Source organism: Manihot esculenta, chromosome 15, assembly GCF_001659605.2.
Source record: "Manihot esculenta cultivar AM560-2 chromosome 15, M.esculenta_v8, whole genome shotgun sequence".
Classification (NCBI taxonomy): Eukaryota; Viridiplantae; Streptophyta; class Magnoliopsida; order Malpighiales; family Euphorbiaceae; genus Manihot; species Manihot esculenta.
In genome coordinates this window covers 27,831,642-27,903,730 of record NC_035175.2, presented here as the reverse complement: position 1 = coordinate 27,903,730, position 72,089 = coordinate 27,831,642, and the positions used below count along the sequence as shown (strand labels likewise).

At 39.7% G+C, this 72,089-nt stretch overlaps 1 protein-coding gene and 1 pseudogene across 7 annotated transcripts; one reads left to right on the top strand and one right to left on the bottom strand.

Moving 5' to 3' along the window:
* Positions 1-47,874: 47,874 nt before the first annotated feature.
* LOC110601657 (DNA-binding protein HEXBP) lies at positions 47,875-54,954 on the bottom strand. Of its 7 annotated transcripts, none has more exons than XM_021738871.2 (5): positions 54,821-54,953; positions 54,654-54,737; positions 52,804-52,999; positions 51,958-52,053; positions 47,976-48,682 (listed from the first exon to the last, which is right to left on the bottom strand). In XM_021738871.2, exons 3-5 carry the CDS (start codon positions 52,908-52,910, stop codon positions 48,157-48,159), a joined length of 729 nt encoding a protein of 242 aa, XP_021594563.1. In that variant the 5' UTR covers positions 52,911-52,999; positions 54,654-54,737; positions 54,821-54,953; the 3' UTR covers positions 47,976-48,156. The 7 variants fall into 7 exon arrangements, with proteins under 7 accessions (XP_021594570.1, XP_021594563.1, XP_021594569.1 ...); XM_021738877.2 differs by having other exon boundaries at positions 51,958-52,050; XM_021738878.2 differs by lacking the exon at positions 51,958-52,053 and having other exon boundaries at positions 47,875-48,682; positions 54,821-54,954.
* Positions 54,955-61,808: 6,854 nt separating this feature from the next.
* LOC110600898 lies at positions 61,809-63,882 on the top strand (annotated as a pseudogene).
* The last annotated feature ends 8,207 nt before the right edge of the window (positions 63,883-72,089 follow it).

Sequence of the window (72,089 nt, the reverse complement as noted above, 5' to 3'; positions counted from 1 at the left end):
TACGGGTCCCGGCGACCTTAAGTCGATCTGGATCCTAGCGCCGGTAGCGGTCCGGTTTTTGGGTCGTTCTAAACAATACACATCAAGGATGAACTTGTCACCAGTAACCCTCTACATAATCCAAATAATGCACGGCCCTCGACGGAGCTCCTCAGGATTTCCTCTTAAATATAACATAACATAACATATCCAACTGTGCCAAGGGCGTAGAATGGGCCTCGACCTGGACTTCCATATCATATCATGTCATATCATATCATATCGAGGGCTTGTGGGTCATCCAATACCCATCCACATCAACAATAAATTATGCAATGCATCATATTCGTGAATTCTAATGCAAGCATCCTATAAACATGACAATCGTGATGCATGAACATGCTTAAAAAGCTTAATTTCTTAAAATAATGATTTGGTTTAGTTCTACTCACCTCTGGCTGACGCTTGACTAACACTAGAATAGCTGACTCACTGCTGGCCTCTACGGTCTCCCAGGTCCGATCCTACACAGATGGACTCAAATGAGGGACCAAACATAACTAATACATGACTCTAAACAACTCCCCAAAAATCTCCTAAAACATCATAAAGCATGCACACAAAATAAGCAAAGGAAGGCTGGGCAGGGGACTTTCGGCGGCCGAAGGTCCCTACAGATCCGAAAGTCGAGCACTTTCAGGGGTAGGTTCGGCGGCCGAAGATCTCCACAGATTCGAAAGTCACTAACCTTCGAGGACAGTTTCGGCGGCCAAAACTCCCTTCTAGATTCGAAAGTGCATGCTTTCGGAGGGCAGGTTAGGCGGCCAAAGATTGCCTCCACAGGCAGGTTCGGCGGCCGAACCTGGGTTCTCCAGAATGGCAGAGCCCGATTCTGCCTTACGCCCTCAGCCACCAAAACTCTCCAAAACCACACATCCATCTCTACAAAACATGTATACACACTCATCAAGTATAAGGGGCATAAAAACTAGCCTAGACCCCAACAAACAACTATAAAACAATACATAAGCAATCATTCATCAACACAACTAACACAAACCCTAACACTTTAGACCTAACCGATTCATGCATTTTCAACCCTTATCCCTTATTAAAGCTTACTTAAAACATAGGAAAAAGCAAGGATCTACACTTACCTCTTGAAGATCAAGGGTAGTTGTGTAACGACCTGGAAATCGGACCGCTACCAGTGCTAGGATTCGGGTCGACTTAAGGTCACTGGAACCCGTAGCAAGCCTACTATACCTCCTGTGTACCTGATAAAATCCCATACATAAACATACATTTTCATAAAAATTTAAACTTTTCATATATCAAGCTCGACCTGTGCATTCCACATAAACTGTATACATAAAACCCATACTAGAGCCCTCATCAAATGCTCTAGTATGGTCAACATCACATGCATCAAGCTTGGTTCAACATAACTCATTATAAAAACTTTTACATAAAAACATGTTCACTGGGATTTACCAAAAACATAAACTAGGGTAAAGTACAAATCTAAGCCATGATATAGTACATGTCCACTACTATTCTATTACATGAACTTATACCCGCCTCTAGTCGACTTCCCGAGCTATTCTTGACCTTGCAAACCTGGGGTTAGAGAAAAGGGATAAGCTACAAGAGCCTAGTGAGCAGATGTTAGTGTATATGCCATAGGCCATTATCTTGGACCTTTTTGTATGTCATTTTGGTTATTAATAAAAGAGGTTTTTATCATTATTATTTGTTTGCATGTTACATAATAATGATTATCATCCCTAGTTACTTATTATTATGTTGATAATAATAAAATATAGCTAGTATGATTATTGATTGATAATCATGAGATGATTATATATATGTTGATATAATTCAATAATCATAGATACTTGTTAGAGAATAAAGTATTGGATGGACCCGCATTGAGATCACTACATGGGTCATTGTCATAAGTGAATCTCAAAGTAGTTATGTCTTAATCCTTTAACTTGAGATTGTCATAGTTTTCAACATAAGGACTGTTATGTTTTGACATAACCAAACGTTGTCTTTAGTCGGACAATCATAAAGGTTATGGTTGAGCATGATAGAAATTATGTAGAGGATAATGAACAATCAAGATAGGATTTGTCCCTCTCTTTGAGAGAGATATCTTCTGGGCCCCTCGATAAGTGAGACTGAGAAATTGATAGAGCATATTTTAGTCCATATTATCATGATGTTCTTGATGTTTATTTACATCTTTTCTGCTTAATTTTGTGGTTTTAATCATGTTTTGCAAATATTAGATGTAAAGAGACAATATGGAGAAAATGCTCTTAAAACTGCCAAAAAGTGCCAAATATGGAAAGTGCCAAAAAGGAAAGTTTTCAAATAAGGAAAGTTTTCAGAAAAGAAAAGTTTTCAAATAAGGAAAGTGCAGAAGCAAAAGCAAATAAGGAAAGCTCAGTCAGAAGATTATTTGAAATTCAAATCGCAGATCTTTCTTTCCTTGTTTAAAGATGTGCACACACTGCAGCAGTCATATCTTCCTATTTAGGCAGCAAGATCTCATGAAGACAAACTTGCCTCTTCTACATTCAGCATTCAAAATTCAAACGAAGGCTCCACCTAAAAAGGAAAAGACTAGACAGATTCACGTTCCCTTCTGCATTCAATGACCGCGCGCCACTTTCCCTTTGAAGAACAAGCACACGCCTCTTTCCTTCTGAATAATTTTGGAACGCGATTCTTTCCTTTTCAGCACCTTGGGCAGCCTCTCAACTACTTGGGCAGCAAGTATGACCTAGGGCAACACTTTTAACTATAAAAAGATACATAAGGAACCTCCACACAGCTTTTACACTCCCCTTGGGAGACACCTACGGGATTCACATCTCTTCTTCTACCTTTCTTCTTTTATTTTATTTTTGGTTTTTGTTTCAGTCATGAGAGGCTGAAATATTTTATTCTAGTTGAAGATTAGGTGATGCTTTAGTTGTTTTATGGATTGGGAGACTTGATCAAACATTGTTTATTTTTTGTTATTCAATATTCATACAACCTCATGCTTAATTCCATTGTTGCTTTGTTGTTTTGATCAATATGGCCAATTGATTCTTGATTGCAAGGTAATAATATGTTAGTTTGGGTGATTTAAGTCCGTAATTGCTTGGATTATTCAAACATAAGAACACTTGGTGTAAAAACCAAGGAAATTGTATGACCTAGCAACATCTCATGTGTTTGAGTAGTTAGGATTGGATCTCTCTCTTTCTTCATGCAATTAACAATTGTTTGATGCCTAAGGTCCAAGGACGTTCCTTGGCAATTTGTTAATTAGTAATTAATTAGAGGACGTTCCCTAATTGGTTTAATCATAAGGAGAGATATGGTGGTGAGAAGCGTCTTCCATCTCCATAACTAATCTATTGAATCAATCAAAAGAAACTAAGTGTCAATGATCAATCCCAACAACTGAAGTGGATCCAATTCTTCAACTAGAGCTTTCTTATTATTTATTTCTCTTTTATTTTATTATTCGCTTATTTTAATTGCTTTCAGTAGTTTGTTAATCAAATCAATCTCATACCCCCCATTTTACTTTTACTGCAATTTATTTTTATTCCGCTTTCAGTTTATCTCATTTTCAGTTTTATCTCATTTCAGTTTATTTTGCTTTCCGTTTATTTCTCTTAGAGTTTTATTTCGTTATATCTCATTTCAGTTTATTTTGCTTTCCGTTTATTTCTCTGTCAGTTTTATCTCGTTTCAGTTTTATCTCGTTTTCAGTTTTCTTCTTTTTCAGTTTATTTTTATTTCAGTTTATTTTTTTGGTTTTGATAAGGAAAATAGGTAAGTTCTCAATTCCTTATGGATTCGATCCTTTCACCACTATCTGCAGTTGTAAATTGTTGATAACCAGAAAGGTTATTTTTGACCGGCTTCAACAACAGCGAGTCAAAAATTGGCGCCGTTGCCGGGGAATTGATTTAACTCATTTATTTTTCTTTCAGGACCAAATCTGCCACCCAAAGAATACCTCATCGCATATATGAAAATAAAAAAAAAAGAAGTGAAGACCACTTTTGCGCAGGAGCATCTTCTGCAACACATTCGGCCGCCGAACTTCATCAACCTTCGGCCGCCGAACCTCATCCTCATTCGGCCGCCGAACATCTCATCAAAAAGCATAGTCATCATCGTAGATCTGAATCATGAATGAGGTAAGTAGATCTGATCTTTCTTTTCTGACATCTTTTATGAAAGATTTTGCCATAGAACTAGTTCAACAGGTTCAAGCACCCCAGCCACCAAGGCCATGTAGGATCTGTGGATATGTGGGACACCCAACTGATCAATGTCCTATGCTTTATGGGAATAGTCAGCCTAGACATACATTTGGAGGATTCAATGACCAACCAGTTCATTCATATGAAGGATTCAATAGTCAGCCTAGACATGATCCGTACTATAACACATACAATCTAGGCTGGAGAGACTATCCAGACTTCAGTTATGCATGGGATAACGACTACCAGGATTATCAAGGATATCAAGCCCAACCAGAACCTCCAAATTCCATCCAGCACCTTAAAAAGATGATGGAAACAATGGTAAGTTCCATGCAAAGCATGCGACAGGACATAGGACAATTGGCCACCTCAATGAAAGCAAACATGTTAAGAAGAGAGCAAGAGCTTCATGATGTCGAGGATGATGATAAAAGTTGGCAAGTACAAGAACAAGCAGCTGAAGAAGGACAGTTAGAAAACTGTTTGTCCAAACCAACTGGTCAAACAGAGCCTGTTGATAGTTTAAATATCATTGATTGTTTGAGTGAAGATGGTTTTTATGTAAATTAAGATGATATACTAAATGATGATCTTTGCAGGAAAGAGAGCCAGAAAGAGCCAGAACTGAAAGAAACTGACTGTTGCATCCAACATGTGGACTGCGAACATGCACAGAATAAAGGAGAGCCAATCGCACCTCTTCAGATCAGCCTTGCGCAGACTGAAACCACCACCTTTCGGCCGCCGAACCTCTCACCACAACTTCCATCGCCTGAAACTCCTTTCAGCCTTCCAACGCAAACAGTCCATACTCACAAGGAACAAATGGTATTCCAAGCACCTAAACCAAAGGACCATGTAGATCAATGCCTTCCCAAACCTCCGGATAAGGTAGAATTTGTTTTGCCTGAACTTGATGCCAAATTGCAGCCACCTATGGAGAAATGTCAATTGAAGTTGGAAGTGCTAAAAAATGCAAACATAAGGGCTAGAGGCACATATCATCTGAAAGAGGAGAAGCTAATCATGTTGCTTCATGAGTACATGGAAAAAATAGGATAGGCTATGACCAAATCAAAAGGAGTGCTACACTTTTTGCTCAATGCAGTTGGGACGCTTATCCCTTCCCCAATTACTTGAGCCTTGATCAAGAGGATCGCACCATGCACACCACACCCAGGGGAGTACTCAGTTTCTTTTGCATTTTAATATTTCCTATACATTGAGGACAATGCATGACTTAGGTGTGGGGGTGCATACCTCTGAATCTTTTCCTTTCAGTTTTTGCAAATTTTTTTTTCTTTTTGTTTTTTTTCCCTTTCAGTTTTTTGCAATTTTTCTTTCTTTTTCTTTCAGTTTTTGCGTTTTTTTTTTCCTTTCAGCTTTCTTTCAGTCTTTGCTTTCAATAATACACACAACCACAGTCTTCTTCTTTTTTATTTGCTCTACTCAAACTAATGAACTATGTTGGATGAGCTTTTCTTTCCATGACCCCATTGATGTGATGACTCTTTAAACTTATGTTGAATCAATTGCAGTGAGCTATATTCATGTTTGAGAATTGCCTTTTGAATTGGATCTTTGAGCTTGCCATGATGAAAAATGTATTGATGACACTCATTAGAGAGAATGAATTGAAATTTGTGTGAATGAACTTAACATGACTTGATTTAGCAATTGGTGTTGATTTGCCCAAATCATTGAGAGAAAGAAAATTCAGCAAAGGCAAAGACCTCATAAGCACAAATTAAAAACTGTTCCAATGGTCAAAAGACTATGAACAGAGCTAGTAGGCACTTAGACAGGTGACCAACTGAGTAACTGGGGGTGGGTATCACCAATATGCACCTTCACGTCAAAAGGTTGGTGACTTTTTCAAGCAAGATCTAAGTGCAAAAGACTGAATAAAGTACTTCAAGGTAAGGGTAAATCACTCTGAAAGCTAGAAAAAGTCTTAACTGAATAAAACATGTGCATGTATAGTCTCTCTCTTGAGTAAAACAAATCCTAGCCATGGTAAGTAAAGGGAAATAGGGAAAGAAGGTGAGTAATCTTCATGCATATATTCTTCACTGTAATGATTCAAAATAGGTGTCTAGAGTAAGAGCTTAAGTGGTAATAAGGATCTAGAGCAAATAAGGCTTATTTGACTATGTTTATTTGCTTGAGAACAAGCAAAAGGCTAGGTGTGTGCATATTTTAGTCCATATTATTATGATATTCTTGATGTTTATTTACATCTTTTCTACTTAATTTTGTGGTTTTAATCATGTTTTGTAGATATTAGGTGTAAAGAGACAATCTGGAGAAAATGCTCTTAAAACTACCAAAAAGTGCCAAATATGGAAAGTGCCAAAAAAGGAAAGTTTTCAAATAAAAAAAGTTTTCAGAAAAGGAAAGTTTTCAAATAAGAAAAGTACTGAAGCAAAAGCAAATAAGGAAAGCTCAGTAAGAAGATTATTTGAAATTCAAATCGTAGATCTTTCTTTCCTTGTTCAAAGATGTGCACACACTGTAGTAGTCATATCTTCCTATTTAGGCAGTAAGATCTCATGAAGACACACTTGCCTCTTCTACATTCAGCATTTAAAATTCAAATAAAAGCTCCACCTAAAAAGGAAAAGACTAGACAGATTCACTTTCCCTTCTGCATTCAATGACCGCGCGCCACTTTCCCTTTAAAGAACAAGCACATGCCTCTTTCCTTCTGAATAATTTTGGAACGCGATTCTTTCCTTTTCAGCACCTTGGGCAGCCTCTCAACTACTTGGGCAGCAAGTATGACCTAGGACAGCACTTTCAACTATAAAAAGTCACATAAGGAGCCTCCACACAGCTTTTACACTCCCTTGGGAGACACCTACGGGATTTACATCTCTTCTTCTACCTTTCTTCTTTTCTTTTATCTTTGGTTTTTGTTTCAGCCATGAGAGGCTGAAATCTTTTATTCTAGTTGAAGATTAGGTGATGCTTTAGTTGTTTTATGGATTGGGAGACTTGATCAAACATTGTTTATTTTTTGTTATTCAATATTCATACAATCTCATGCTTAATTCCACTGTTGCTTTGTTGTTTTGATCAATATGGCCAATTGATTCTTGATTGCAAGGTAATAATATGTTAGTTTGGGTGATTTAAGTCCGTAATTGCTTGGATTATTCAAACATAAGAACACTTGGTGTAAAAACCAAGGAAATTGTATGATCTAGCAACATCTCATGCGTTTGAGTAGTTAGGATTGGATCTCTCTCTTTCTTCATGCAATTAACAATTGTTTGATGCCTAAGGTCCAAGGACGTTCCTTGGCAATTTGTTAATTAGTAATTAATTAGAGGACGTTCCCTAATTGGTTTAATCATAAGGAGAGACATGGTGGTGAGAAGCGTCTTCCATCTCCATAACTAATCTATTGAATCAATCAAAAGAAACTAAGTATCAATGATCAATCCCAACAACTGAAGTGGATCCAATTCTTCAACTAGAACTGTCTTATTATTTATTTCTCTTTTATTTTATTATTCGCTTATTTTAATTGTTTTCAGTAGTTTGTTAATCAAATCAATCTCATACCCCTCATTTTACTTTTACTGCAATTTATTTTTATTCCGCTTTCAATTTATCTCGTTTTCAGTTTTATCTCGTTTCAGTTTATTTTGCTTTCCATTTATTTCTCTTTCAGTTTTATCTCGTTTTAGTTTTATCTCGTTTCAGTTTATCTCGTTTTCAGTTTTCTTCTTTTTCAGTTTATTTTTGTTTCAGTTTATTTTATTGGTCTTGATAAGGAAAATAGGTAAGTTCTCAATTCCCTGTGGATTTAATCCTTTCACCACTATCTACAGTTGTAAATTGTTGATAACTAGAAAGGTTATTTTTGACCGGCTTCGACAACCGCGAGTCAGAAATGCATGGTCGTGCTCAAATGAATTGATAATGTGATCAATATCATTTGATTTTTATCAGTCTACTTGGAGATTGAGAAATCATAAGTTTGAACATTATAAGTTTGACATGGACTATGACTCATGTTCAAACTAGATATCGTGTGACAAAAGGATTAATACATGCTTTATTTACTAGGGTTTATCGGACTATTGATCCTCATATTAGTTGGTGTAACGACCCCAAAATGGACCGTCACCGGTGCTAGGATTCAGGTCGGCTTAAGGCCGCCAGAACCCGTAGCAAGCCTGCTATACTCTCTGTGTACCTGTAAAACTCATACATGATCATACATTTTCTGTGAAAATAAAAACTCTTTTCTGAACCAAGGCTTAACCTGTGCATGCACTATCTCTGTACTATGTACTCATGTACTCTGTACCCCTGACTAGAGCTTACTCTAGATGGGTTAACTCATACCTGTTAAGCCTGGTGTTTTACATACAGCAAAACATATATACATATACAGATCATGTACAAACATACATCACTACGTCAAGCACATTTCTAACTGTATACACAACTATTACATCTCTTTACTTTAGCACATAAACATCACATATCAATAATACACATGCAAAACTCATGGCATAGCATAGCAGATAGGACTCAAGACCCTATCCTAGTGGACATGATTTCCTATTGTGCTTGACCACTTCTAACCTGTATGAGCCCAACACTGTCTCTATAGGTCCGATCATGTGAACCTAGGGCTCTGATACCAATCTGTAACGACCCCAAAATGGACCGTCACCGGCGCTAGGATTCAGGTCGGCTTAAGGCCGCCAGAACCCGTAGCAAGCCTGCTATACTCTCTGTGTACCTGTAAAACTCATACATGATCATACATTTTCTGTGAAAATAAAAACTCTTTTCTGAACCAAGGCTTAACCTGTGCATGCACTATCTCTGTACTCTATACTCATGTACTTTGTACCCCTGACTAGAGCTTACTCTAGATGGGTTAACTCATACCTGTTAAGCCTGGTTTTTTACATACAGCAAAACATATATACATATACAGATCATGTACAAACATACATCACTACGTCAAGCACATTTCTAACTGTATACACAACTATTACATCTCTTTAATATTACATGTCCACTCTAAGCTATTACAAATCTCTTTACTCTTTCTGTACTCTGCTGGACTGTCCCTGTACACTGTACACCGAACCTGCAAAACTGGGGTTAATGGAGTGGGATGAGCTCTATAGCCCAGTGAGTAGAACAGTAAAACATCTCAGTAAAATATGATCTCATGGAATGCACCATAGCACAGACAAGCCACATCAAGAGTAAACCTGTCACCACATAGTCCCAGTAACTCTGTGCCAGGGCGTAGAATCGAGCACCTGGTCTTCCTGTCATATATGTATATGTGTATATAACACCTCTGTACTTACCATTGCCAGGGCGTAGTCAAAGGCTCCTGGACTTGCTATCCCTGCCAGGGCGTAGTCAAAGGCTCCTGGACTTCTCTATACCTGCCAGGGCGTAGTCAAAGGCTCCTGGACTTCCTGTTTGAGACTATTGGATCATTCAGCATTCACTCACATCACCAAAGAATGATGCAATGCAACATATTCGTGGATACTAATGCAATCAACCTATGGCATAATCATGATGCATGAGATATGCTAAAACATTCCATTGTGCAAGTAAAAGAGTTAAGTTTAGTTTCACTCACCTCTGGCTAACTGGACTGACTCTGCAGGCTCTGGAGCAGAACTCACTGATGCTCTCTCTGGTTCCTCTGGTCTGTACCTATACAGATAGACTGAAATGAGGGACCAAACTAGCTGATGACCAACTCTATTAAACTCCCCAAGAATCCCCTTAAACTCACTCTAACATCCATGCAAAGCATGCAAAAGAAAGCTGGACAGAACACTTTCGGCGGCAAGTTCGGCGGCCGAAAGTCCTCTCCAGAGACGAAACTCAAGCACCTTCGGCGGCCGAACTTCCACTTTCGGCTGCCGAACCCTTTCGGGGGCAAGTGTCGGAGGCCAAAAGGCACTCCAGAGACGAAAGTCTCTAACCTTCGGCGGCACCTTCGGCGGCCAAACTTCCCTCCAAAGCCAAAAGCCTAAAAGCTCGGGGGCAAGCTTGGGCAGCTGAAGCCACCTCCTCACACCTCCTCAGGGGTTCGGCGGCCGAATGTACCTTCGGCTGCCGAACCTGAGTTCATCAGCAGGGCAGAACCTTGCCCTGCCTCTCGCCAAATGCACCAAACTCCTCTCCAACTTCACACCACACTTCCTCAACTTGCATACACTCATGTATATGCTCAAAGGGGTCAAAAACTACCTTAAAACCCCAAAAACACAACACAAACAACACAGAAACAAGCTCTATGCCCAAAATCATCAAAACCTCACACAAAACCCTATTCATGCATCTCTCTCTCTAAACCCCATAAAACCTTCAGAAAATATACAAACAAGCTCAGGATCTTCACTTACCTTGTGAAAACAAGTAGATGAATGAACCTCACGTGGAGTTTTGGAGCAACTCTCCTTCAAACTCTCCAAACTTCACAACTTTGAGTTTTTAGCTTAAAACCTTCAAAAGATCATAAAAACTAATCAAATCTTTGCATGATTTAATGAAAACATGAAGAAATACTCACAAAGGACAGAGTTTCACCTCAGCAAGTGAATGAAACGGTGTTCTACCGCTTCAACCGACTGAGGGCCATTTATAGGTGGCTGGCCAGACCACCTTCGGCGGCCTATCGTGAAACCGAAAGCCATGCATGTTCGGCGGCCGAACCTCAACTTCGGCGGCCGAACCTGGCTTTTCTGCCTTGGTTCATTTCACTCACAAACTCATTTCCTTATGGTTAAAACTTCATGAACATAGCAAAACATGTAAGAAAAACAGAAATCAAACCCAGCTAGAGACCTCCGACATCAGAAACTCCATCAAAAAGTAGACTTCCGATGCCGGACTCGAGCCGGGTATTACAGTTGGGTAGTCATAATGTCTTGCTAGAGGCCGCTTATGACTTATGGGCTTTGTGAGACTGAGCCTATTGCCAATTAATATAAGCTATTGAGTCACACACAAAAGAACGTTGTTGATGTGCTATGTCATATTAATGGGTTAAAAGTCCAAATCCCATTAATATAATTAATGTAATTAATAATAATAAAGTGTTATTATTATTAATATTAATTATAATATAATTAATAATGTAACAGCCCAGAAATCGAACTGATATCGGCGCTAGGATCCAGATCGGCTTAAGGCCGCCGGGACCCGTAGCAAGCCTGCTGTGAACTCTGTGTACCTGTGAACTCTGTGTACCTGTGAAATCCCATACATGATCATACATTTTCTGATCATGAAAGTCAACTAGGGAGGGTGTTGGACTCACCTCTGGCTGAAGATGGAAGCAAAATATCATCCTTCCACCGACTTGGCGCCCTTTTATAGGTGGCTGGCCAGACCACCTTCGGCGGCCAAACGTGAATCCGAAACCATGCAAGGTTCGGCGGCCGAAAGTCACCTTCGGCGGCCGAACTTGCCATTTTCTCCCTTGGCTCTTTTCTTTCAAAAACTCATTTTCCTTTATACTTAAAACCTTAAAACAAGTCAAAATACATAAGAAATCTCGAGGGTTCCGACACCCGAGATTCCACCAGACTACAGGAATTTCGAGGCCGGACTCGAGCCGGGTATTACAAATAATAATAAAGTGCTATTATTAATCATTAATATAATTAATAATAATAAAGTGTTATTATTATTAATCATTAATATAATAACAATAATTAATTAATAATAATAAAGTGTTATTATTAATTATTTATTATTATGAGATAGTAATATTTAAAAGATCTGCAATCTGTCTGTAACTATTATAGATAAAGGACTCTATCACATAAGATATTTGAGTATCTTTGAGATTGTGATAATGGGTTCTGAACACAACTCTTTTGGGAAAAGAGTTGTGAGAAAACAAAAGACTGAAACATATAAATACTCCTTCTATGAATTGTGAAGGGGATGTTAGTTTTTTGAGAAAAAAAATTCAGTCTAACAATTGCAGATTGTGGAGTACATAATCTATCCATCTTTGAAAAAGCTAGCACTCTAGAAGGATAGAAGACATTCGTGTGGATACCATAGAGGGTGTTCGCTTGAAAAAGCAGCACCATCAGTCCAGCATTGTATCTTCTCGACGAGATTAACAGGTTAGTCTCATATCTTTGCTTTGAAATAAACGAAGCACTCGGATTCTGGAAAAGGAAATCAGAGATTTTTATTTTTCCGCTGCGCCTTTGGGTTGCAATAATCTCTGAATTTCCCAACAACAGAACCATAAAAACAGTTTAATAAACATATGCTCTCATGAAATGCATCACAACACAAACAATACACATCAAGGATGGATTTGTCACCAGTAACCCTCTACATATCCAAATAATGCCCAGCCCTCGACGGAGCTCCTCAAGACTTCCTCTTAAACATAACATAACATATCCAACTGTGCCAGGGGCGTAGAATAGGCAGCCCTGGTCTTTCCCTTACATAGTGCCAGGGCGCGTAGAATGGGCAGCCCTGATCTTCCGTATCCGTATCATATCATAACCTGCTCGAGGGCTAGTGGGTCATCCAATATCCATCTACATCAACAGTAAATTATGCAATGCATCATATACGTGAATTATAATACAAACAACCTATTACATAACATGGCATTCGTGATGCATGAACATGCTTAAAAACTTAGTTACTTTAAAATATAGTTCAGTTCTACTCACCTCTGGCTGACGCTCGACTACAACTGTAGCAGCTGACTCACTGCTGGTCTCTACGGTCTCTCGGGTCTGATCCTACACAGGTGGACTCAAGTGAGGGACCAAACATACTCTAACAAGACTCTAAACATCTCCCCAAAAACCCCCTAAAACATCATAAAACATGCATATAAAACAAGCAAAGGAAGGCTGGACAGAGGACTTTCAGCGGCAGGTTCGACGGCCGAAGGTCCTCTACAGATCCGAAAGTTGAGGTCCTTTGGGGGCAGGTTCGGCGGCCGAAGGTCCTCCATAGATCCGAAAGTCAGGGACTTTCGGGGCGGGTTCGGCGGCCAAAACTCCCTTCCAGATCCGAAAGTGCATGCTTTCGAGGGCATGTTAGGCTGCCAAAAGGCTGCCTCCTATGCAGGTTCGGCGGCCGAACCTGGGTTCTCCAGAATGGCAGAACCCGATTCTGCCTCATGCATTTCAATCCCAAAACTCTCAAATCCTTACACCAAACTTTCCACAACATGCATACTCACACCCACATGCATAAGGGGCATAAAAACCAATTTAAGCCCCAACAAACAACAACAAAAACATCACATGAGCATACATTCAACAAAACCCCTACTCAAAGCCTATAACTTTAGATTAGCCATTCAAGTATTTTTAACCCTTAACCCCTTTTTAAAACTTACTTAAAATATAGTAAAGAGTAAGGATCTACACTTACCTCTTGAAGATTGAAGGTAGGTGTAATACCCGGCTAGACTCCGGCATCGAAATTCCTGCTTTCCGGTGGAATCTCGGATGTCGGAACCCTCTAGAAGGGTAAAATCATATTTTTCTAAAATGTTTTCATGTGTTTTAAGGTTCTAATTAAGAAAGAAATTGAGTTTTTGAAAGAAAAACACCAAGGAAGGAAAGCCAGGTTCGGCCGCCGAACATGGTCAAGTTTAGGGAGCACCTTTGGCCCCCGAAGGTGGTCTGGCCAGCCACCTATAAAAGGCCCCACGTCCAAAAATGTGCGAGTTTTCTTCTCCATTTTCGGGCAAAGGTGAGTCCATACCTTTCCATGGTTAGTTTTGATGTTTTCCTTCAAATCTTTCAAGCTTTTAACAGGCTTTCATCTTGTTTTGAAGTTTTTGAGCTCAAAATCGAGGTTGTGAAGCTTGGAGACCTCCGGAACTCGTTTTCCTCAAATCTCCAAGTTGGGTCACGCCTTCTCTCAATCTTCAAGAGGTAAGCATCGATCCTCACTGTCTTTGATGTTTTAAGCAAGTATTATGAAGGGTTATGGGGTAGAGATGCATGATTAGAGTAGTTGTAAATGTTAGGGTTTATGTGAGTTAAATGATGAAATGTATGTTTAATGTATGTTAAATGTTGTTGTTGTTGTTGTTGGGGTATAGGTTAGTTTTAAGCCCCTATATGCTTGAAAAGGTGTATATGCATGTTTTAGAATAGCAGGATGTGTGTTGAAGAGGTTTGGTTGGCTGAATGTGTGTGAGAGGCTTGAGTCCTGCCATTCTGGAAGAACTCAGGTTCGGCTGCCGAAACCATGTTCGGCCGCCGAACCTGCCTGTGGAGGCAGTTTGGCTGCCTAAACTCGCCCCCGAAAGTTTGGACTTTCGGCTTTGGAGGAGAGTTTCGGCCGCCGAACCTGCCGCCGAAGGTGGGTGACTTTCGGCTCTGGAGGGACTTTCGACCGGCGAACCTGTCGCCGAAAGTGCCCTGTCCAGCCTTCCTTTGCATGTTTTCTATGAATGTTTTATGGTGTTTTAGGGGGTTTTTGGAGAGATGTTTAGAGTCATGTTAGTGTATGTTTGGTCCCTCATTTAAGTCCACCTGTGTAGGTTCGGACCCGAGGAACCGATGACCCCAGCAGTGAGATAGCTGCTTCAGAGTCTGTTCAGAGTCAGCTTGAGGTGAGTAAAATGGATCTTTATGTTTCAAAGTAAATAAATTTTGAGCATGTTCATGCATCACGAATGCCATGATATATACTAGGTTGTTTGCTTTAGAATTCACGAATATGTTGCATTGCATACTATGATGTTGATGTGGATGGATGTTGGATGACCCATTAGCCCTCGATATGATATGATGACGATGACACGGTACGAAAGTCCAGTGAGGCCCATTCTACGCCCCTGACACAGAGTAAGAGAAAAACCAGTGAGGCCCATTCTACGCCCCTGGTACATTGGAATGTTATGTTATGTTATGATAAGAGAAAGACCAGCGAGGCCCATTCTACGCCCCTGGCACCATTGGATTGTATAAAAAGCTATTGGTGACAAGTCCATCCTTGATGTGATTTGTTTGTGATGTGATGCATTTCATGAAAGCATAGATTTTAATATATTGTTTTACTATTCTGCTCACTAGGCTCTAGTAGCTCACCCCTTTCCCTCGACCCTCAGGTTTGCAGGTTCGGGATAGACCAGGAAGTCAGCAAGAGTAAAGGTGTCATGTATGTAATAGTTTAGTTGTGGACATGAAAGATAATGTAATGTAATGTAAGATATTGTACAGTTTTGTATTGAGGATTAGTATTGTGCTTGACCCTAGAGTGTTTGGTTAATCCCTTTTGTTCATGATCATTATGAAATGTTTTAATGTTGAGAATGTAAACTAAGCTTGATGTATGTAATGTTGACCCAACTAGAGCATTTGATGATGGCTCTAGTGTGGGGTTTTTATGTATTCAGTGTCAGTGCATGCACAGGTCGAGCTTGGTAAATGAAAAAGTTTAAAGTTTTTATGTAAATGTATGATCATGTATGGGATTTATCAGGTATGACAGGTTGCATGTTAGGCTTGCTACGGGTCCCGGCGACCTTAAGTCGATCTGGATTCTAGCGCCGGTAGCGGTCCGATTTTGGGTCGTTACAGTAGGTGTGACCCCAAACTTAGAGATGAGGAGGAAAACGGTCTCCGGAAGTCTCTAAGCTTTAAAACTTCTAATTTAATCTTAAAACTTCAAAAAAAAAAGCGAAAACTCATGAAAATTTGAAGGAAAAACATAAAATCATCAAAGGAAGGGCAAGAACTCACCTTTGCCCGAAAATAGAGAGAGAAACTCCCCCATTTTCGGACTGGAGGCCTCTTATAGGTGGCTAGCCAAACCACCTTCGGGGGCCAAACCTGGACTTATCCTTCAAAAATATTTTTCTTTCATTTTTTAAAACTTTAACTCAAAACCAAACAATAAAATCATGAAAATCATTTTGTAAAAATATATTTTACCCATCTAAGAGGTTCCGGTATCCGAGATTTTGGATTCCAATGGAGATTCCGACAGAAGGTTGGAATTCCGACACCAGAGTCTAGCCGGATATTACATTCTTTCCCCCTTAAGAACATTTTCGTCCCTGAATATTCAAACAACACACATGCACACATAACATTAAGAAAGCACATAAAGCATAAAACACTTACTTCAAAAGAGATAGGAGTACTGCCTAAGCATGGATTTCCGAGTCTCCCAGGTGCACTCTTCCATGTTGTGGTGATTCCAAAGGACTTTCACCATCGCGATTTCCTTGTTCCTCAGCTTTCTGATTTATGTGTCTACGATCCGCACTGTCTGCTCAACATAGGTGAGATCTCCTAGGATCTCCACTTCTGGTTCATTAAGAACCTTAGTCGGATTCGACACGAACTTTTGTAATATGGATACATGGAAGAAAACCGGATGGATTCTCTCTATTGAAGTAGGTAAATCTAACTTGTAGGATACATTCCCAATCCTTTGCAGGATGTCGAAGGGTCCGATATATCTTGGAGCTAGCTTACCCTTCTTCCCAAAACAAATCATCCCTTTCATAGGAGACAGCTTAAGCAATACCCTATCCCCCTCCTGGAACACAACATGCTTCCTGCGGACGTCTGCATAACTCTTTTGCCTGCTCACTGCTGTCCTGATCCTTTCTCTGATAATGGACACTAACCTGCTGGTCATCTCAACTAACTCTGGCCCTGCTAGAGCCCTTTCTCCCACTTCTTCCCAGCAGACAGGTGACCTGCACTTTCTCCCGTATAGAGCTTCATAAAGAGCCATCCCTATGCTAGCATGGTAGCTGTTACTGTAGGCATACTCCACTAATGGTAGATGTTGCCTCCAAGAACCGCCAAAATCTAGCACACACATTCTCAACATATCTTCTATGGTTTGAATGGTCCTCTCTGACTGTCCGTCAGTCTGTGGATGAAAGGCAGTGCTAAAGTCTAGCCTTATGCCTATAGCGTTCTGCAAACTCCGCCAAAACTTGGAGGTAAACTGGGGTTCCCTATCTGACACAATTGAAACTGGAGCCCCATGAAGCTTGACGATCTCCTCCACATAAACCTGTGCCAGCTTGTCCACCGAGTAACCACTCCTGACAGGAATGAAGTGAGTAGATTTAGTCAATCTGTCCACTATTACCTAGATAGAATCTAATCTGTTGGACGTTGCTGGCAACCCCACTACGAAATCCATTGGCACATTTTCCCATTTCCACTCAGGAATCGGTAGTGGGTTGAGCATCCCAACTGGCTTCTGATACTCTAGCTTCACCATTTGACATATCTCACAAGAGGACACAAACTGCGTTTGTAATACCCGGCTAGACCCCAGCATCAGAATTCCTACCGTCCGGTGGAATCACAGATGTCGGAGCTCTCTAGAAGGGTAGAATATGGTTTTCTAAAATGTTTTTACACGTTTTAAGGTTTTAAGTAAGAAAGAAATTGAGTTTTGAAAGAAAAGTACCAAGGGAGGGAAACCCAGGTTCGGCCGCCGAACCTCAAGTTCGGCCGCCGAACATGGTAGAGTTTTGGTGTCACCTTTGGCCTCCGAAGGTGGTCTAGTCAGCCACCTATAAAAGGCCCCATGTCCGAAAATGGGCGAGTTTTCTTCCCCATTTTCGGGCAGAGGTGAGTCCATGACCTTCCATGGTTAGTTTTGAGGTTTTTCCTTCAATCTCTTCAAGTTTTAACGAGTTTTAACTTCGTTTTGAAGATTTTTGAGCTTAAAATCAAAGTTGGGAAGCTTGGGGACCCCGGAGCTCAAAACCTCTTAATCTCCAAGTTTGGGTCACGCCTTCTCTCGATATTCAAGAGATAAGCGTCGATCCTCACCTTCTTTGATGTTTTAAGCAAGTTTTGTGAAGGGTTTTGGGTAGAGATACATGTTTAGCTTAGTTGTAAAAAGTTAGGGTTTATGTGAGTTATATGAGGTAATGTGTGTTGTTATGCATGTTTAATGTAACGTTTGTTGGGGTTTAGGCTAGTTTGAGACCCCTATATGCTTGTGTACCTGTTTATGCATGTTTGGGAGAGTTGTGTATGAGTTTGAAGAGTTTGGGAGGCAAAGTGTGTATGAAAGGCTGAGTTCTGCCATTCTGGAAGAACTCAGGTTCGGCAGCCGAAGCAATCTTCGGCCGCCGAACCTGCCTGTGGTGGCATGTTTGGCCGCCTAAGCTCGCCCCCGAAAGTTTGGACTTTCAGCTCTGGAGGGGAGTTTCGGCCGCCGAAGGTGCCGCCGAAAATGCATGAGTTTCGGATCTAGAAGGGACCTTCGACCGCCGAAGGTGCCGCCGAAGGTGCATGACTTTCGGCTCTGGAGGGACTTTCGGCTGCCGAACCTGCCGCCGAAAGTGCCCTGTTCAACCTCCTATGCATGTTTTCTATGATTGTTTTATGATGTTTTAGGGGGGGTTTTGGGGAGATGTTTAGAGTTATGTTAGTGTTTGTCTGGTCCCTCATTTGAGTCCACCTGTGTAGGTTCGGACCCGAGGAACCGAGGACCCCAGCAGTGAGATAGCTACTTCAGAGTCTGTTCAGAGTCAGCCTGAGGTCAGTAGAATGGATCTTTGTGTTTCAAAGCAAATAAATTTTGAGCATGTTCATGTATCACGATTGCCATGATCTATACTAGGTTGTTTGCATTAGAATTCACGAATATGTTGCATTGCATAGTATGATGCTGATGTGGATGGATGTTGGATGACCCATTAGTCCTCGATATGATATGTTGACGATGATACGGTACGAAAGTCCAGTGAGGCCCATTCTACGCCCCTGGCATAGAGTAAGAGAAAAGCCAGTGAGGCCCATTCTACGCCCCTGGCACATTGGAATGTTATGTTATGTTATGTTAAGAGAAAGACCAGTGAGGCCCATTCTACGCCCCTGGCACCATTGGAATGTGTAGAGGGCTATTGGTGACAAGTCCATCCTTGATGTGAATTGTTTGTGATGTGATGCATTCCATGAAAGCATATGTTTTAATCTACTGTTTTACTATTCTGCTCACTGGGCTCTAGTAGCTCACCCCTTTTCCTTAACCCCCAGGTTTGCAGGTTCAGGATAGACCGGGGAGTCTTCCAAGTTGAAGTTATGTCTATGTAATAGTTAGTTGTGGACATGAGATGTATAAAGATAATGTAATGTAAAGTATTGTATAAAAATGTTATGAGGTTTAGTATTGTGCTTGGTCCTAGTGTTATGTTAATCCCTTTTTGTACATGATGGTTATAAAATGTTTAATGTTATGAAATGTGATAAACCAAGCTTGATGTATATTATGTGACCCAACTAGAGCATTTCATGAGGGCTCTAATGTGGGGTTTTATGTTTAAAGTCATGGTGCATGCACAGGTCAAGCTTAGTAGATGGAAAGTTTAAAGTTTTTATGTAAATATATGATCATGTATGGGATTTATCAGGTATGACAGGTTGTATGTTAGGCTTGCTACGGGTCCTAGCGACCTTAAGTCGATCTGGATCCTAGCGCCGGTAGCGGTTCGATTTGGGGTCATTACAGATTGGTATCAAAGCCTTAGGTTCATATGGTCAGACCTAGAGAGTGTCGGGCTCATAGATGTTCTAGAAGGGCAAGCACAATCGGAAAGATCATGTCCACTAGGATACGATGTAGAGTCCTGTCTTGAATGATGATGTGAAATGCCATGATTTTATGCATGTGCATTAATGATATGTGATGTATGTGATGCGGGTTCATGTGTTCCCACATGAACCATATGATGCTAATGTTTTGTATGATGTGTGCTATTTTTCAGTAAGCAAGATGTGAGGCACTCGTCGATCTGCACGATTGACTGGAGTCCCACCAGAAAATGAGGGCATGAATGCCCGTTCCCCTGCATTGCCAAGGGCAATGTCCTGCAGGTCTAGCAGGGAGAGTGTGTCAAGGGACCCTAGAAGGTCTTTTGATACAAGCAGAAGGGGAGCAGTTTAGGGAGGAATATTAGCTGAGGGGGATGAAATGGATGTTGACTAGAGAAGGGGTGCAAGTCCGGGAGTAATCATGTCTGAAGAGGGCATGGGAGAATCTCAAGGAGGCACTCAGGCCTCGGGGTTTGCTCAACCACCCCAATTTCAACCCTTTCCACAGGTCCCCGGGTATTCGATGGGAGGTACATCGGATTACCCCAGCTTTAACCCTTATCCCTCTTTCATGCCTTACCCCCCTTTCTATCCACCATACCCCCAGTACCCAATGTATCCACCCTCACCTTTCTATCCAAATGTAACAAACCCTAATCAAGGGGATGTTGCACCTCCTCCACCACCCTCTGAACCTGTAGCTCCTAAAGTCCAAGTACCTAAGCCTAGCTCATCTAGAGGGAGCAAAGTTAAGATGATAGATTACTTGAAGCTGGATGCTCCTAAGTTCAAGATGGGAGATGATCCCTTTGAGTACCTGAAGACAGTAAAAATGATTACAAATGAGTTAGGGGCAGATGATTGTAGAGCCATTCAAATGGCGGGGTTCACACTTAAATGTAAAAAGGCCCGTGAGTGATTCAAGAATTATGTGGACCCAAGTGTGATCCATCAGTGGCAGAGTCAGTCTGCCGGTATAGTCCAGTGTTTGTGGAGAGTAGATGCCTTCCAACCTACCTTGTGGTTCTAGATTTGACGGATTTTGATGTCATTCTAGGGATGGATTGGCTATCTGCTCATGGTGCTACCTTGGACTGTAGAGACAAGGTAGTCAGGTTCAGAGATCAGGATGGGTCAGAGGTTTTCTTCAGAGGAGACAGGAGAGGTATGCCTAGAGGTCTGATATCAGCCCTACAGGCTCGTAAGTTGCTCATGAGAGGTTGTCAGGGGTTTCTGGCTCATGTGAGAGAGCTGGATAGTCAGGTTAGGGAGCCCACCTCAGTACCCGTAGTTAGAGAGTTTCCGGATGTCTTCCCAGATGAGCTTCCAGGACTACCACCTGCTAGGGAGATAGAGTTCAAAATCGAATTGATGCCTTGAACCAAACCAATCTCTATCCCTCCCTACAGGATGGCACCAGCAGAGTTGAAAGAGCTAAAGGAGCAGTTGCAAGAGTTGGTAGACAAGGGTTTCATCCGACCGAGTACCTCACCTTGGGGTGCTCCAGTGCTGTTTGTAAAGAAGAAGGACGGATCCTTGAGACTTTGTATCGACTACAGGCAGTTGAACAAAGTCACTACCAAGAATAAGTACCTGTTACCTAGGATCGACGATCTATTCGACCAGCTAGCAGGAGCAGGTTGTTTCTCCAAGATAGATCTTAGATCCGGGTACCACCAGCTAAGAATAAGAGAAGAAGATGTGCCGAAGACGGCATTCAGGACTAGATATGGGCATTATGAGTTCCTAGTAATGCCGTTTGGGCTGACCAATGCCCCTGCAGCATTCATGGACCTCATGAACCGAGTGTTTAGCCAGTATCTGGATCACTTTGTTATTGTCTTCATTGATGATATCTTAGTGTATTCCAAAAATGCAGAGCAGCATGCCCATCATCTGAGGTTAGTTTTGCAGACCCTGAGAGAGCATGGCTTATATGCCAAGTTCTCCAAGTGTGAGTTCTGGTTAAGGAGCATATCATTCTTGGGGCATGTTGTATCAGAAAAAGGAATTGAAGTGGACCCCAAGAAGGTAAAATCTGTAGCAAACTGGCCTAGACCCACACAGTTACAGAGATCAAGAGCTTTTTGGGTTTGGCAGGTTACTACAGGAGGTTCGTTCAGGACTTCTCTAAAATTGCCTCTCCTATGACCAGATTAACCAAGAAGAATCAGAAGTTTGTGTGGCCTGATCAGTGCGAGGAAAGCTTTGAAGAGCTGAAGAAAAGGTTGACGTCAGCACCGGTGTTAGCTCTGCCTACCAGTAATGAAGACTTCACAGTGTTTTGTGATGCGTCCCGTGTGGGACTAGGTTGTGTGTTGATGCAAAATGAGAGAGTAATTGCTTATGCTTCTAGGCAGCTGAAGAAACATGAGTTGAATTATCCTACGCATGACCTAGAGATGGCAGCTGTGATCTTTGCACTCAAGATGTGGAGGCATTACCTGTATGGGGTTAAATGTGAGATCTTCACAGATCATAAGAGCTTGCAGTATATCTTGAGTCAGAGAGAGTTAAATCTGAGGCAGAGGAGATGGGTAGAACTGCTTAGTGATTATGATTGCAAAATTCAGTACCATCCAGGTAAGGCAAATGTTGTGGCAGATACCCTAAGTCAGAAATCACTTGGCATTCTATCCCATATTACAGCAGAGAGGAGACCGGTGGTGAAGGAGTTCTATAAGCTCATTGATGAAGGGTTGCAGTTAGAGTTGTCTGGTACAGGTGCTTTGATAGCCCAGATTACAGTGACACCCGTGTTTCTGGAGCAGGTGGCTCAGAAACAGCATGAGGACCCAGAGTTAGTAAAAATTGCCAGGACTGTTCAGTTAGACAAGAGTGAAAAGTTCAGATTTGACAGCAAGGGGATCCTCCGCTATGGGAGTAGATTATGTGTACCAGATGACGTGAGTCTGAAAGGTGACATTATGAGGGAAGCTCATAATGCGAGATACAGTGTTCACCCTGGAGCCACCAAGATGTATCAAGATCTGAAGAAAGTTTATTGGTGGCCAGCTATGAAAAGAGAAGTGGCACAGTTCGTGTCCGCCTGCGAAGTATGTCAGAGGGTGAAGCTGGAACATCAGAAGCCGGCTGGAATGCTTAACCCACTGTGGATTTCAGAGTGGAAATGGGAGAATATAGCTATGGATTTTGTGGTGGGGTTACCGGCAACGTCCAACAGATTGGACTCCATATGGGTGATTGTGGACAGACTGACCAAATCTGCTCACTTCATCCCTATCAGGAGCTATTCTATGGACAAATTGGCGCAGGTATTTGTCGGTCAGGTTGCATGGGGCTCCTGTTTCAATAGTGTCAGATAGAGGACCCCAGTTCACCTCCAGGTTTTGGCGGAGTCTGCAGAGTGCAATAGGTACCAGGTTGGATTTTAGCACTGCTTTTCATCCTCAGACTGATGGACAGTCAGAGAGAACCATCCAGAAGATTGAAGATATGCTCAGAATGTGTGTGCTGGATTTTGGCGGTTCTTGGAGGCAGCATCTACCCTTGGTGAAGTTTGCCTACAACAACAGCTATCATGCTAGCATAGGGATGGCTCCATATGAAGCTTTGTATGGAAGGAAGTGCAGGTCATCTGTCTACTGGGAAGAAGTGGGAGAAAGGGCCTTGGCAGGGCCTGAGCTAGTAGAGATCACCAGCAGAGTAGTGCCCATTATCAGAGAAAGGATCAGAACTGCTATGAGTCGGCAGAAGAGTTATGCAGATGTCCACAGGAAGCATGTAGTGTTTCAGGAGGGAGATTTGGTGTTGCTCAAGGTGTCTCCTATGGAAGGGGTGATTCGTTTTGGGAAGAAAGGTAAGCTAGCTCCACGGTACATCGGACCCTTTGAAATCTTGCAAAAGATTGGGAATGTATCGTACAAGCTGGACCTACCTGCTTCTATGGAAAGAATCCATCTGGTTTTCCATGTTTCCATGTTACGGAAGTTCATGTCAGATCCGGGCAAGGTTCTTAGTGAGCCTGATGTGGAGATCCTAGGAGATCTCACCTATGTTGAGCAGCCGGTGCGGATCCTTGATAGCAGATAAGAAAGTTGAGAAACAAGGAAATCCCAATGGTGAAAGTCCTTTGGAATCACCATAATGTAGAGGAATGTACCTGGGAGACACGGGAGTCTATGCTCCAGCAATACCCTCATCTCTTTTAAGGTTAGTATTTATGTGTTTTGATGTGTTTTTGTGTGTTATGCTTGTTTGGTGAACATTCGAGGACGAATGTTCTTAAGGGGGGAGAATGTAATACCCGGCTAGACCCCGGCATCGGAATTCCTACCGTCCGGCGGAATCTCGGATGTCGGAGCTCTCTAGAAGGGTAGAATATGGTTTTCTAAAATGTTTTTACATGTTTTAAGGTTTTAGGTAAGAAAGAAATTGAGTTTTGAAATAAAAGCACCAAGGGAGGGAAACCCAGGTTCGGCCGCCGAACCTCAAGTTCAGCCACCAAACATGGAAGAGTTTTGGAGTCACCTTTGGCCCCCGAAGGTGGTCTGGCCAGCCACCTATAAAAGGCCCCATGTCCAAAAGTGGGCGAGTTTTCTTCCCCATTTTCGGGCAGAGGTGAGTCCATGACCTTCCATGGTTAGTTTTGAGGTTTTTCCTTCAATCTCTTCAAGTTTTAACGAGTTTTGACTTGGTTTTGAAGATTTTTTAGCTTAAAATTAAAGTTGGGAAGCTTGGGGACCCCGGAGCTCAAAACCTCTTAATCTCCAAGTTTGGGTCACGCCTTCTCTCGATCTTCAAGAGGTAAGAGTCGATCCTCACCTTTTTTGATGTTTTAAGCAAGTTTTGTGAAGGGTTTTGGGTAGAGATGCATATTTAGCTTAGTTGTAAAAAGTTAGGGTTTATGTGAGTTATATGAGGTAATGTGTGTTGTTATGCATGTTTAATGTAACGTTTGTTGGGGTTTAGGCTAGTTTGAGACCCCTATATGCTTGTGTACCTATTTATGCATGTTTGGGAGAGTTGTGTATGAGTTTGAAGAGTTTGGGAGGAAAAGTGTGCATGAGAGGCTGAGTTCTGCCATTCTGGAAGAACTCAAGTTCGGCAGCCGAAGCAATGTTCGGCCGCCGAACCTGCCTGTGGTGACATGTTTGGCCGCCTAAACTCGCCCCCAAAAGTTTGGACTTTCGGCTCTAGAGGGGAGTTTCGGCCGCCGAAGGTGCCGCCGAAAATGCATGAGTTTCGAATCTGGAAGGGACCTTCGGCCACTGAAGGTGCCGCCGAAGGTGCATGACTTTCGGCTCTGGAGGGACTTTTGACCGCCGAACCTGCCGCCGAAAGTGCCCTGTTCAGCCTTCCTTTGCATGTTTTCTATGATTTTTTTATGATGTTTTAGGGGGTTTTTGGGGAGATGTTTAGAGTTATGTTAGTGTTTTTCTGGTCCCTGATTTGAGTCCACCTGTGTAGGTTCGGACCCGAGGAACCGAGGACCCCAGCAGTGAGATAGCTGCTTCAGAGTCTGTTCAAAGTCAGCCTGAGGTGAGTAGAATGGATCTTTATGTTTCAAAGCAAATAAATTTTGAGCATGTTCATGCATTACGATTGCCATGATAAATACTAGGTTGTTTGCATTAGAATTCACGAATATGTTGCATTGCATATTATGATATTGATGTGGATGGATGTTGGATGACCCATTAGTCCTCGATATGATATGTTGACGATGATACGGTACGGAAATCAAGTGAGGCCCATTCTATGCCCCTGGCACAGAGTAAGAGAAAGACCAGTGAGGCCTATTCTACGCCCCTGGCACATTGGAATATTATGTTATGTTATGTTAAGAGAAAGACCAGTGAGGCCTATTATAAGGCATGAATGAGGGGTATGGGTTGTAACTTGAGAAATCCAATGTGCCTCCCATCGGATACCCTGGTCCCTGTGGATAGGGTTGGTATTGTGGTGGATAAGTAAAACCCGAGGCCTGAGCGCCTCCTTGAGATTATCCTATACCTTCCTCTGACATACTCACACCCAGACTCCCATCTCTTCTCTGATCATCTTTCTATGTTTCCCTCACATCCGCCGGCATCCTTCCCGGATCGGTTCTCCTCCTGTTTACATCAAAAGACCTTCTAGGGTCCCTTGATGTTTCCCCTCTGCTGGTTCTACTAGACCTTGTTCTTGGCAGAGTAGGGGGTAGGGCATCCATGCCCTCATTCTCAGGTGGAACTCCAGGTGGAACTCCAGTCAATCGTGCAGATCGATGAGTGCCTCACATTCTGATTTCTGAGAAGACAACATACATCACATAAACATTAGCATCATATGGTTCATGTAGATACACACAAACCCAAATCATACACATAACATATCATTAATGCTCATGCATATAGTCATCGCATTTCACATCATCATCAAGACAGGACTCTACATCCTATCCTAGTGCACATGATTTTTCCTATTATGCTTGCCCTTCTATACCATCTATGAGCCCGACACTCTAGGTCCAATCATATGAACATAGGGCTCTGATACCACTCTCTAACAACCCAAAAATCGGACCGTTACCGGCGCTAGGATTCGGGTTGACTTAAGGTCGCTGGAACCCGTAGCAAGCCTACTATCTGTGTACCTAATAAAATCCCATACATGAACATACATTTTCATAAAAATTTAAACTTTTCATATACCAAGCTCGACTTGTGCATTCCATATAAACTGTATATATAAAACCCACACTAGAGCCCTCATCAAATGCTCTAGTATGGTCAACATCACATACATCAAGCTTGGTTCAACATAACTCATTATAAAAGCTTTTACATAAAAACATGTTCACTGGGATTTACCAAAAACATAAACTAGGGCAAAGCACAAATCTAATCCATTATATAGTACATGTCTACTACTATTCTATTACATGAACTTATACCCGCCTCTAGCCGACTTCCCGAGCTATTCTTGACCCTGCAAACCTGAGGTTAGGGGAAAGGGATAAGCTACAAGAGCCTAGTGAGCAGAACCATAAAAACAGTTTAATAAATATATGCTCTCATGAAATGCATCACAACACAAACAATACACATCAAGGATGGACTTGTCACTAGTAACCCTCTACATATCCAAATAATGCCCGGCCCTCGATGGAGCTCCTCAGGACTTACTTTTAAACATAACATAACATATCCAACTGTGCCAGAGGCGTAGAATGGGCAGCCCTGGTCTTTCCCTTACATAGTGCCAGGGCGCGTAGAATGGGCAGCCCTAGTCTTCCGTATCCGTATCATATCATAACCTGCTCGAGGGCTAGTGGGTCATCCAATATCCATCCACATCAACAGTAAATTATGCAATGCATCATATTCGTGAATTCTAATGCGAACAGCCTATTACATAACATGCATTCGTGATGCATGAACATGCTTAAAAACTTAGTTACTTTAAAATATAGTTCAGTTCTACTCACCTCTGGCTGACGCTCGACTACAACTATAGCAGCTGACTCACTGCTGGTCTCTACGGTCTCTCGGGTCCGATCCTACACAGGTGGACTCAAGTGAGGGACCAAACATACTCTAACAAGACTCTAAACATCTTCCCAAAAACCCCCTAAAACATCATAAAACATGCATATAAAACAAGTAAAGGAAGGCTGGGCAGAGGACTTTCGGCAGCAGGTTCGACGGCCGAAGGTCCTCTACAGATCTGAAAGTCGGGGTCCTTCGGGGGCAGGTTCGGCGGCCGAAGGTCCTCCATAGATCCGAAAGTCAAGGACTTTTGAGGGCGGGTTCGGCGGCCGAAACTCTCTTCTAGATCCGAAAGTGCATGCTTTCGAGTGCATGTTAGGCAGCCAAAAGGCTGCCTCCTATGCAGGTTCAGCGGCCGAACCTGGGTTCTCCAGAATGGCCGAACCTGGGTTCTCCAGAATAGTAGAACCCGATTCTGCCTTATGCATTTCAACCCCAAAACTCTCAAATCCTTATACCAAACTTCCCACAACATGCATACTCACACCCACATGCATAAGGGGCATAAACACTAACTTAAGCCCTAACAAACAACAACAAAAACATCACATGAGCATACATTCAACAAAACCCCTACGCAAAGCCTATAACCTTAGATCTAGCCATTTCATGCATTTTTAATCCTTAACCCCTTTTTAAAACTTACTTAAAACATAGTAAAGAGTAAGGATCTACACTTACCTCTTGAAGATCGAAGGTAGGTGTGACCCCAAACATTGAGATGAGGAGGAAAACGGTCTCCGGAGGTCTCCAAGCTTTAAAACTTTCGATTTAAGCTTAAAACTTCAAAAACAAGCGAAAACTCATGAAAATTTGAAGGAAAAACATAAAATCATCAAAGGAAGGGCAAGAACTCACCTTTGTCCGAAAATAGAGAGAGAAATTCCCCCATTTTTGGACTGGAGGCCTCTTATAGGTGGCTGGCCAGACCACCTTCGGGGGTCGAAAGAGCTTCTGCAGCAGCACCATGTTCGACGGCCGAACCTAGGTTTATCCTTCAAAAATATTTTTCTTTCATTTTTTAAAACTTTAACTCAAAACCAAATAATAAAATCATGAAAATCATTTTGTAAAAACATATTTTATCCGTCTAAGAGGTTCCGGTATTCGAGATTCCGGATTTCAACGGAGATTCCGATGGAAGGTTGGAATTCCGACATCGTAGTCTAGCTGGGTATTACAAGATGCGACTCAAACTTGGAGATGGGGAGAAAGGGTCTCCGGAGGTCTCCAAACTTCAAAATCTTATATTAAGCTTAAAATCTTCAGAAACAAGATAAAAACTCATAAAAATCTTGAGAGATTTGAAGGAAAAACACAAGATCATCAAGGGGTGGCGAAGACTCACCTTGCCTTGAAATGGAGAGAGAAAACTCTCTCATTTTCTGGCTGAGGGCCTCTTATAGGTGGCTGGCCAGACCACCTTTGGGGGCCGAAAGAAGAGCTTTCGCGGCAGCACCACTTTCAGCGGCCGAACCTGGTGTTTTCCCTCAAACTCCTTTCTTTTATTTTTTTTTAAAACTTTAACTCAAAACCAAACAATAAAATCATGAGAATCATTTTGTAAAAACATATTTTACCCATTTAAGAGGTTCCGGTATTTGAGATTCCAGATTCCAATGAAGATTTCGTCGGAAAGTTGGAATTCCGACGTTGGAGTCTAGCCGGGTACTACACATCTTTTCATCTAGAGAAAGTATAGGCTAGAAACCTATGCAAGTATTTTAAGCAAGGATTGCATAAATACAGGTCTTTGGATATGGTGGTGGAGTAAGAATCAGGGGGGTTGTCACTTAATTTAGCATACACAGTATTAGCATTGATTTCAGTAGGATAATCACATATAGTATTTTGGCAACCAAAACCCAATGCAGAATTGAATTCATGCATGGATATGTGAAATCGCTGTCCTATCAATCTGAAACTGACGGTATCAGGTGTGTGCATGGTGGCCATGGCAGTTTTATCAAAGAAGAAGGTGCAAAAGAACTCTTAAATGAGTTCTGTAAATGCTGGCATGCATAGATGAAAGAATGTACCCCAACCGATGCTATCAACAAGAGAGTCTATTTCTATTTGAATTCCCAATGCATCGAGTGTTTCAGAGTGCAAAAATTTACCTGGGTGGTAAGGAAGGGAAGAGATATGCTCAAACCTGGTGCATTCTATTTGTTTGTTGAAGGCCAGAGCCTTTGCTGCATGATCCATGGCTGAGGGTTTGGGTAAATCACCTTAGCTATTGTTTCCCTTAGAAGTTGCGGTTGGCCCGCTGGTTGAGGCATCCATGCAGCGCTTAGTGCTAGGTCGCTGTGGTGAGACTGTGGGTGTCTGGCGCTTGTGTCCGTGACCATCTGAAAGGGGTTCTAATGGCATTGGCATGACTAGGGGAGTCCCCTTCTCGACTGTCTGAGTTTCAAAAGGTGGTGCCATGGACGATGCCTGTGGCCGACGGTGATAAGTGTTGGTGATCGATAGCGATGGAGTACGAAGAGATGCTTCAGCTATTGACCCTATATCAGTGGTTATGTCCATAATGAGTGGTGGATTGACGATTGAATCTTCGTCGCTGTCTGTTGGCATGTGTATTGGTTTGGGTAGACCTAGCTGCCGCCACTGGCCCGGACCGAAGGTAGCCACCATCTTTGCGCGCACCATGCTGGTCTGTATTGGCTTGAAAGAAAACATAGGGAGGAAGGAAAGAGAGGAAAAAGAGTAGGTGGAGTAGCGTGAATGAAAGAAAAATATAAAAAATAATTTAAAGTGATTTGGGGAAAGCGATCTGCCCTGATAATAAATGCAGTGTCTCTATCTTTTGGCTTGGTGATTTGCCTAGTGATTTGGGCAAATCACCATGGTCAAATCAATTCTTCGGTGCAATCTTACAATTTACCTTGGTTGAATCCCTTCTGTTGTAGTTTAATTCTGTTGATTTGCCCATCGATTTGGGTAAATCACTTAGCCAAATCACCTATTATGTAGTGCAATCAGTCGATTTGCCCAAATTGATTTGGGCAAACCGATTTCGCTGGGTTGCCTCCCAATAGCACCCTGGTTTTCTGTCACAGGCTGAACTGTCTTGATTCGATCAAAGAGATGTGGAAGGGTGATCCAGGAGAACCTCTTCCACTAGTTGTATAGCAAATCCCTCATAATATGGCTTTAGTCGTTGTCCATTCACTTTAAAGATTTTACCTGTTTTTGGACTCGAATGTTTATAGCTCCATAGGGAAAGACATGCTCCACTATTAAGAGTCTAATCCATTGAGACCGCAACTTTTCTGGAAATAATTTCAACCGTGAGTCAAAAAGTAAAACACCATTACCAACCTGGAACTGTTTTCTGGAAATATGGCTATCATGGAAAGCTTTGGTTTTTGCCTTGTAATTGTAATACCCGGCGAGAGTCCGGCATTGGAATTCTACTTTTCGGTGGAGTTCAAGATGTCAGAAGTCTCTAGAAGGGTGAGATTTATGTTTTTCTTAAATGTTTTGCTATGTTCATGAAGTTTTATGCATAATGAAATGAGTTTTTGAGTGAAATGAACCAAGGCAGAAAAGCCAGGTTCGGCCGCCGAAGTTGAGATTCGGCCGCCGAACATGTCAAAAAAGAGTTTTTATTTTCACATAAAATGTATGATCATGTATGATTTTGACAGGTACACAGAGAGTATAACAGGCTTGCTACGGGTTCTGGCGGCCTTAAGCCGACCTGAATCCTAGCGCCGGTGACGGTCCATTTTGGGGTCGTTACAGTAATCCCGAGAAGTGTCATATGCATCTCGCCTTATCTCTTCTAACTCTTGAAGTTGTAATTTCCTATTGGATCCAGCTTCTTTAATATCAAGATTGTAGCTCTTAACAGCCTAATAAGCTCTGTATTCAAGTTCAAAGGTAGATGGCATACTTTTTCATAGATCAACCAATATGGAGACATTCCTATTGGTGTCTTGTAGGCTGTTCGGTACAGCCACAAGGTATCATCAAGGCGTACACTCCAGTCCTTGCGATTTGGGCATACTATCTTCTCTAGGATAGACTTGATCTCTTTGTTTGACACCTCGGCTTGCCCAGTGGTTTGAGGATGATAAGCAGTGGACGTTCTGTGGATAACATGATATTTCTTGAGAAGAGTTTCCACTACCTTATTGCAAAAGTGAGTTCCTCGATCACTAATAATTGCTTTGGGTAAACCATATTTGGAAAAGATGTAAGATTTTACAAAGTCCACCTCTACTTTTGCATCATCATTCCTTGTTGCTTTAGCTTCTATCCATTTGGATACATAATCCATGGCGAGAATTATGTACGTGTATCCAAAGGATGGTAGGAATAGTCCCATGAATCTATGCCCTATATGTCAAAGATATCGCAAACTATGATAGGCGTCTATGGCATTTGATTTCGGTTGCTGAGGTTTCCAAATTGTTGGCACCTTGTACATGACCTGCAAAATAAATAAGCGTCACGAAATATGTTAGGCCAAAATAAACCGCATCCAAGAATCTTTTGGGATGTTTTGCGTGGACCAAAGTGTCCACACAATAATATGAATGGCAGAAGGTCAAGACTGAAACTATTTCTTGATTTGGGATGTATCTCCTTATCACTTGGTCAGAACAGTGCTTCCATAGGTAAGGCTCGTACCACACATAATACTTTGCATTTTTCCTCACTTTGTGCCTTATATGTTTGGGCAAATCAGGGGATAAATCACATGTGACTAGGTAATTCACTATGTCAGCATACCATGGCTCGTTAATTCGGACAGCAGATAGGTGTTCATTGGGGAAGACTTCATTGATTGGATATGGATCCGAGTTCGTAGGTATACGGCTGAGATGATCAGCTACATGATTTTCCTTCCTTTTCTTGTCTCGAATCTCTAGATCAAATTCTTGCAAGAGCAGTATCTAACGGACGAGTCTCGGTTTGACCTTCTTTTTCTTGATCAAATACCTTAATGCTGCTTGATATGAATAAATTATGACTTTTGTCCCTAGAAAGTATGACCGGAACTTCTTCAATGCAGACACCATGGCTAAGAGTTTCTTTTTTGTTATTGAATAATTGCACTGGGTAGCATCTAAGGTACGGGAGGCATAATGAATGACATGTGGAGTGTTACCTATACGTTGTCCCAGCACTGCCCCCACAGCATAGTTGCTGGTGTCGCACATTATTTCGAAAGGAAGGTCCCAATTAGGTGGCTGGATGACTGGGGCCATTATTAGTAGCTCTTTAATCAAATCAAATGTTGTTCTGTAATCTATATCAAAATCAAATGTCACATCTTGCTAGAGCAATCTACATAAAGGCTGCATAATATTGGAGAAATCTTTGATGAACCTTCGATAGAATCCTGCGTGGCCATGGAAAGAACGAATTTCTCTAATACTTATGGGATAAGGCATATTTTTAATTGTATCTACCTTAGCTTTGTCTACCTCTATCCCTTTGGCTGAAACAATGTGGCCTAAAATTAAACCTTGGTTAACCATGAAGTGACACTTTTCATAGTTTAAAACCATATTTGATTCTAAGCATTTTTCAAGTATCTTTTCCAAGTTAGCAAGGCATTCGTTGAAAGAATTACTATATACCATGAAGTCGTCCATAAATACTTCAATGATCTTCTCCACATAGTCAGAAAATATACTCATCATGCAGCGTTGAAAGGTAGCTGATGCATAGCAAAGGCTGAAGGATATCCTTCTGAATGCCAAAGGTACCAAAAGGACAAGTAAATGTTATCTTTTCTTGGTCTTTCGAAGCCATGAGGATTTGGTAGAATTCCGAATATCCATCCAAACAGCAATAGTGTGATTTACCTGCAAGTCTTTCAAGCATCTAATTAATAAACGGCAAAGGAAAGTGGTCTTTCCTTATTGCTGCATTAAGCTTCCTGTAGTCCATGCATACTCTCCACCCATTTTGAATACGGGTGGATACAAGTTCACCTTCACAGTTTTGAACAATGGTGATTCTAGTCTTCTTTGAAACTACATGGACAGGGCTTACCCATTTGTTGTCAGAGATTGGGTAAATGACCCAAGTGTCTTGGAGCTTTACTACCTATTTCTTCACAACCTCCATCATAGGAGGGTTCAACCTCCTTTGAGCATCACAGACAAGTTTGCAATCCTTTTCCATGAGTATTATGTGCATACATGTTGATGGTGAGTGTAACGGCCTGGAAACCGGACCGCTACCGGCGCTAGGATCCAGATCGACTTAAGGTCGTCGGGACCCGTAGCAAGCCTACTATATATCCTATATACCTGATAAATCCCATACATGATCATACATTTCATAAAAACTTTAAACTTTTCATATACCAAGCTTGACCTGTGCATGCACCATAACTCTATACATACAAACCCCATACTAGAGCCCTCATCAAATGCTCTAGTTGGGTCAACATTACATACATCAAGCTTGGTTCAACATATAACATCATTAAAAACATTTCATAAATATCATGTACCAAAGGGATTAACCATACATTAGGGCCAAGCACAGTACTAATCCTCATTATGTTACTATACAATACCTTACATTACATTACAAGTCATTTCATGTCCACTACTGATCTATTATATAGACTATACTATAACCTTTAACCTTGCTGACTCCTTGAGCTATCTCTGATCCTGCAACCCTAGGGGTTAGGGGAAAGGGGTGAGCTGCTAAAGCCTAGTGAGCAGAACAATAAAACAATTTATTAACATATGCTTTCATGAAATACATCAAAATACAAACAATTCACAACAAGGATAGATTTGTCGCCATTAACCCTCTACATATCCAACTGTGCCAGGGGCGTAGAATGGGCCTCACTGGACTTTCTCTTAAACATGAGATAACATAACATATCCAATATGCCAGGGGCATAGAATGGGCCTCACTGGTCTTTCTCTCACATTGTGCCAGGGGCGTAGAATGGGCCTCACTGGACTTCCATACCGTATCATAATATATCATATCGAGGGCTAATGGGTCATCCAATATCCATCCACATCAACAACATATTATGCAATGCATCATATTCGTGAATTCTAATGCAAAACAACCTAGTACATATCATGGCATTCGTGATGCATGAACATGCTAAAAATTTCATTTACTTTAAAACATAGTTTAGTTTACTCACCTCTAGCTGATTCTGAAACAGCTAACACTGCTGGCCTCCTCGATTCCTCAGGTCCGATCCTACACAGGTGGACTCAAATGAGGGACCAAACAAACTCTAACATGACTCTAAACATCTTTCCAAAAACCCCCTAAAACATCACAAAACATGCATTGAAAACGGGCAAAGGAAGGCTGAATAGGGGACTTTCGGCGGCAGGTTCGGCAGTCGAAGGTCCCTCCAGAGCCGAAAGTCAGGCACTTTTGGGGGAAGGGTTCGGCGGCCGAAAGTCCTTCCAGAGCCGAAAGTCACAACCTTCGGGGGCAGGTTCGGCGGCCGAAACTCCCCTCTAGAGCCGAAAGTCCAAACTTTCAGGGGCGAGCTTAAGCGGCCAAAACTGCCTTGTCTGGCATGTTCGACGGCCGAACCTTGCTTCGGCGACCGAACCAGGATCCTTCTGGGTGGCAGAACTCGATACTGCCATCCCACATCTAGCCTTCCAAAACCCTCCAACCTCATACTCAACACTCAAATGCATGCATAAACACTTACTCAAGCACATAGGGGCATAAAACTAGCCTAAACCCCAACAAACATCAACATGGCATCACATTTATCATTAAACTAACATAAACTCTAACATTTTACAACTAGCCTAAACATGCATCAAAACTCTTAACCCCTTCTTAAAACTTACTTAGAATATCATAAAAAGCGTGGATCTACACTTACCTCTTGAAGATCGAGAGGAGATGTAATCCAAACTTGGAGATAGGGAGAAATCGAGCTCCGGGGGTCTCCAAGCTTCAAAACTTTGATCTTAGCTTAAAATCTTCAAAACAAAGGTAAAAACTCATCAAAAACTTGAAGGGATTGAAGGAAAACATAAAATCCACCATGGAAGGCGAAATCTCACCTATGCCCGAAAATAGAGAGAGAAAACTCGCTCATTTTCGGACATGGGGCCTTTTATAGGTGGCTGGCCAGACCACCTTCGGGAGCCAAAGGTGCTTCCGTAAGCTCCCTATGTTCAGCGGCCAAACCTGGGTGATAGAGCATATTTTAGTCCACTTTATCATGATCTTATTGATGTTTATTTATACCTTTCCTACCTAATTTTGTGGTTTTAATCATGTTTTGCAAATATTAGGTGTAAAGAGACAATCAAGAGGAAATGCTCTCAAAACTGCAAAAAAGTGCCAAATCTGGAAAAACCACCTTCGGAAGCACCTTCGGCGGCCGAAAGGCTCGTCCAGAACCGAAACTCAACCACCTTCAGAAGCACCTTCGGCGGCCGAAAGTCTCGTCCAGAGCCGAAAGTCAGCCATCTTCGGCGGCACCTTCGGCGGCTGAAAGTCTTCCCCAGAGTCGAAAGTCCAGCTTCCGGAAACAAGCTTAGGCGGCCAAAAGTCTCCCTTAATTGCCTCTTCCTTATTCAAGAAGCCAAATCTTGAAGATCACATGTTTCCCACTTCAAGCCATGCACATTCAAAATTCAAAAGGAGGCTCCACCTTCCTCTTTAGTGCATGGGTGGCAAGGATAATGTGAAGAAGACTTCTTGGACACACTTGGGCAGTAATTAAAAGACCAAAAAGCCCTCCCTTGCAACTTCACACATGCACATAAAAGGCACATATTGGACCAAAGGCACTTTAGGCAACCTCTAAAAGATGCATGGACACCCAAGAAACCTTAGGCAACCTCTCAAGACATATTTAAAGGTCTTATGAAGACAAGAAGAGGCATAATTCATCATCCCCACCTCTCTAAGGTTCGGCAGCCGCTCCTCCTCCACCTTTGCCACCACCGGTTCCTCTTCCATCTTCTTCTCTTCTATTTTCTGTTTTGGTTCAGCCATGAGTGGCTGAAACCCTTAATTCTAGTTGAGGTTTGGTTGAAACTAAGGTTGTTTAAAGGGTTGTGAGATCTGAACATAAAGTGTTTGCTTTCGGTTTGTTCAATATTCATGCAATTGTGTGCTTAATTCTAAGATTGCTTTGTTGTTTTGATCAAATTGGCCACTTGATTCTTGATTGCAAAGTTAATTGATTATTAGTTGGGATATTTGTTAGTCCGTAATTGCTGAAAATATTCTGACCTAAGAACACTTGGTGTAAAAACTAAGGAATTGTGTGATCTAGCATCATCTTCATGCGTTTGGAGTAGCTAGGATTGGATCTCTCTAATTCTTTATGCAATTGACAATTGTTTTGATGCGTAAGGCCCAAGGACGTTCTTTGGCAATTTTTTAATTAGTAATTAATTAGAGGACATTCCCTAATTGATTTAATCATAAGGAGAGACATGGTGGTGAGAAGCGTTTTCCACTCCCATAACTAATCTATTGAACCAATCAAGAGAACATAAGTTTCAATGATCAATCCAAACAACCAAGGTGGATCCATATCTTCAACTAGACCTTTCTCATATTGATTTCTTCTTTTATTTTGATTACTTGCTGTTTTAATTACTTTCAATAGTTGTTAGTAAAATCAATCTCAAAACCCCCATTTTTACTTTATTGCACTTTACTTTTGATCTACCTTCAGTTACTTACCTCCAATTGTGCTTTCAGTTGATCTTGTTTGGAAAAAATAGATAAGTATTCAATTCTCTGTGGATTCGATCCTTTACCACTATCTGCAATTGTAAAATTGTTGATAACCGTAGAGGTTATTTTTGACCGGCTTCGACAACCGTGAGTCACTGGGTTTCTCCTTCATGGTTTTTTCTTTTAAAACTCAATTTTCTTTCTTCATTAAAACTATAAAAACATATAAAAACATTTTAGAAAACCTTTATTTTACCCTTCTAGAAGGCTCCGACATCCGAGAAATTCCAGATTCCAACGGAGATTCCGCTAGAAGGTAGGAATTCCGACGCCGGGGTCTAGCCGGGTATTACAGTGAGATGCCTTTTATGTCTTATATGGTCCAACCTATAGCTTTCTTGTGTTTTTTCAATACTTGTAGGAGGCTTTCATCTTCGTGGTGACTTAGTAGATTTGGCACTATGACTGGTAGTGTCTTTTTTGCCTCCAAGTATACATGTTTCAGGTGTCCAAGTAGAGGTTTCAGTTCTGGTGCTAAGGTTGTCTGGTCTGAAGTTTGCTGCTTTTATATCGATTTGGGCAAATCGTTCCTAAGTGAATCTGTTGATTTGGGCAAATCACCTTTGGGCAAGTTTGTCTGTACTGGTGACTTGGGCAAATCGAAATCTGTCTGCTCCGTCGATTTGAGCAAATCGTCTATGGGCAAGTCTGTGCAGCATGTTGTCTCCCTTGCTTCTGTTCCATTCAAGCTTTTCTTGTCCTCTATGTTCTCCTGGCTGGTGCCCCTACATAAATCAGCGTTTAGTAAATCTTCTTGATTTGTTTCAAAAATTTCTTGACTTAAGCAATCAATAACATCTAAACCATAAACAGGAGATACATCATTAGGAAATTTCATTGCATCATAAACATTAAACTTGATTACTTTCCCTTCAAATTTCATAATTAATGTGCCATCGTGCACATCTATCTTTGTTCTAGTTGTGCTAAAAAATATTCGTCCATGTAGGATGTTCAAGGTGGTGTTATTTTTGTCTTCCTCCATATCAATTACATAAAAGTCCGCTGGGAAACTTGCTGGTCCACCTGCACTAAAACATCTTCTAAGACACCTTTGGGGTAAACAATGGACCTGTTAGCCGGTTGGATAACAATGCTGGTGCTCTTTAGTGTGCTTGCATTTAATGAATCATAGATGGAAAGAGGCATAACATTAATTGATGCCCTAAGGTCACACATGGTTTTCTTTATTCCCACATTACCTATTTTGCATGAAACAACAAACATCCCTCTATCTTTGCACTTGGCTGGAAGCTTCCTTTGAATAACAGCCGAAACACATTCCCCTACACTTGCCTTTTCATTTTCAGCAAGCTTCCTTTGGTTGGTGCATAGCTCCTTCAAGAATTTGGCATACCTTGGAATTTGTTTAACAACATCAAGCAAAGGTATATTAATCTCCACCTTGCGAAAGGTTTCAAATATTTATTTTTCTTCTTTTTCTTTTTGAGATCTTGCAAACCTTTTTGGAAAGGGAGGTGAAATTTTAAACTTTTTTTCAGGTTGTTGTTTTGCCTTCTTCTACTTTGGCTTGGATTCTGCCTGGACTATCGATTTGGCCAAATCGAATTCTGCCTTTTTTAGAGATTTGGGCAAATCGACTCTGCTAGGCAATTATATCTGTCTGTTGATTTGGCTAGTGACTTGGGCAAATTGATGCCCTGGGTCATCACTCGGCAGTTTCTCCTCAGCAACTTGTTCATCCATTTAGACAAACCGATGGTCAGATCTCTCACTTTGAAGCTCTTTCCCACTTCTCAATGTAATGACGCTAGCATTTTGCTTTGGGTTAATATCTATTTGGGAAGGTAATTTCCCTTATGATTCTAGGTTACTCATAGAGGTGGTCATTTGACTCATTTGTTGTTCAAGGTCTTGCACCGTGTTTGCCAAAGACTTTATGATCTCTTCAAAGGGCACATTTGATTTCTGAGGTGCTGCTTGGGCTGGATTTCTTAGTTGATAATTTTGATATTGATTTGCCCTAGCATAACTGAAGTTCAGGTGCTCCCCCCTAACCTGAATTGTAGGTGTTAAAGTAGGGATCATATCTTCTTTGGCCATTAAATCCTCCAACCGCATTAACTTGCTGGTCCTCTTTTTGAAGGGAAGGACATAGGTCAGTTGGATATCCAACAGTGACACAGATTCCATACGGTCTTATTTGCTGATTTTGTTGAGCTTGTTGGGCTTGTCTTACAACAAGGCTACGAACAGCAGAGGTTAAATCAGAAATTTGGCAAGCTAAGGAAGAAGTACTTACCTTGTTTACTCTCCTTGGCAGTTGTTTTTAATCTCCATATTGCTTTGAGGCTGCTGCCATTGTGGAAGTTAGGTCTCTTGTGGCTTGAGGCATTTTGTCTTCAATTGATCCTCCACATGCTACATCAATAAATTTCATTTCTGAAGGTAACAAACCTTCGTAGAAGTATTCCATGAGTGATTTATCCAAAATATCATGTTGAGGGCAGCTTGTGCATAATCACTTGAATCTTTCACAATATTCATATAATTATTCAAAATCTCTTTGCTTAATACCACTTATTTCTCTCCGAATGCCAATGGCTTTTGAGGTAGGAAAGTATTTGTTCAAGAATGCTCTTACCACACTAGTCCATGAGGTGATGGATTCGGGTGGCAAGTAGAACGACCAATCCTTGGCATAATCGTCAAGGGAGAAAGGAAAGGCTTTAAGTTTAACATGTTCTTTAGAAATACCTTGAGATCTCATGGTTGAGCATACGATGTGAAATTCTTTTAAGTGCTTATGTAGATCCTCATTTTCCAAATCTTTGAATTTGAGAAGGAGATGTATCAAACTTGTTTTCAATTTGAAAGGTGCTATCAAAGGTGGATAAGTGATGCACAGGGTGCTTGATCTCCCACGGGTGTGACTAGTTCGTGAAGTGTCATTTCTTGTTGCATTGGGCTCTTATTGCTGCATTTTCAACTTTGATTTTTGCATAGACAACAACTGGTTCAACAAGTACTCGATTTTCTGGTGCAGCAGCTTGCATTTCGGCTTCTGGTGTTGGTTCAATAGCAGGTACATCAGATTCCTCAGTGATCTGTGCAGCAGATTGTATGGCAGATGAAGTTGGTTTTGAGGTTTGGTTCCTTGCGGTTGCTTATTTTCTCAAGCTCTTGGCGGTACATTCAATTTCTGGATCGTAAAGAAGAGCCTCTCTACGGCCAGCCCTGGTCACAAAAGGAAAATACATTAGTTAAATCACTCCCTGGAAAAAGAACTGTAGATAGTGGTAATAGGATCGAATCCATAGAGAATTGACATTATGATTTTTCAAACACTGACTTGGGCAAATCAACAATAAAAGTAAAGCAAGGGAGGATTTTGATGATGAAATTAGAACTAAAGCAATATAAGAAAGCAATAATTAAAAGAAGAATAAATCAAGGAGAAGAAACTCTAGTTAAAGTATAGGATCCATTTCAGTTTAAGAATTGATTATCGATACTTGAATTCTTTTATTCATTTCAATAAATTAGTTTTGGTTGTGGAAGACATTCCACACAATCAAATCTCTCCTTAAGTTTAGATCAATTAGGAAACATTTGCTAATCAATCACTAGCCAACAAGTCGCCAAGGAATGTCCTTGTGGGTTTTTACTTTTCAACTGTTAACTGCTTTAAGAAATAGAGAGACTTAATTCTAACTAACCAATTGTGTGGTGGGTTAGATCATTTGACTCGCAATTGTTGAATCCGGTCAAAAATAACCTTTCTGGTTATCAACAATTTATAACTGCAGATAGTGGTGAAAGGATCGAATCCACAGGGAATTGAGAACTTACATATTTTCCTTATCAAGACCAAGAGAATTAACTGAAACAAAAATAAACTGAAAAAGAAGAAAACTGAAAATGAGATAAACTGAAACGAGATAAAACTGAAAGAGAAATAAACGGAAAGCAAAATAAACTGAAACGAGATATAACGAGATAAAACTGAAAGAGAAATAAACGGAAAGCAAAATAAACTGAAACGAGATAAAACTGAAAACGAGATAAACTGAAAGCGGAATAAAAATAAATTGTAGTAAAAGTAAAATGGGGGGTTTGAGATTGATTTGATTAACAAACTACTGAAAGCAATTAAAATAAGCAAATAATAAAATAAAATAAAAATAAATAATAAGAAAGCTTTAGTTGAAGAATTGGATCCACTTTAGTTGTTGGGATTGATCATTGACACTTAGTTTTTTTTTATTGATTCAATAGATTAGTTATGGAGATGGAAGACGCTTCGCACCACCATGTCTCTCCTTATGATTAAACCAATTAGGGAACGTCCTCTAATTAATTACTAATTAACAAATTGCCAAGAAACGTTCTTGGGCTTTAGGCATCAAACAATTGTTAATTGCATGAAGAAAGAGAGAGATCCAATCCTAACTACTCAAACGCATGAGATGTTGCTAGATCATACAATTTCCTTGGTTTTTACACCAAGTGTTGTTATGTTTGAATAACTCAAGCAATTACGGACTTAAATCATCCAAACTAACATATTATTACTTTGCAATCAAGAATCAACGTAGATCTAAAGAACAAAGCAATATTGAAATCAAGCATGAAATTGCATGAATATTGAACAACCAAAAGTTTAACAATGTTTAATCAAGTCTCCCAATCCATAAAACAACTAAAGTATCACCTAATCTTCAACTAGAATAAGAGATTTCAGCCTCTCATGGCTGAAATAAAAACCAAAAATAAAAGAAAAGAAGAAAGGTAGAAGAAGAGATGTGAATCTCGTAGGTGCCTCCAAGGGGGCTTGAAAAGTTGTGTGGAGGCTCCTTATATGTCTTTTTATAGTTGAAAGTGTTGCCCTAGGTCCTTACATGCTGCCCTTGCTTACTAATTAGTGAAGAGGCTGCCCAAGACGCTGCCCATGTGCAACTTGCTGCCCAAGTTGTTGCAAAAGAGGAAAGAATCGCGTTGCAAGCTCACCGGATGGAAGGAGGCACGCGGCTTGTGTTCAGAAGAGGAAAGAATCGTGCATTAATGCTTCCAGAAGAGGAAGGAGACGTGGCTGGAGCTTTAGAAGGAAGGAGACACGTTCCAAGGCTTTCAGAAGAGGAAGGACGCGCGCCTTGGCCTCCAGAAGGCAGGTGGCGTGCGCATGGACTGCAGAAGAGGAAGTGGAGCGCAGTCATTAATGTGCAGAAGCGGAAAGATATCTGTCTTGTCTTTCCTTTTTAGGTGGAGCCTTCGTTTGAATTTTGAATGCTGAATGAAGAAGAGGCAAGTGCATCTCCTTGAAATCTTGCTGCCTAAATAGGAAGATTTGACTGCTGCAATGTGTGCACATCTTTGAACAAGGAAAGAAAGATCTGCGATTTGAATTTCAAATAATCTTCTGACTGAGCTTTCCTTATTTGCTTTTGCTTTTGCTTCTGCACTTTCCTTATTTGAGAACTTTCCTTTTCTGAAAACTTTCCTTATTTGAAAACTTTTCTTTTTTGCACTTTCCATATTTGGCACTTTTTGGCAGTTTTAAGAGCATTTTCTCCAGATTATCTCTTTACACCTAATATCTGCAAAACATGATTAAAACCACAAAATTAGATAGAAAATGTGTAAATAAACATCAATAAGATAATGATAATATGGACTAAAATATGATCTATCATGCAACCTCTTAGTTGTTACAATAATTGTTACTTGTATTTGAATAATCTAAGTAATTACGGACTTAAAGTATTCAAACTAACATTATATTACCTTGTAATTAAGAATAATGGGTCATATTGATCCAAACAACAAAGTAATAATAATATAAAGAATCAAATTGCATAAATATTGAAGAATAAAAAATTAACAATAGAGTTTCAGATCTCCCAATTTGTAACGACCCCAAAATGGACCGTCACCGGCGCTAGGATTCAGGTCGGCTTAAGGCCGCCAGAACCCATAGCAAGCCTGCTATACTCTCTGTGTACCTGTAAAACTCATACATGATCATACATTTTCTGTGAAAATAAAAACTCTTTTCTGAACCAAGGCTTAACCTGTGCATGCACTATCTCTGTACTCTGTACTCATGTACTCTGTACTCTGTACTCTGTACCCCTGACTAGAGCTTACTCTAGATGGGTTAACTCATACCTGTTAAGCCTGGTTTTCACATACAGGAAAACATATACATACACAGAACATGTATAAAATATACATCACTAGGTCAAGCACATGTCTAACTGTATACACAACTCGTACATTTCTTTAATATTACATGTCCACTCTAAGCTATTACAAATCTCTTTACTCTTCCTGTACTCTGCTGAACTGTCCCTGTACACTGTACACTGAACCTGCAAAACTGGGGTTAAGGGAGTGGGATGAGCTCTATAGCCCAGTGAGTAGAATAGTAAAACATCTCAGTAAAATATGATCTCATGAAATGCACCATAGCACAAACAAGCCACATCAAGAGTAAACCTGTCACCACATAGTCCCAGTAACTCTGTGCCAGGGCGTAGAATTGAGCACCTGGTCTTCCTGTCATATATGTATATGTGTATATAACACCTCTGTACTTACCATTGCCAGGGCGTAGTCAAAGGCTCCTGGACTTTGCTATACCTGCCAGGGCGTAGTCAAAGGCTCCTGGACTTCTCTATACCTGCCAGGGCGTAGTCAAAGGCTCCTGGACTTCCTGTCTGAGACTATTGGATCATTCAGCATTTATCCACATCACCAAATAACGATGCAATGCAACATATTCGTGGATACTAATGCAATCACCCTATGGCATAAGCATGATGCATGAGATATGCTAAAACATTCCATTGTGCAAGTAAAAGAGTTAAGGTTAGTTCCACTCACCTCGGGCTAACTGGACTGACTCTGCAGGCTCTGGAGCAGAACTCACTACTGCTCTCTCTGGTTCCTCTGGTCTGTACCTATACAGATAGACTGAAATGAGGGACCAAACTAGCTTATGACCACTTCTATTCAACTCCCCAAGAATCCCCTTAAATTCACTCTAACATCCATGCAAAGCATGCAAAGGAAAGCTGGACAGAACACTTTCGGCGGCAGGTTCGGCGGCCGAAAGTCCTCTCCAGAGACGAAACTCAAGCACCTTCGGCGGCCGAACTTCCACTTTCGGCTGCCGAACCCTTTCGGGGGCAAGTTTCGGAGGCCAAAAGGCACTCCAGAGACAAAAGTCGCTAACCTTCGGCGGCACCTTCGGCGGCCGAACTTCCCTCCAGAGCCGAAAGTCCAAAAGCTCGGGGGCAAGCTTGGGCAGCCGAAGCCACCTCCTCACACCTCTTTAGGGGTTCGGCGGCCGAATGTACCTTCGGCTGCCGAACCTGAGTTCATCAGCAGGGCAGAAACTTGCCCTGCCTCTCGCCAAATGCACCAAACTCCCCTCCAACTTCACACCACACTTCCTCAACTTGCATACACTCATGTATATGCTCAAAGGGGTCAAAAACTACCTTAAAACCCCAAAAACACAACACAAACAACACAAACACAAGCCCGATGCACAAAATCATCAAAACCTTACACAAAACCCTATCCATGCACTTCTCCTCTAAACCCCATAAAACCTTCAGAAAACATACAAACAAGCTCAGGATCTTCACTTACCTTGTGAAAACAAGTAGATGAATGATCCTCACGTGGAGTTTTGGAGCAACTCTCCTTCAAACTCTCCAAACTTCACAACTTTGAGTTTTTAGCTTAAAACCTTCAAAAGATCATCAAAACTAATCAAATCTTTGCATGATTTAATGAAAACATGAAGAAATACTCACAAAGGACAAAGTTTCACCTCAGCAAGTGAAAGAAACGGTGTTCTACCGCTTCAACCAACTGAGGGCCATTTATAGGTGGCTGGCCAGACCACCTTCGGCGGCCACACGTGAAACCGAAAGCCATGCATGTTCGGCGGCCGAACCTCAACTTCGGCGGCCGAACCTGGCTTTTCTGCCTTGGTTCATTTCACTCAAAAACTCATTTCCTTATGTTTAAAACGTAATGAACATCTCAAAACATGTGAGAAAAATAGAAATCAAACCCTACGAGAGACCTTCGACATCAGAACCTCCATCGGAACGTAGAATTCCGATGCCGGACTCGAGCCGGGTATTACACAATTCATATATATAAATTGAAACTTCTCCTAACTTTAACTAGAAATTGTGTATTTAGCCACTCATAACTTGTAAAGAAGATACAAAGAGAAGAAAAGAAGGAAAGCAACTTCGGTGCTGGTGAGGGATGTGATCCTTGATGCCCCTGCTACTGGTTTGCTATCCCTTTTTATAGATGAATGAAAACCCTAGAAAACAACCATTTGTTGGATGAAATTCCTTTTTGATTTGGTCTTTGATTCTTTCCTTGATCGTGTTTATTCATAGATAAACTTTCTTGAGTGAAGTAATTCTTTTTTGCAAAGTATTTGATGTGTTTGAGATATGTCTTGGTATGTTTGAGATGTGTCTTGGTATGTTTGAGATGGATTAGAATTCTTGAAATTCGAATTTTGGTGTTTCCTACCATTCTGCACTTTTTTGCCACCGATGATCGATTTGCCTAGTAATTTGGGCAAATCGCTTGCTCTTGTCGCGAGTCTATGCCATTCTTCCCTTCTCTGTTCTGCGATAATCGATTTGCCCAGTAATTTGAGCAAATCACTTCTGATACATCAAAATCTTGAGTTTTAGGTTCTTGCTTCCATTTACTTATGCAGCCTCCTTGGTCATTCTTAATAGTGATTTATCCAAATTGCTCTGATCAAATCAACTTTTCATGCATTTTAGACCATTTTTCATCAAATTTTATTTTTCATCTTTGTTTATAAAATATTATTAAAAGCACAAAATTAATTAAAAAATATATAATTTAACATCAAAAATAATAGTAAATATGTGTTTAAATTATATTTGATCACCCGTCAATATTAAAGAAACAATACTCAAGAACTACTAGCAAAGACACCTCCCCTAAACCACTATGTCCAATACAAGCTGAGAAGTGGTAGAAACAAATCGAGACCATTTATTACTATCTTCCAACTCCATAGACACATCTTCTAAACCAATTTCATTCACCCTAGGGTCCATAATTTGATCCTCCACGTGAGTTAAAGTTTGAACACCTTCCATGATATCTTCTTCTGGCAGGTGAGTAGACTAAGGTTGGAAGTTGAAACCACCTGCCATATGCTCTCTATTACAGTCCCTTAATCACCTATTACCTTGAGGAGAAGATTGTTTGACATCCGCTCTATGCCAAGAACCCACGCCACGCTGAAATATTAGTGGAGAAAAGATACTCATAGTAATACTCCAAATGACCAATAAACCCATATAAATAACAGAATGTAGGGAGCCTCTCATAGCCAAACAGAACTTGAACAGCACACCCATCCTTGGTTAACACTTTTTTAGTTCTTTTGAGTGGCTTCCGGATATCAAGCAACTCCCGTACACGCATATATTGTTGCCATCTCCTAGTATTACTCCAGAATCATATGCAACAAAACTACCTATAAAATTGCCCAATAACACAGCCACAGTCTCATTAAAATAACCAATTGGCAAATTGTGAATCTGTACCCAAAAGTGAACATGGAACAAGGGAACTTCAGTGGGAATATCTCCGACCTGCAAATGGTGTAAAATTACAAAGCATTGTTGAAGGTCCAAGGTCCACCATCCAAAACACGCCTCAAATCAACTGAATGAAAAAATTGAAAGAAAAAGATCTTTGGTGCCAATTCCTGCATAAAGACGCCGCGACCAGGCCTTCAAATGCTCGACAACGTGTTTCGCATGGCCCTAAAAATGACTTTTCGATCCGTGAGCAGTCGACGAATAAGACTGAATGAATTCGTTGAAGACAAATTGAGATGCATCAATAGCCTAGTCAAGAGGAAGGGCCTCCTCTTCTTCCTCGTCACCAACCAGATGAAGAGTTGCGATCTCTAATTCCATGGTTATGGGCCAAGGAAGGAAACAAAAAAGAAGAATTTGCAGAAGAAACTCGCACTGAAGGGACAAGCAAGATAATCTTTTAAGTTTAGCTCTTTACTGTCATAATGAAAATTATATTTCAATAACCAATTAAGTTTAGGTCTTTACTGTGATAATTAATTTCAAATTACAAGTATATTAGACATAATCTTCCATTGAAATAACATTCAAGTGCTATACATATTTGCATAATCTTGTTGTATTCTTCCTTTTATATATTGTTAACATTGTAGTTAACAGTCGAAACTTTTATTTTAAAAGAAAAATCGAAATTTTCATGCTAACTTAAGTATGTCAATAACTAGAGTTCAAATAAAATTTGGTTGTGTTAATCATAATTAGTAATTCATATAATATAAATACTTTATAATTAAATCAATTTTTTATTATAATACAATTTAAATTAAAATAAAAAATTTGTCTAATCATTTAAATTAAAATTCTAAATAATAATATATTTTATATTTCAGTTGGTAAAAATAAACAGTAGTTTATCATTATTAAATTCAATTTATTAATTTCATTATTCCTTCTTTTTTTTTTTATAATCATTATTCCTTCTTATTAAATTTAAATATAGTAGAGAATTCTCAACCCAAATGGATCATGAAGATGACAAAACTATCATTACATTAAGTAATCAACATGCTGCTTTTAAAGATCAATTCAATCAATTAAAATACATTGGAATTTACAAGGAAAAGACTAAAATATTTACATGCGTTAGGGCATGGAGTTTGACTTTCCAGAGTTACCATCCCATAAAACTTGCAGATAACATCAATAATATATATACATATATTCTGTTGGTTCAGCTTTTTTTTTTTAAATAAAAGAAAAAAAGAAGAAAATCTACCGCTAATTTTGCTGTGAATATCAAGATCCCAAACAAACAATGCTAAACTATTAAATTATTTTGCAAAATAAATTGCTCCACATCCTTCCCTATCAAATAGAGCTTCAAAATGACTCCTTGAACATCTATACAGCTTCAACATTCAATCAAATCTAGGTAAAACTGAACATATTACCACCCTATAATTTTGAATTCATCATATCAATAAAACCTCCGAGGATACCTATCCATCAACCTTCCAGAAGGACACTCTACTGCTCGATGTCCTCGTCCCCCACAATTGTGACAGATCATTAAGGGGCCCATGCAATCCCTGCTCATGTGTCCATACTGGTGGCAGTTTCTGCACACAATATCTTGGTAACTGCTGCTGCGACTATCTCCAAGCGTATTGGCTTTTGGGCAATGTCTAGCCATATGCCCAGAAACATTGCACAGGTTGCAAATAGGAGCATTTTGACAGTCACGGGCCAGATGACCCGTCTTTCTACAGTTGTTACATGCCTTGTCATTTGTACAATCAGCTGCGATATGGCCCTGCTTATAGCAGTTGTTGCACAACCTCAAGTCCCCAGGTGGCAGTGGTGGAGCTGTGCACTCTCTAGCACGATGTCCGGCCTTGCCACAGGTGTGACAAATACCCTCATTTGGACAATGGCTGGCCATATGCCCAGGTTCCCGACAGTTCCAACACAGTGATTTAGTGGTGCATTCTGAAGCAATGTGCCTGCGAGATTTTTTTCAGACTCGGTCAACTTCAACAGAAATGGTATAGGGTATGTAAATACCCCTGAGGCACACTTGTACTACGTGACCAGTACTTAAATAAATGTAAATAAAAGCTGTATATAAGCCTTTCGACACTGCAAATCATACCAATTTTAGCATACCATAAATCCATGACAGGTATTTGCCAAAATTTATACTGCCCTTCATGATGTGAAAGTAGATATATACTGGTGATCAAAGAATATGAAATACCAGACATAATTTCTTTTTTCTACATTTCAGATGCATAAAACCACTTATTAATCATCAAGGGTCTACAGAATACAATTGACATAAAACAAGCAGACAAAAAAGTCAGTGTCATGCCTTATCTGGTAGAGTAAGGAACAATTTATAGACAAACACAGCCCGAGAGAGATGAATGGGTGTTTCTTTAATGATATCAATGGCCAAATAGCCGAGGAAAGAATCTTATTACAACAAAGTATAACCAACCACTCACAAGGGGTCACCACATACAAGGAAGTCAAAACATGCTTTTCTCATTCTATATTCTCTTATTTAAAATTGATACGTCTCCCAGCTACTAGCCTCTCTCACGTGCCCCTTTCTGAGTCATCAATTCTGTTATTCCATTTGAGCCTTCTAGAATAAACCATAAATAGTTTTCGGCCCTTTTCTATTGCTGCCTTTGTAACATTATCAGTATTGAATGTAAGTCTACCATAACTGCCAAAAAGAAAGTAGGTGAAGGCTGTGTTTGGAAGCAGAACAGGTCAAATAAGGATGAATTAAATGGTAAAATGGAAAAACTCTTTTTAGTTGCAAGACAAACAGCTGGTTCTCGCATTTGTATAAAGTAACGGAGGTGGTGAGGACAAAGATTAGGAGAAATGTGGGGGCACAACAAGAAGATAATAAGATTGTGTTTAAGTGACGATGGGAGCTCAACCATAATGACCTCATGTAATGAATATATATATATATATATATAAGATGAAAAATAGGAGTGTAATTGAATGTTTAGGGCACACAGATTATGACATCCCAACAGCATAAATGAGATAGAGACCAAGTATAGAGTAGACAGTAATATCACTTAGCAATGTTTATCTGGCATGAATAGTGATGTGATCATGTTGAGTTAAGATATTAAACTAGAAGCTCTGGAGAACCTATTTATTCAATAACTCCAAGTCTCAAAGTCAATGCTTTCTACCTTCACCATCACCTGATAGTAAAAGAAATAATAACTTCAACAACTTCTGTAATAGAAGAACTAGCTATTGTCATCTTCGCTAGCATAAAGCATGGCCTATTGGCTACTTATTAGTTAATCATTAATCATTCAAGAGATCAGATCAAGGAGATACATCTTGAAAGAACTTTAGTTCAAAACAAAACAACACCATCAAAACACTGAGCCTGTGATTAAAGTAAACTACAAGAACAAGCTTCTTCAGGAAGTACAATGTAAATTAATCCCCACAGACAGCATCTAAGACCTGTCAATTCCACTGTGTAACAAGAATCACAATTTGTATAGCTCCAAATATTCTGGCCAAGCTTGATAAGAGCTGAGGCTGAGCTATGTCAAGAAAATGAGGACTTATTAAATTTCAGATCAAGCTAGGCTGGAGCTTGAATATTAAGGTGGCCTGGCCAACCCAAACTGAATATAACATTAATATTTATTATTTATTCATCATTGTATTATACAGCAAATAAATATTGGGCAAGAGAAACAAATTAACTTCCCACTCATGTATAGTCTATCATAGTCATGTTAGGTGGACTCTCAATATTAATTTATTGTGCTTGGTACCCTTTGTAACTATCTACTTTGTGTGGGAGGATGTTACCCCATAGTCAGCAAAATATTATCCTTATACATGGTATTAGAGTCACTGTGGATCAGAAAAATTGTCGGAGTTAGTGGGTCTGTGAGGAAAGGACTACCCGTATAAGATGAGGTTGAGCCGCCCGAGGTACTAGCAAACCACAGTACCCGAAAGTCTGGTCCTAATTTAGCAATTGTATCCAAACCAGTTGCGACGAGGACGTCGCAAATTTAGCAGAGGAGAGTGTGAAAGCCAACTGCCAATAAAGAGTAACATTTAGAGACTTAGGGCTTTGTTCATTCGAGTTATCCATAAAGGGTAAAATTTGGAGACTTACGACTCTGTTCATTTGGATTACCATAAAAGGTAACATTTGGAGACTTAAAGATCCTGTTCATTTGGGTTATCCATACCTGTTCATTTGGGTTACCCATAAAGGGTAATATTTAGAGACTTAGGACACTATTTATCGAGTACTGTTCATGGGTACTGTTCACGAGTACTGTTCACGGGTTCTGTTCTTCTGATTCTTTATTTATGGGTTGGTTGTCCTTATGGCTGAAGTTGATTATATATGTTAACAAGTTGGACATGATTAACATTTATACTCCAACTTGAAGAGGAGTGTTATAGGTTATAGAAAGTAAATATGTTAATATAGAAAATAAATATTGATAGATGGGTCAGTTACTTAATCTTAGAGATTGTATAATCTTAGAGATTGTATAATCATAGACTTATTTTATTCATGTTTAGATACCGTCCATTATATATAAATAGGTTGTAATCTCTATTATTGTGAATAATAACAACAAATATTATTCTTTCTACAAATTGATAACTACAAAGTGGGATTTTTTTTTTTTTCATTTATACGCTCTTAATATAATTCTCCACATCAGGGTATCAGGATAGAGGAGGTGGGCCTCCTTTCATCTGCTGCTGGGTTGTTGGGAGGCATGTGTAGCTCCACTTGGAAACAATTACTAGTGTTATTTTTTAAATATAAAAGGAGTAACTAGATAACTTGTAAGTTGCTCAATAGCAAGCAGAACAGGAACCTAAATTCAATTTGCATTTTAATAGTGAAATTGACTTTCACAAAGATAGGCTTAGAATACTTAAAGAATGGTGATCTTATCAGGGAAAAGAGATCTGGTGGAAGCCTTTTAAACATCGTCTCGTTGTTCTAACTATCAATTGTGCAAAGCTTGACTTTAGCACCATGCATTAACAGTCTTAGAGGCATTAAGAGCTTGCCAATTTTTATGCTCCTCATACCAAGTAAATAGAAAATGTTTCAAAAAACCAAGAAGGAACCACTAACTTCAAATCAAGTAGGTTGCGCTATTTTGCTTAGTGAATTTACAAGCATAATGATGATAAACATATATGTTTCAAGAAACATCAGATGTAGAAAGAGATTCCATACCCGGGAAGGCCACAATTATGGCATATTGCCACATTTGGGCACTCTCTAGCAAAATGTCCAGGTCGTTTGCAGTTCTTGCACAGATTGCTTTGGCTGCTAAAAGAGCAAGGCGACCTCAACAACAAGCATAATATAGCAAAAAAGCTAGGGCGTTGAATTAGTAGAACTTTCTGAAAATCAATAATTTTGAAAGCAGCCTTGAAGAAAGGAGGGAGGATGTGCTTGTGTCTTGTATTGTATGGGTGTGAGAGAGAACATTAACTAATAAAACTTCTTCATTTTACACTTCTACCATTGCCATTGACATTGTTCAAATCAGCCTTCTTCCACACAACAAAAAACAATGAAATAAAATATCTTTTTTTTTTTCTTTTGGTGCCACTTGATACCACAAAACAAGAAATAGGAAAGCCCTCTAATAATATATTAAGAAACCAAGAACTAACTGATTAGAAAACCACCTCCCCATTCATTAAGAAAAGAAAATGTTCATCAACATTCTGGAGCAGTAAACCTCAAACGACCGACCTATCAGACTTTTAGGAAGCAATACACCAGATGACCAACCTATAAAACTCACTAGCCATGTTAAGCTATAGAAGTAAACCTCAATGATTCTACAGAATCACCTAGCCTGCATTTAGCACATAATGATTATCCAGATTCACATGTTTTAAGATTGAAAAGATTCCCCATCACATAATGAAGAACTTCACTTGATATGAAAAAGATAATTATCAAATAGAAATCTCTAGAAGCAAATTCTACTACTTTTGTTTGATCCCGCAAGACACTTGTAAGGCAAAAACAAAGGAAAATATACTAAGTTATCAAAGACCAGAAAACCTGAAACCCCGACGAGACTCTCGTCTATAAGGTGCACCACGATAGGAAAAGCGATCAGAGCGGATCTTACGATCCATTGGGCTCCTGCTCCTGCTGTCTGAACTCATGTTCAAAATTACTCTTACTAACAACTACCTCCACTTATCAGCAAAGACACCATACCATCACCAGCGCCACACCAGCTCCTGCCTCCTGCCTGTCCACATTACAACCACACACTAATGAATCATCCATTAGCTCAAACACAAACCCCCCACCATCCCCTCCAAAACACAAAAAATTCAAATCTCAAAAGTTAACAACATTAAAATATCAGCAATCAGCCATCCAAGATCAATTACATCAGTGATACGACTTCATGACCCAGTTCCTCAACCACATCCTTACCATGAATATCAAACATCTCCAAACAATCACTTCCCCAGCACAACATCAAGCTTGAAAAGTTACAAATTACATGACACGTAGTCCATCTCCTCAACCAACATCTCAATCAAGCCAGCAACAATCAAAAGAGAGAAAAAGGAACATAACAGACCTGAATGACAGTGGTATGGTTCCTGTGAAATTTAACCTACCCAAACCTAAGCCCATATATTTACTAGTAAACAAAATGTTTAAGCCAAAAAAATTTAGAACTCTATAAAATCAAATAAATAAAACACTAACTGTAGAAATTATACAACATGCTAATCTCCTAAACAAATTCATAAAGCACATTGATTCCAAATACAATTAAACCATAAAGATAACTAGTTCATACATCCCACCATTTCAATTCAAAAGTCTCGAAATTTAACAATTAAGATTAACCAATCATCAATCAAGGGAACAAATTTAATATAAAATATGCACAGAAAAAGAACAATAAATCCTCCAATGCAACAGATAATAATAAATTAATAGTAATAATAATCATAATAACAATAATAGTAATAATTATAATGAGCATATCACAGCAAAGAAATCAATTCAACAAAGAAAGAATAGTTCTGCAGCAGATGCTGCATTTTAAGATGGGTATAAGAAGGGATATACACGTATATTATTAATCATAACTAAAAGCATTCTAAAAGCCAAAACCATGCATAGAGAGGCTTTGACAGAGCATTATGTGGATGAGACTTCTGATGAATAACTAGTTGATGTGTTTACCAAAGAGCTCAGCAACAAGAAATAAAGGTATAGAATAACAAGGACAAGATAAAAGGAACATATTGCCCTCTGACAGATAGCAACGACCTGGTATGCCTTTTTTTTTATTTAGGTTTGTTTCCTTTGAAGATAAAGAGAGCCCAAGACATAAATGAACAAAGGGAATTCATCTCAAATAGGGTATTAGGTTCTTTACTTTATCTTTGTTCAGTGAGACTTAATTCCTATCCTTCAAGCTGCTATGATAATTTCTTTAGCTTATTCTCAACAAGCAAATTCATGTATTACCAAAATGTCAGTTGGTTCCTTGTTCCTTAAACAGAAAATAATAATAATAATAAATTTCATTGAGTTCCTTGATCCTTAAACAATAAATGAATAAATAAATTTCAATTGCATTCGTTAGAAAAAAAATTAGAACCAGAAGAACAAATACATGGTTCCAGTATCATACAACAATACAGCCAAGAACGGTAAGAGCAGAACTTTCATCCTTGCATAGTTTTGTGCAAATAAATGACAAGTTAAATAACAATAGAAGGGTGCTGACTTTTGTTCTCTCCTACTCAGAATTGACAGGATTTACGTGGAAAGCACAGCCCAAAAGATTGTTGAATGAATTAGGATGTGTGAAATGTGAATATTTCTCTTCCAGCTTCATATCAACAGGGACAAGTTTTAACTAGAAAACTCACCTCGAGGAAGAAGTAATTACAAAACGATTGGAAAGATAGCAGAAAGTTAGGGTTTATTGACCCCTCCAGTTGAATTACAACAGCCTGCAGCAATAATGGTTTCAAACTGGCGAATGAAATTGTCAGATACAGTAGAGACAGCAATAGCGATGTGAGGGAGAACATACCAGATCGAAAACAATGGCTTCACAGTGGACAAGGGACACGACAGCGATAACAGAGAACCTTGAAAAAAAAAAAAAAAAAAAAAACCAAACAAGGCCAAGCCAATTTCAGAAATGAAAGAATAACACTAACACAATGGATAGGAATAGCCAAAAGTTGAATGGAGACATCATTTTTATCTGATGTTCCATTCAGCATGAAAAAGAATAACACTAACACAATTTTAAAAAATAAATAAATCATTTTTAGGCCGACTCAATTGTATTCTGAACAAAATTTATATCTTAAAAATAAATTTTGGCTATAATTAACCCTAAACTTTGTAATTAAATTAATTTGAACAAATTAAAAGTAACAGCTATAATTGTCAAAATGAAATTGTTCGAGTATTTTGCCTAGTAATATCATGTTGCCTTAATTTTAAATTTATAATATTACTGAATCATATTTTTTAATCTTTTATAGGCTATACTCAATATTTTTAATTTTATCTAATTTAATATAATTTAAAAAATTAATATTAATTTAATTGACACATGCGTGGTCCAATCAATATAAAAATGATTTTTTAAAGTATAAAACCCACGCTCCGATCATTGTTTATTTATTATTTTAATTGTAAAATCCACGCTCAGTAGATTTTTTGATGAATCCATATATGCCTTATCCTATGTGACTTAAGATAATAATAAAAAGAATTAATTTATCACATAAAATAGAAAGAAAAAGAAATGTCTTTTTGACCACTTAGATAAACTTATAAATAACTCTCTTTTTCTTATACTTTTTCATTAAAAATTATAGAAAATCCACCGAAATAAAAGGTCTCCCAAAAAAGTCCACATGATGAAGCATACAAACGTGAAGAATGAGTCTTTTGTTTTTTTTTTAACTATTCAATCTAAATCTTTTTATCTGTCTTCAATAAAAAAATTAAAAATGTATTTATATTTTATTAATTAAAATTTAATTCATTAAAAATACTACAAAATTACCTATTTTAAATTATTTTTAAAAATATTTTAACATTATCTTCAATTATAAAAATTACCTATAGTAAAAGAAGTTATAATAACTATTGCCATAGAACTCTCCTTAATTTTATTAATACATTTTTTCTTTTTAATTTTTTTCTAAAAAACTTATAAACCTGTATTTTTTTTTAATCATATCAATTTTATAAAAAATACATTAATGCAAGCTGTCTTTATATGATTTTTGTTACCAACTCTCAAATTTTATAATATCTATACATCTTTTTTATATTTATTTTGCATATTTAAGTGAGTAGGTTACATCTACATTTTTTACAAAATTAATTAAATATTTTTTAATAAAAAATATATGAATAAATTTATAGAAAATATAATCTAATAATTAATATATAATTATTATTTTTAATAAGATAATTAAATAATTAAAAATAATAAATATATATTATTAATGTTTTGTATTGTTTTATATAAACTATAAAATAAAAGCATATTTGGGTTCCAAGTACCGTCCCAATCAGAAAAAATTTAAAATTTTAGAGATTAAGATATTGTAGTAACTAAAAAAGAAAAAAAATAAGATTTTCTTATTATTATTTTAAGCCATGTAGCATATGCCACATATGCGCTTTACTAGAAAATCCATCGGCATCTCACCTGAATGACTATTTTAGAAAAATATTTAAACGTTCATGGTTTTTTTGAAATAAATTGAAGTTTAGTGACTGTAATGAATAATGACTATGACCATAAGCGAAAATTACCCTAGAAAATTATAACAACTTGGAAACTGAACCGCTACCGGCAATAAAGTTTAGATTGACTTCAGTTCATCGGAACCCATAGCAAACCTACTATACATTTTGATACACCTGATATAATCCCTATATGATCTCAAAAATATACATAAAACATTATCATGAATCAAACACGGTATAAGCATATATATATAACTGTAAACATAAACCTATACAAGAGCTCTAATCAAATGCTTCAGGATAGTCATCATTACATACCATAGTTTGATTCAAATATAATATAAGATTTAAAACTTTTATATACTAAGATTATTGATAAAGGGATCATAAAAGGACTTCGGACAAAGTATAATACTAGACCATAACAACCTTACATATCCATAACTAAGCTACTATATAAGGAACTATACCCAAAGGATTGTACTGATCTCCTACGCTAACTCTGATCCTACACACCTGATGGTAAGGGAAAAGGAATAAGTTACTATAGCCTAGTGAGTAGAATCATAGTATAAAACAATTTAGTAAAACATATGCTTACATGTATATATCATAACACAAACAATTCACAACAAGATAGACTTGTTACTAATAACCCTCCAAAAAAAATTTACTAATGTTTGGCCCACAACGGATGCTCTTTAGGATTTTTTTTTTCTTAAACATAACATATCCATAATGCTAGAGGCATAGAATAGGTACCTTAGTCTTTTCCTACATAATACCAGAGGTGTAGAATGGGTCTCGACCTAGACATCCATATCCATCATATATAAACATAGTGTGTCATATCATGAGAGCTAGTAAGTCATCTAATATCCATCGACAATAACAATTTGATATACAATGCATCATATTCGTGAATCTAATGCAAAACAATATATTCAATTATACATGACATTCATGATGCATGAGCATGTTTAAAATACTTGATTATATTAAAATAAGAGTTTAGCTTAGTTCTACTTACCTCTTGCGGACACAAGTCTTGCTCTCTAGTAGATACCTCCCTATTGGACTCCATAGTCTCCTAAATTTGATCCTACACAGATAGATTCAAATAAGAGACCAAATATACTTTTATAACTCTTAAAACTACCTCAAGAAACCCCTAAAAGTATAATAGAAAATATGTAGAAAATGGATGGAAAATAGTTAAATAGGAGACTTTTAGTAGCAAGTTCGGTAGCCTAAAGTCTCTTTACAGACCCGAAAGTTCCTACTTTCGGAGGCACTTATGGCAGCAAAAGATGGCTGCCTTAAGTGCAAGTTTAGCGACCGAATGGACATTTGGCAGCCGAACCTGGATTTTGACTTTATGGTAAACCTGATTATGCTCTAATCTTTTCTGCCTCAAAAAGAAATCAAACTAACACAAAAGCTTGAAAACCACTCAACATCAACTCAAGGGTCTCAAAACAACTTAAAACAAGTAAAATAAACAACATGCATCCATTAAATATTCAAGATTAACACTTACATAGAAAAATAATCAACCTTAACTCAAAATCTCCATGCAAGCATCTCAAAACCCATACCCACACATGCAAGATCATCAGCACGATATTTATGCTTTAAAATCAAAGAATCTAAGGATAGAACTCTTACTTCTAGAGGAATTTAATGTAAACCATACTTTGAAAAGGAATAATAGAGAAAGCTCTTTTGATACTTGTGTTGATCCCTTTCCTTTGCCTCATTATTTTGAAAATGAAGAAATGCTCGTGTCTGAATAACCTGTTTAAGGCATAATTACAACAATTCACTCTCATAATGATTTCAATGTGGGTACATTTAGGTGCAATTCTTTAATTATTACTTTTTCTTTTTTTAGTTTGAAAATTTTTAAAAATGAATTTGTTGCAAGATTCAAATGCTTATTTCATAGAGTATGAGATCAATTCTTATGAACATATTACTGACCTAGTAAAGTAAGTTTTTAGAAATAAATTCATTTTGATGTGTATTGTTATGCACCCATTTTTAAAATATATATTGTTATGCACCCATTTAATTTAAAAAGGAGGTATGACATGTAGATATTTTTAATTTTTATACTTTGAAGAATTTAATTTCACATCCCTCATGTTTTTTGTTCTAAAAAAAAATATTCTTGAAAAGGAAAGACGACTCTACTTTGAATCTCACAACTCTTATTCTTATCCATATTATAGGATTCTAAATTTCTTAACCTCTTCTCCTCTTGTGTCTTATAGTGCCCAAATGGAAAGTTATTTCACTTTATTTTTGTTATTTTTTTGTAATTTATAGGAAGATTTACAATTTAGTTCCTGGGTATTGTCATTATTAATAAGTCAGTCCCTGTATTTTTAGAAACATATTAAAACGTTCTTATGTTTTCTTTCCGTCAACGAAATAGTCTTTCCGTCCTCTTTTCCGTTAAAATTAGATAAAGGAGAAGAGAGAAAATTTTTAAAATCTAATTTTATCCTCAAATAAAACCCCTTATTTAGTCCTTAGATATTGCTATTATTAACAAGTCAGTCCCTACATTTTTAAAAATCTATGAAAACGTTTTTATCTTTTTTCATATATATTAAAACGTCCTTATCTTTTTTTTTCCGTCAATGAAATAGTCCCTATCTTTTCTCATATCTATTAAAACGTCCTTATCGTTTCTTTTCGTCAACAAAATATTCCCTCCTCATCGTTTCTTTCCGTCAACGAAATCATCCCTCCCTATATTTTTAGAAATCTATTAAAATGTCCTTATCTTTTCTCATATCTATTAAAACGTCCTTATCGTTTCTTTTCGTCAACGAAATAGTCCCTATCTTTTCTCATATCTATTAAAACGTCCTTATCGTTTCTTTCCGTCAACGAAGTAGTCTCTATCTTTTCTCATATATATTAAAAGTCCTTATCGTATCTTTCCGTCAACGAAATAATCCCTATCTTTCCGTCAACGAAATAGTCCCTCCTCCTGCTCCTCAAAGAAGAAGAAGAAGAAGAAGAAGAAGAAGAAGAAGAAGAAGAAGAAGGAGAAGAGGAGGAGGAGGAGGAGGAGGAAGAAAAGAGGGGGGGGGGTTCTTACATATATTAAAAGTCCTTATCGTTTCTTTCCGTCAACGAAAGAAGAAGAAGAAGAAGAAGAAGGAGGAGGAGGAGGAGGAAAAGAAGGGGGGGTTCTCACATATATTAAAAGTCGTTATCATTTCTTTCCGTCAACGAAAGAAGAAGAAGAAGAAGGAGGAGGAGGAGGAGGAGGAGGAGGAGGAGGGGGGGTTCTCACATATATTAAAAGTCCTTATCGTTTCTTTCCGTCAATGAAATAGTCCCTATCTTTTCTCACATCTATTAAAAGTCCTTATCGTTTCTTTCCGTCAACGAAATCGTCCCTCCTCTTGCTCCTCAAAAAAGAAGAAGAAGAAGAAGAAGAGAAGAAGAAGAAGAAGAAGAAGAAGAAGAAGAAGAAGAAGAAGAAGAAGAAGAAAAAGAAGAAGAAGAAGGAGGAGAAAAATAAGGGGGGTTCTCACATATATTAAAAGTCCTTATCTTTTCTCACATCAATTAAAAGTCCGTATCGTTTCTTTCCGTCAACGAAATAGTCCCTCCTCCTGCTCCTCAAAAAAGAAGAAGAAGAAGAAGAAGAAGAAGAAGAAGAAGAAGAAGAAGAAGGAGGAGAAAAATAAAGGGGGTTCTCACATATATTAAAAGTCCTTATCGTTTCTTTCCGTCAACGAAATAGTCCCTATCTTTTCTCACATCTATTAAAAGTCCTTATCGTTTCTTTCCGTCAACGAAATAGTCCCTCCTCCTGCTCCTCAAAAAAGAAGAAGAAGAAGAAGAAGAAGGAGGAGGAGGAGGAGGAAAAGAAGGGGGGGATTCTCACATATATTAAAAGTCCTTATCGTTTCTTTTCGTCAACGAAATAGTCCCTATCTTTTCTCACATCTATGAAAAGTCCTTATCGTTTCGTTCCGTCAACGAAATAGTCCCTCCTCCTGCTCCTCAAAAAAGAAGAAGAAGAAAAAGAAGAAGAAGAAGAAGAAGAAGGAGGAGGAGGAGGAGGAGGAAAAGGAGGGGGGTAATTTGGTCTTTTACTATATTTTTAACGGCAAAAATAGATAGAAGGACTATTTCATTGACGGAGAGAAAAGATAAGGACGTTTTAATAGGTTTCTAAAAATTTAGGGACTGACTTGTTAATAATGGCAATACTCAGGGACTAAATTGTAAATCTCTCTAATTTATATTCTACCAAGTTTGATAGTAATATCATTGAACAATTAGATAAGGCCTAAAAACTGTTTTTTTTTTCTTTAATGACTAATGTTTTGAGGCACTCCATCGATATAAGGGCTCCTATCCAGGCTGTTTGATGCAACAGCTACATTCTTGAGCAATACTCTCAATTCCATAAATCCAAAAACCTCATTGAAAATTCAATTGAATTTCCAACTCGAGTGATAAAACTATTAGTCGGTTGGGGGGTAGAGCTTATTGCAATTCCCCGTCTTTAATAAGGGAAACTTGTGCCAACTTTCCACCTTCTTTATAGATGTTAGGTCCTATGTTGTTGGCTTATGGTAAAATTTTTCAGTTGCTAATTAGAAAGGTTGTTGTCTTTTAACTCTTTTTTTTTTGGGGTTTTGTCTCTAGGGATCTGTATACTATTTCTATGAGAAAATGTATCAATGACAGTATGGCATTTTTGGTTTTTGATGCAATTTAGGCTGATGTGTGCTTTAATCAATTTTACTTAAGTGGGCTTCTCTTGATTTGTGTATTTTAGCATTGATAAGTTTGTTTGCAATTTTGTTTAGTTTTTTCTTCCCCCTTTCTTTTGTGAGGCGCAAATTGTGTTGGCTCAACTTAAGAGGTTCTTCATTTGTTGTGGGTTAGGTTGTAGATAGTCTTGTTAAGATTTTAGTTAGGTTGTTTTAGAACTTAGGATTTAGGGTTATATTGGATACAACCTTTTTTTTTTTTTTGTGCACTAGGTCGAGATATGAAATTATTGAAAAAGGGGTTTTGGATGGTTAATTGGAATGTCTATTCAGGCACTGCATCTATTGGTTGTGGAGTTGCTTTGAGGAACCCTATTTTGTAACTTGGTGCTTTAGCACATATTAAGCCAATTTGTTTTATAATTAGAAAATTTAAAAAGGGGCTTACATTAAATGACTAGTTATTTGACTTCTCCTTGTGTTGTTTTCAAATTGGTGTCAAGGATTGGCAATAACCAGTGAAGGGTTTTGAAGGAAATTCTTGTCTACATGAGCACTAAAATTATTGGAAGGAAAGGGCACGAGGGAGAGAAAATGAACAATCAAGTCCATTCCTTAAAGGATGTAACTCCTTATGCAAATTTATCATTTTTTAATACATGGAAAAGTTTGACTTTCAGTAATGAGCATAAGAAAAAGAAGTCTAAGAGGCATGAGGCCAATGGTGATGATGTTGAGCTAAGTGCTACTGAAACCAAGGCTGTTGGCTTGGAGGGTAACATAGATCAAAGTAATCATGAGATAATGAAGAACAGGAAGAAGAAGACAAGGAAGTCATAGTAGATTAATGTTGAATTTGATGTAGTATCTCAGAAAGTTAGGAAGCAAGATAAGGTGGGTGATATTGGTGGAGAATTTAATAAAAGTAAAAAGGATTTGAAGGAGTCCTACATTAGAGTAGGGGAGATGATGAGCTTCAAAAAGGATGACAATATGGATTTAGAGAGCAATTTTGAGTCAAGAGTACTAAACTATAGAAAAAAGAAGGACAAGGAGAAGAAAAGCAAGGATAAAAATGAAAATGGAAAGGATCACTTGGATGAAAATATCCTAAACTATGTTGGGTCTCCAAGGAAGGAAAGGAAGCAAAAGAAGCATCAACATAAGGGTGATTTAGAGGCTAAATTACCAAAAGTCATGGCTGGGATGCATGGTTATGAAAGTAATGCAATAGAGGAAGATGGAAGTAACATAGATTCAAGTAAATATGAAAAGGTAGGTGCTTATGTTCCTAATGATGGAAGAAAAGATGAAAAGAAGAGAAAGAAACAGAAAAAAGAGAAGCATGTTAGTGATGTTGGGGTAACAATTAATGAAATTGATCGAAAAGATGTTGAAAATGATAAGGAGTTGGATGGAAATATCATGCAAAATGTTGAGCATCCAAGGAAGAAGAGGAAGAAAAAGCATAATGTTGATTTGGTAGTTGCATCACAGGAACATATGGATGGGAAATTATGTAATGAAAGTAATCTGATGGGAGAACATGAAGGTAATGAATATTCTATTGAAATTAAGGTAGGAAGGGAAAAAAAATAAAAGACTGTACTATTAAGAAAGTCAAGAAGAAGAAGAGCAAGTCAGTTGAAAATGGTTACGAAGGAAAACGTAGTGAAAGAGAACAGAAAGTGAGTAAAGGTGTCAAGCATACCAGTCCATCAGAAAACTTTACACCACAAGGGATATCTAAGAGGGTAAGTTTTTTATGAAGAGTTGGAGGTTTTCCCTTTATCTGATGGTCCAAGCACTTATACTATTCAGAAAGAAGAATTGGTGTGAAGGAAGCGATTCTCACATGAAGAAGATGAGATGGTTAAAAAGGCTATTTTGAACTACATTGATGCTCATGAATTAGGTGAAGTACCGTAAAGAAGTACCTTGAACTTAAAAATTGTTGGAAGAAAATTGGGGTAACCTTACCTTGGTGGCCTTTGATGAGTGTCTATTATCAAGCCCATATCTTGTTTGAAAGGGATGAAAAACATTCTTCGACCCTAGAGGAGTATGAATTCATGTATAAGTTTCATGAGAAACATAGTTCTGATTGAAAAACTTTGGCTGAAGCACTTGGCAAACATAAAGCTCATGCGAAGGACACATGGCATAGAATAAAAGTTGCCAATAGGAGAAGGGGGAAATGGTCCCAAGAGGAGTAATAGACTTTATTTGATTTAGTGAACATGGATTTGCGTATGAAAGTTTGTGAGGAAAGTAAATCATCCAAACATGGAATGCTGTGAGATAATATCAGTTGGATTGCAATCAGTGAGAAGTTGTGGACCAAAGCTACTCTTATGTGCTGCATGAAATGGTATGACCAGTTAACTTCTTCTATAATAGCCGAAGGTAAATGGCTTGATGTAAATTACTATCGCCTTGTGATTATATGGAAGTTGTGGACTAGGATAATCTTCTAGAGCATAGATCTGGTAATCTATGCAGAAAGAGATGGAATCAAATGGTTAAACACATTAGTGAACATGGAAATAAGTCATTTGCTGATCAGGTTGAAATTCTTATAGAATGTTATTGCCTAGACGTGCTTGAAGTAAGGAACCTATAGTTCATTGAGTGAATGGTTCCACAACATGTTCTTTTTTCCTTTTTCTTTTTAGTCTCTTTTGTGATGTTCTAAAGCCTAAAGCTGTTGCAACCTCCAAGATTACATTTGATTGGAACTGTGGGTTATTGTGTAAAGTTTTTTATGGCCTCAGTTTACTTTGGAACTGATAATAGGCCCAGTATAAGAATTTCTTATAGCAGATGAAAATTATAGTTCAGAAAATATTTTAGGATTCATTTCCTCATTTTTTATTTTTTTATAAATATTACAGAGTGAAAAAAGAAGATAATAGCAAACACTTGACATTATTGGGAGAAACAATTTGTATAATTTTATTTTATACTTCTTTACTGTTTTTTCTGGATCTTTTCCTTTTCTATTATTAGTAATGTTGGTGGTCTTATTCTCATCCATTATTTGGTTATTGCATTTGGAATGGAATTAGGGAAATGATTCTATGTGTTTCTTGTAATACCCGGCTAGACTCCGGTATCGGAATTCCTACCGTCCGGTGGAATCTTGGATGTCGGAGACCTCTAGAAGGGTAAAACCATGTTTTCATAAAATGTTTTAATGTATTTGATGCTTTTAAGTAAAAAGGAGAATGAGTTTTGAATGAAAATAACTTTGGAGGAAAACCCAGGTTCGGCCGCCGAACCTCAAGTTCGGCCGCTGAACATGCAGACATTTCGGGTGTGCCTTAGGCCCCCGAAGGCATAAGTGAGGGAAGTCCAGGTTCGGCCGCCGAACCTCAAGTTCGACCGCCGAACATGGCATGCATGCGGAGGCACGTTCGGCCCCCGAACGTGGCATGGCCAGCCACTATAAAAGGGTCCCTTAGCCAAAAACGGGCGAGCTTTTCTCTCCATTGTCGGCCAAGGTGAGCTCTCCGCCGTTCCTCACCAATCTTTGAGTTTTTCCTTCAAATCTTTCACGATTTTCACAAGTTTTCATCTTGTTTTGAAGATTTTCAAGTTTTGAGCAAGTTTTGAGCTTGGAGACCCAAGGAAGTTGAAAATCTCCCATCTCCAAGATTAGGTCGTCTCTCTCTCGATCTTCAAGAGGTAAGAGCCGATCTTAAGCTTATTGCATGTTTTAAGTAAGTTTTAAGTAGATTTATGGGATAGAAATGCAAGTTAGGTTATGTTGGAGTTTATGTGTTCATGTTGATGTTTTGTGCAATGTGAGTTGTTTGATGTGTTGTAGTTGGGGTTTTTGATGGTTTGAAGCCCCTAGGAGCTTGTATGCTTGTGTATGTGTATTGTAGAATAGGTTTATGCATGTTTGGGAAGTTTTGGAGGCGTATATGCATAGAAGAGCTGAGTTTCTGCCACTAGGGGAGAAACCAGGTTCGGCAGCCGAAGGAACCTTCGGCCGCCGAACATGCTTGTGGAGGCAGCCTTCGGCTGCCGAAGCTTGCCCCCGAAAGAGGACTTTCGCCTCTGTCTGGGAGTTTCGGCCGCCGAACATGCATGAGTTTTGCCTCTGTCTGGGAGTTTCGGCCGTCGAAGGTGCCGCCGAACCTGCCTGACTTTCGGCTCTGGAGGGACTTTCGGCTGCCGAACCTGCCGCCGAAAGTGCCCTGTCCAACCCTCTTTTGCATGTTTTTCTATGGTTGTTCCATGTTGTTCTAGGGGGGTTTTTGGGGGATGTTTTTAGAATTATGTTCTAGTTGTTTGGTCCCTCATTTGAGTCCACCTGTGTAGGTTCGGACCCGAGGAACCGATGATCCCAGCAGTGAGTTCAGCTGCTTCTGAGTCAGTAGAGCTTCAGCCAGAGGTGAGTGGAATAACCCTTATGCTTTTAAATAAATAAATCAGTTTTAGCATGATTCACGCATCATGAATGCCATGAGATATAATAGGGTGTTTGCATTAGACTCACGAATATGTTGCATTGCATAATATGTTGATGATGTGGATGAATGTTGAATGATCCTTTAGTCCCCATATATTATGATGTTGATGATACGGTACGGAAGACCAGTGATGTAATACCCGGCTAGAATCCGGCATCGAAATTCCTATCGTCCGGTGGAATCCGGGGTGTCGGACTTCTAGAGGAGGGTAGGATTTATGTTTTACTATGTGTTATGATGTGTGTTAATATGGTAAAGTCAAATGGCATTAAGTTTTGAGCTGAAATGACCCAAGGCTGATGAGCCAAGTTCGGCCGCCGAAGGTAAGTTTGGCCGCCGAAAGTGCCCAATGTTCGGCTGCCGTTGCATGGTTTTGCATGCGTTTCGGCCGCCGAAGCTGAGTCGGCCAGCCATCGTTTGGGCATCCGTAGTCAGCATTTTGGACAGGTGTTGGCTCCAAACCCTGTCCAGAAGATTGGCCACGTCTCCCATGCTTTATTTGCTCAGTTTGAGCAGCTCATGCACGAGTTAGCTCGTGTTCAAAAGAGTTTGAAAGTTTTGACAAAAAACCTAGGTTTTGAGAGTTTGAGAGGGTGAAGAGAGTTGGTTCGTTTCCCTTTGTTCAGGGTGTTTATCTTCTTATTACAGGAGGTAAGTGCTGCTTTTGACCCTGTTTCTATGTTTTCTGAAGGTTTAAAGGGAGTTATGGAGAGAGATGCCTGTTTAGGTGATAAATGGTGGTTTTGATGATTTATGCATGTATACATGATTCTGTGTTATGTTTGATGTGTTTTGTTGGGGTTTTTAGATAGTTTTGGACCCCTTTGTACATATACATGAGTATATGTGTGTTGAGGAGTTGAGTGTGCATGTTTTGAGAGATGGACAGAATGGAGGAGCTTGTTTGCCGTCGGGGCTGAGTTCTGGATGAACTCAGGTTCGGCAGCCGAAGGTTCATTCGGCCGCCGAACCTCTTGCATGGTGGCTTAGGCTGCCACAGCTTGCCCCCGCGAGTTTTGCATGTTCGGCTCTGTTTGGGGAATTCGGCCGCCGAAGCTTGAGATTCGGCCGCCGAAGGTGCTTGAGTTTCGTCTCTGGAGCAGACGTTCGGCCGCTGAACCCGCCGCCGAAAGTGTTCTGTCCAGCCTTCTTTTGCATGCTTTGTATGGATAGTTGAGTGAGTTGAAAGGGATTCTTGGGGAGTGTAATAGAGGTATTCAGAAGCTAGTTTGGTCCCTCATTTGCATTTATCTGTATCTGTACAGACCAGAGGAACCAGAGAGAGCAGCAGTGAGTACTGCTCCAGAGGATTTAGAGCCTGCTCAGTCAGTCAGTCCAGTTAGCCAGAGGTGAGTGGAACTAAACTTCTTTTCTTGAACTTGCACAATGGAATGTTTTAGCATATCTCATGCATCATGATTATGCACTAGATTGATTGCATTAGTATCCACGAATATGTTGCATTGCATAGTTATTTGTTGATGTGGGTGAATGCTGAATGATCCAATAGTCTCAGACAGGAAGACCAGGAGCCTTTGACTACGCCCTGGCAGGTATAGTAAAGACCAGGAGCCTTTGACTACGCCCTGGCAGGTATATAGTAAAGTCCAGGAGCCTTTGACTACGCCCTGGCAATGGTAAGTACAGAGGTGTTATATACACATATACATATATGACAGGAAGACCAGGTGCTCGATTCTACGCCCTGGCACAGAGTTACTGGGACTATATGGTGACAGGTTTACTCTTGATGTGGTTTATCTGTGTTATGACGCATTCCATGAGATCATGTTTTACTGAGATATTTTACTGTTCTACTCACTGGGCTATAGAGCTCATCCCACTCCCTTAACCCCAGTTTTGCAGGTTCAGTGTACAGTGTACAGGGACAGTCCAGCAGAGTACGGAAAGAGTAAAGAGATTTGTAATAGCCTAGAGTGGACATGTAATATTAAAGAGATGTAATAATTGTGTGTCTAAAGTTAGACATGTGCTTGACTTAGTGATGTATGTTGTGTACATGGTCTGGATATGTATATATGTTTTTCTGTATGTGAAAAACCAGGCTTAACAAGTATGAGTTAACCCATCTAGAGCAAGCTCTAGTCAGGGGTACAGAGTACAGAGTACAGAGTACAGAGTACAGAGTACAGAGTACAGAGATAGTGCATGCACAGGTTAAGCCTTGGTTCAGCAAAGAGTTTTTATTTTCACAGAAAATGTATGATCATGTATGAGTTTTACAGGTACACAGAGAGTATAGCAGGCTTGCTACGGGTTCTGGCGGCCTTAAGCCGACCTGAATCCTAGCGCCGGTGACGGTCCATTTTGGGGTCGTTACAGATTGGTATCAGAGCCCTAGGTTCACATGATCGGACCTATAGAGACAGTGTCGGGCTCATAGAGAGTGGTCAAGCACAATAGGAAAGCATGTCCACTAGGATAGGGTGTTGCGTCCTATCTGTGATATGCCATGAGTGATGCATGTGCCTTATTGTTATGTGTTGTTTATGTGCTAAAGTGCTCTGTTATATGCTGTGGTTTCAGAGAAAGATGAGAGGAACTCGTCGATCAGCTCGATTGACTGGAGTCCCACCAGAGAATGAGAGAACAGCTGCTCGTCCTCCTGCATTGCCAAGGGCAAGGTCTCAGAGATCTAGCAGGGAAGGTATGTCAATAGACCCTAGAAGGTCTGTCGACGAGAGCAGAAGAGGAACAGTGAGGGGAGGAAGATCAGAGGAAAGGATGGAAGCTATGGAGATTGATCAGTCTAGAGATGATAGCATGGGTATAGGCAGTTTTGAGGAAGGTATGGGAGAGTCGCAGGGAAATGTTCAGACCTCAGGTTTTGGCTATCCAGAGTATCCGATGGGAGGTATGTCGGAGTACTCTAGTTTTGTGCCATATCCTTCTTACATGCCATATATGCCTTATCCTCCATACTATCCACCATATCCTATGTATCCATCTTCCCCTACCCATCCAAGTGCAGCACACCCAGAGCCAAATGACCCAGTACCACCACCAGAACCAGTAGCCCCTGTTGTTGACAGACAACAACCTAGCTCCTCTGGAGGTAAAGTGCAAATGACGGAGTACTTGAAATTGGATGCTCCTAAATACAACACGGGAGATGATCCATTTGATTACCTCAGAGCAGTTAGGATGATAACTAGTGAGTTGGGAGCAGACGATAGGAGAGCCATTGAGATGGCAGGTTTCACATTAAAATGCAAGAAAGCCAGAGAATGGTTTAAGAACTATGTGGAAACCAGAATGGACAGCATGTCATGGGGAGAGTTCGCCAATGAGTTTGCAGGGTGGGCTTTTCCTGACAGTTCTCGGGAACTGAAAGTAATAGAGTTCGAACAGTTGAGACAGACAGACGAAATGAGTGTTGATGAATTCACAGATAAGTTCTTAGATTTGCTTCAGTATGTAGGTCAAGCCTATGATACTGATCAGAAGAAGGCAAGGAGATATACTATGAGATTGCATCCCAGGTATTCTTCCTTGATTCCTCCAGCAGAAAAGGAGAGTTTCCACACCATAGTGGACGCAGCCAGGAAAATGGAAGCTAGTGCCAATATTCAGAAACAATCAAAGGCACAGGCTTCGGGTTCTAAGGCCCCCAGTGCAGGCACGTCAGGCAGCAAGAGATGGGACAGAGCAAAAGGAACAAAGAGTAAGTTCTGGAATAAAGTGAAGTCAGGTCTGGGAATAGGTAGTGGCTCAAGCTCTGGCACAGCTCCAGTCTGCAGAAGATGCGGAAAACCACATGGCGGAGTTTGTCGGTTGGGATCTATAGCTTGTTTTCGATGTGGACAGGAAGGGCATATTGCTCGGGATTGTCCGCAGGTGACTTTTGCACCATCCCAGTAGATGAGTTCAGGCAGTGTGGTACAGCCAGTTGCTCAGCCAGCAGCTCCAGTCATGCCTCAGAGTAGTGGCAGAGGTAGAGGGAGAGGGGCAGCCTCTACTTCAGCAGCAGGTTCCCGAGGTGGAAATCCGGTAGCCCCAGCACGGATTTTCACAGTGACACAGGAGGAGGCGAACATGTCGAACACAGTGGTGTCAGGTAATCTCATCATTGGGTGTTCAGATGTGTATGCTTTGATGGACCCCGGTGCTTCTCATTCCTTTATTGCTTCGAGAGCCATAGAGAGATTGGGGTTGATCAGGTCTGAGTTAGAGTATCCTCTCTGGGTCAGTGGACCTAAATGTGACCCATCAGTGGCAGTGTCAGTCTGTCGTTTCAGTCCAGTGGTTATAGAGGGTAGATACCTTCCAGCTGACCTTGTGGTTCTAGATTTGACGGATTTTGATGTCATTCTAGGGATGGATTGGTTATCTACATATAATGCTACTTTGGACTGTAGAGAGAAGATAGTGAGTCTCAGAGACCAGGATGGGTCAGAGTGTGTCTTCAGAGGAGACAGGAGAGGTACACCCAGAGGTATGATTTCAGCCCTTCAGGCTCGTCGTTTGCTTAGGAGGGGTTCTCAGGGGTTTCTAGCTCATGTGAGAGAGCTAGACAGTCAGGTGAGGGAACCAGCCGCAGTACCAGTCGTCCGAGAGTTTCTCGATGTGTTCCCAGACGATTTACCAGGACTCCCACCTGATAGGGAGATAGGGTTTGAAATTGAATTGCTGCCAGGTACCAGACCTATCTCTATTCCTCCCTACAGGATGGCACCAGCAGAGTTAAAAGAGTTGAAAGAATAGTTGCAGGACTTGGTAGATAAGGGTTTCATCCGCCCTAGTACCTCACCTTGGGGTGCTCCGGTGCTTTTTGTTCGAAAGAAGGATGGATCCCTCAGACTTTGTATCGACTACAGACAGTTGAACAAGGTCACTATCAAGAATAGATATCCGCTACCTCGGATTGGTGATCTCTTTGACCAGCTAGCTGGAGCAGGTTGTTTCTCGAAAATAGATCTAAGATCCGGGTATCATCAGTTGAAAGTCAGAGAGGCAGATGTGCCTAAGACAGCGTTCAGAACCAGATATGGGCATTATGAGTTCTTAGTGATGCCGTTCGGGTTGACTAACGCCCCTGCAGCATTCATGGATCTCATGAACAGAGTTTTCAGTGAGTTTCTGGATCACTTTGTCATTGTTTTCATCGATGATATTTTAGTGTATTCCAGAGATGCAGAGGAGCATGCCCAGCATCTGAGGATAGTTCTGCAGATATTGAAAGAGCATGGTTTGTATGCCAAGTTCTCAAAGTGTGAGTTTTGGTTGAGGAGCATTGCCTTTTTGGGACATGTGGTATCAGCAGAAGGTATTGAGGTAGACCCCAAGAGGATAGAGGCTGTAGCTAACTGGCCCAGACCCACGACAGTGACTGAGATTAAAAGCTTTCTGGGACTGGCAGGTTACTACAGGAGGTTCGTTCAGAACTTCTCAAAGATAGCAGCTCCGATGACCAAATTGACTCAGAAGAACCAAAAGTTTGTCTGGTCAGACCAATGTGAAGAGAGCTTTGAAGAGCTCAAGAAGAGATTGACAACAGCACCAGTGCTAGCTCTGCCTGTGAGTAATGAGGATTTCACAGTATTCTGTGATGCATCTCGAATGGGATTGGGTTGTGTATTGATGCAGAGTGATAGGGTGATAGCTTATGCTTCGAGACAGTTGAAGAAGCACGAGTTGAATTACCCTACCCATGACCTCGAGATGGCAGCAGTTATCTTTGCACTTAAGATGTGGCGGCATTACCTCTACGGGGTTAAATGCGAGATCTTCACTGATCACAAGAGTTTACAGTACATCTTGAGTCAGAGAGAGCTGAATTTGAGGCAGAGGAGATGGGTAGAATTGCTCAGTGATTATGATTGTAAGATCCAGTATCATCCGGGTAAGGCGAATGTTGTGGCAGACGCCCTAAGCCGGAAGTCACTAGGCAGTTTATCCCATATAGCAGCAGGGCGGAGACCAATAGTGATGGAGCTTTACAAGCTCTTAGACGACGGATTACAGCTAGAGTTGTCTGGTACAGGCGCATTGATAGCACAAATGAGAGTGACACCTGTGTTTCTGGAGCAGATCGCTCAGAGACAGCATGAGGACCCTGAGTTGATGAAAATTGCCAGGACTGTTTAGTCAGGCAACAGTGCAGAGTTCCGATTTGATAGCAAAAGGATCCTTCGTTATGGGAGTCGACTTTGTGTACCAGATAGGGGCAGTGTGAAGGAAGACATTATGAGGGAAGCTCATAATGCGAGGTATAGTGTTCACCCAGGAGCCACCAAGATGTACCAGGATCTCAAAAGGATCTATTGGTGGCCAGCCATGAAGAAAGAAGTGGCGCAATTTGTGACAGCCTGTGAGGTTTGCCAGAGGG

What these genes read in the sequence shown, in the direction of transcription:
- LOC110601657 (XM_021738871.2), bottom strand. Translation starts at nt 52,910, where the DNA reads ATGAGTTCAGACAGCAGGAGCAGGAGCCCAATGGATCGTAAGATCCGC. An exon ending in GAGTCTCGTCGGGGTTTCAG is followed by an intron (nt 52,054 to 52,803) that starts GTTTTCTGGTCT and finishes TTGCTCTTTTAG; the next exon opens with CAGCCAAAGCAATCTGTGCA. An exon ending in CATAATTGTGGCCTTCCCGG is followed by an intron (nt 48,683 to 51,957) that starts GTATGGAATCTC and finishes AAAATCTCGCAG; the next exon opens with GCACATTGCTTCAGAATGCA.